Source organism: Pinus tabuliformis, chromosome 5_1 (genome assembly GCF_031772625.1).
Source record: "Pinus tabuliformis cultivar Carrire ecotype Pingquan chromosome 5_1, CPIR1, whole genome shotgun sequence".
Taxonomy (NCBI): Eukaryota; Viridiplantae; Streptophyta; class Pinopsida; order Pinales; family Pinaceae; genus Pinus; species Pinus tabuliformis.
In genome coordinates, this window is record NC_142305.1 from 554,302,657 (window position 1) to 554,374,745 (window position 72,089).

Sequence of the window (72,089 nt, forward strand, 5' to 3'; positions counted from 1 at the left end):
AATATAGCATAATACTATTTGCGTTGAACTCAAGTAGCAAGTTGAAAAAGACCAACAAAGTAAGGAATTAAAGGATCAGTTAGACAAGGCACAAGTGATTATAGCTTATTTGCAGTGTGAAAACAGGGAGCTTATACCTAAGGTGTCTCATGAAACAGTGACATATGATGCCAAAGGCAAGGGTAAAGTAGTGATTGATGTTGAGAAGATGAAAGAGCCAATTCAGTTTTCAAGGAGACCTAAGACTAGGTCTATTGCTAAGGTATAGAAGCAAGAAAAGCAGACTATGCAACCTATGGTTTTTTATGAACAAAGGGAATATGAGAAACTAATAGAGTAGCTCGAAGGTATGCAACATCAAGTGGATCAGCTTGAATAAAAAGACCATAGGGATAAAATGGTCTTGTTTAAAGATGTGGAAGTTGTTTTGCCTACTCTTCAAAGGGAAAAATACAAGCTAAAATGGACTTTGCCTCTTCATAGGCAAGTGAATGACCTATATGTACAAAACCTAGTCCTAAGGAGAAGGCCTAGGTTGATGAACAAGAGGCTCGCTGAAGTCAAGAAATCTAGGAGAAAGAGAAAGAGAAATAAGTTAGATTTGTTGGTTGAGGCAGTTGAAGAAGAACACGGGTGGGACTCTTTGCAAATCGATTCTAAACACCAAAACTCCAAAGGTCAGAGTTGGTTATGGGACTTGTGTTTTTATTGCTTGTATCTTCCTACACTACGGGCGTATGGGTGAAACCTCCAGAGATTTGAACACGGGTCAGACTCTTTCCAAATCAATTCCAAACACCAAAACTCCAGAGGCCGAAGTTGGTGATGGAACTTGCATTTTTATTGCTTGTATCTTCCTACACTACATGAGTATGGGTGATGCCTACAGAGATTGAACATGGGTGGGACTCTTTGCAAATCGATTCCAAACACCAAAACTCCAGAGGCTGGAGTTGGTGATGGGACTTGCATTTTTATTGCTTGTATCTTCCTACACTACAGGCGTATGGGTGACGCCTCCAGAGATTTGAACACGGGTGGGACTCTTTGCAAATTGATTACAAAAACCAAAACTCCAGAGCCTAGAGTTGGTGATGGGACTTGCGTTTTTATTTCTTGTATCTTCCTACACTACGGGTGTATGGGTGACGCCTCCAGAGATTTGAACACGGGTGGGACTCTTTGCAAAACGATTCCAAACACCAAAACTCCAGAGGCCGGAGTTGGTGATGGGACTTGCATTTTTATTGCTTGTATCTTCCTACAATACGAGCGTATGGGTGACACCTCCAGAGATTTGAACACGGGTGGGACTCTTTGCAAATCGATTCCAAACACCAAAACTCCAGAGCCCGGAGTTGGTGATGGGACTTGTGTTTTTATTGCTTGTATCTTCCTACACTATGGGCGTATGGATGGCGCCTCCAGAGATTTGAACATGGGTGGGACTCTTTGCAAATCGATTCCAAACACCAAAACTCCAGAGGCCGAAGTTGGTGATGGGACTTGTGTTTTTATTGCTTGTATCTTCCTACACTATGAGCGTATGGGTGACGCCTCCAGAGATTTGAACACGAGTGGGACTCTTTGCAAATCAATTCCAAAAACCAAAACTCCAGAGCTCGGAGTTGGTGATGGGACTTTCGTTTTTATTGCTTGTATCTTCCTACACTACGGGCGTATGGGTGACGCCTCCAACGATTTGTACACAGGTGGGAATCTTTGCAAATCGATTCCAAACACCAAATATCCAGAGCCCGGAGTTGGTGATGGGACTTGCGTTTTTATTGCTTGTATCTTCCTACACTATGGGCGTACGGGTGACGCCTCCAGAGATTTGAACATAGGTGGGACTCTTTGCAAATCGATTCCAAACAGCAAAACTCCAAAGGCCGGAGTTGGTGATGGGCTTGTGTTTTTATTACTTGTATCTTCCTACACTACGGGCGTATGGGTGACGCCTCCAGAGATTTGAACACGGGTGGGACTCTTTGCAAATCGATTCCAAACACCAAAACTCTAGAGGCCGGAGTTGGTGATGGGACTTGCGTTTTTATTGCTTGTATCTTCCTACAGTATGGGCGTATGTGTGATGCCTCAAGATATTTGAACACGAGTGGGACTCTTTGCAAATCTATTCCAAACACCAAAACTCCAGAGGTCGGAGTTGGTGATGGGACTTGAGTTTTTATTACTTGTATCTTCCTACACTACGGGCGTATGGGTGATGCCTCTAGAGATTTGAACACGGGTGGGACTCTTTGCAAATAGATTCCAAACACCAAAACTCCAGGGCCGGAGTTGGTGATGGGACTTGCATTTTTATTGCTTGTATCTTCCTACACTACGGGCGTATGGGTGATGCCTCCAGAGATTTGAACACAGGTGGCACTCTTTGTAAATCGATTCCAAATACCAAAACTCCAGAGGCCGGAGTTGGTGATGGGACTTGCGCGTTTATTGCTTGTATCTTCCTACACTACGGGCGTATGGGTGACGCCTCCAGAGATTTGAACACGGGTGGCACTCTTTGCAAATTGATTCCAAACACCAAAACTCCAGAGGCCGGAGTTGGTGATGGGACTTGCGTTTTTATTGCTTGTATTTTCCTACACTACAGGCGTATGGGTGACGCCTCCAGAGATTTGAACAGGGTGGGACCCTTTGCAAATCGATTCCAAACACCAAAACTCCAGATCCCGGAGTTGGTGATGGGACTTGCGTTTTTATTGCTTATATGTTCCTACACTACAGTTGTATGGGTGATGCCTCCAGAGATTTGAACACGGATGGGACTCTCTGCAAATCGATTCCAAACACCAAAACTCTAGAGCCTGAAGTTGGTGATGGGACTTGCATTTTTATTGCTTGCATCTTCCTACACTACGGGCATATGGGTGACGCCTCCAGAGATTTGAACATGGGTGGGACTCTTTGCACAAGGTGAGCAGCAATATTAAGGTTTCTTGAGAGATACATTTTTGGTAGGTTTTTAATGTTTACAAGGCATGGATACCTTCATCACAGTCAGCAGTTCATCCACCAAAATTTTTTGATAAGTGTGCAGCCATCAAAAAAGGAACAATTGTTTGCTATGCACATGTGTTGTGCTCAGATGTTGCGCTCAGATGTTGCACGCAGGTGCTCTGTACAGGGACAAATATTCATATTTTGTCTTAAAATTTGAATTTTTGACTTCTAGTAATAGTTTTAAGCATGTAAATAGATGGAAAATTATCCTAGGAGTTATGTCTAGTGTTTATTGGTCAATTTTTCAAGTCAATGATGTATTAAATTAGGATTGGTTGTAAGAAAAACAATTCCTATATTTCAATCTATGCACTAGTTTATTAATGTATCGCGGTAAAAGCTGGTTTTCATCAGTGAATTCAACCACCTAGAGTAGGGGATCAAATCTTTGAGGATGTATAATGATATCAAATGTATTGGAAAGGTTCTATTGGTTGAGTTTAGAGAGAAGACTTTGGTTGTGCACTGTTATTTTGAATATTTTTGCGAGTGAATGAATGGAATAACAAGTGATTTGTAGGGATTCATGTGTCAGAATTTTGGTGGCTTGTGCTCCTTTGACTTGTGAGTTATCTTATGTGTTTTTCATCTCTTTAATGTACATCTTTCTTGCTTGGAAAAAACTAGATGATTGATTTGGAATTCGCCCTTAATGATGCTCTAATCAGTTTGCCAAGTTATAAATGCTTTCATATTTAGAACAACATTTTAGAATTCATCTAAAGTTTGATGCTCTAATGTGCTTGTCATTCATTTGTTTCTACCTTCACATTCCTAAACAATTTAATCTAAAACCACCACCAAAGTTGCCTACCTCGCCCCTGTGGAGAAATCCTCTATTTTCTCATCATCTCACTGGACAAAAAATAGACTTTGATCATGATTAAACTAAGTGAGAGAGCCCTCTCTAGGCCAGAAGGGCTAGATTCTGGTCCAAAAGAGGTTTGTGGTTACCTCTGCAATTTTCCTCCTCGGCCTAGGAAAACTATAGAGTGCTAACACAATGCATATAAAGGATTTTCATACATCTTGGGACTTCTTCAACCTTGCTAGGGTTTGATCAATGCATGTTAGGTCTTACTTTAGCAAGAGTTTTACCATGCACCAAGGGTTTTCAATTAGGGTTAGGGTTACAATACTCCTCTAATAATTAAGGTTATAGTTTTGCACTTAGGTTTTCTCATAGAGTTTTCTTCAACAATGCCCCTAGGGTTTTCCATCATATTGACATCAATGACAACTTTACCAACATACCTAGATGAGATGCTTTGTCTTGACAATCATCTGTAGACATTCTTCCTTGGAGGAGGTACAACCCTTTGTGCATTATCCTTGATTACTTTAACAATATTTTCAACCTTATTATGTTCTTTAATTCGATTTGGCCTTTTAAGGATTTTATTATCAAGCTTTATGTCAACCTTGCTTTGTGGGGGACTTGAATCTTCTGCCTTCATTGCATGGAGATTTACTTGCTTCTTTTGCCTTCATCTTCAACTAAGAAATTTCTCAGTCCTTTTCATCAATGACATGATCCTTCTTTTCAACGTCCTACAAATGTTCCTTCTGCCATTCCTTGAGCTTGTTTATTTCTATTAGAGATACATCAAGTTCATTTTTCTTTTGACCAACTTCTCCTACAAATTTTTCTCTTTCTTTTCAGCGTCTTGCACTTGAAGTCTTAGAAGGAAAACTTCTTCTTCGAGTACTAGATTTCACTTCCTTGCCTTCTTAATATCACATAGAGCAATAATCAATTATCCTTCCAAGTCTACTACTGCTTCTTCATCAAAATCTCAATCATCGTCATCATTTTCATCTTGACCTGCATGCTTCTTTGAGTACATATCATGGAACTTCTTCCAAAGACTTTTGGCTAATAAGCATTGATCAACTTTGGCTTTTACGGGGTCAGGTAGAGCATTAAGAATGAAATTCATGGATTTTGTATTATGCCCTCTAGATTCATCAGTAAATTTCTCTCTAGAAACAATAGAGTGCCATACATCATATCCTTGGGCTCCCAAATGGACTTTTATTCTGGATTCCCATATTTTATATTTGGCTTCATAAAACTCAGGAGTTGGTAGACCAACTTGATTCTCCTCAAATTTGGAGACTACTGTAGGATCGAAGACTTCCTTTGATCGTTTCGATGTGTGATTTTTTTACTTTCCCATATCTGCCTTCCAATTGTTAAGCTGCAACTGAAGGAACCTGCTCTGATACCAATTGTTGTAAACACTAAGAAGGGTGTGAATCAGTATTTCCTTTCAATTAGTTAAATTTAAATATTCAAAGCATTAAATTCACATTAGCATTAGATCAAACATAAATCAACATCACATCACATGAACAGTAAACAACAGTATTCAACAATGCATGACATCAAGACAGTACATAAGAGATTTTAGGTGGAAATCCTTTCGAGAGAAAAACCACAGAATGCTTCTTAATATAGGTCTTCAATAATTTACATCAATTAGGAATCTCCAACTTCCAAGATTTACAGCATCAACTAAAGGAGGATCCAACTTGAAGGATGCTCCAACACCCTTATTTACTAGTTCCAACTGGAAGGACGCTCCAATGCCATGATTTTCAGGCTCCAACCTGAAGGAAGCTCCAACTCATTGATTTACCAGCTCCGACTGGAAGGATGCACCAACATCCTATGCAGGCTCCAACCTGCCCTAGCACCACCCTACCGCCCTAAAGTATTCCCAGGCTCTGACCTAAAGGAGACTCTAATCTCCTACCTTACACCATCCTTCCACCCTTGAGATCGAAGATAAAAGAATACTAAATCTATTGCTCAGCCACTATTGTTTTTCCTTTTCTCAAAGGATATAATTTTGTTAATTCCATTGTACAACATCAATCTGTCAACTTACATCAACAATCTCCAAGCATATTCACAACATCCTGGAAGGAACACAAGACCTTTGCTCCTCATACATATCAAATTCTAGTAGCAATGTATAAAAATTTCACTGACTCACTAACACAACAGGAAACCCTAGCTCTTCAATTCAATATTAGCATCATTCTCTTTGTGGCCAACATAATAAACAACGCATACTTGAAGCAGTGTATCTCTGATCAATGAAACTCTATGCAAACCCTAGCCAGCTCTATCCAATAATATATCAAACGATAAGCCTTGTTATATGTCCATCAATAGTAGCTTCCATACATACAACCAAACCTTGACATAAATATCAATATATGCACGCTCTTGCCATCAACATCCAAACTCACTCTCTCTCTGCTCAACCAGAAACTAGCTCTACTTAACACAATACATGCTTACTACTCATAGCATCAACATTCTCTCATGAGCTCCATCCTCATATGTATTCAGCATCAGTGGCATGCATCAACATGGAAACCTCTCTTAACCACATGAAAGATTATCAACACAATCTACTTTCTATGTTCTCAAAAGAGATTACAGGGGTTATGATAAACATGGTAGTTATGCAAACCCTTTTTCTCTGTAGTACAACAAGTCCTATAAACATTAGTAACACCATTGCAGCAATATATAACAAAACACTTATTCATACAAACTATTAACACCAGTAATTACTTATGGGCAGCAATATATATTTGCTACTCAACAACACTCTCAAGATAACAATGTTGTAAGGGCATACTTTGTTCTCCATCCTACTCCACACCTATACAAGTACTATACTGCCATAGGATCGGGCCTATGCTTTCATAGGTCAGCTATTTCTTTTAGTCTGCCTAACATCTTTGGTGGATTCTTGAGTGGTGCAGGGGTGTTTCTTTTAGCTAAAATCTATAGCCAAATTGATGCAGGTAAGTTTTCTCTTGAACCGAGTGACTACAAAATTTGGAGATTTAGATCGATTCACTTTAGTTTGATACCTTCAATCTGCGGTACTTCCAGCAAGGCAACACAAGTTACTAAGTTGAAACAATAGCCCTACTGCTTATGTTCGACGTTAACAGCTTGCAATAAATGGTTTAGAGGTTTTCTTTCCTCTATTCTCCCAATCTAAGTTGTTGGTAAGAACCACAATTATGACCATCCAATTAGCCACGTTTTTCAATGACCTATGTCTGTCATATCACAGTCTTTTAATAATTGTATTAATCTCTTAGCACCTTTAAGCTTGTACACTCATGCACTACATCTTCAAGAATCAAAAAAGGTCCATCGCACATTACATTTGATGGTGTTTCAAGAGGCTTTGTTCCTACATACCTTACATAAGCATCTGAGCTCATTCTGGAGCTAGAAACAGAGATAGCGAAGGTAGCAGTTTCAATTTACCCAGAACAACCACCATAAGCAGGAGGAGAGCCAGCTAGGGCAAATCGCAATGAACTTGACTCAATCTTCATTAATATTTGAACGCTTCAATCTAGCCTCAACGTAAGAGAATGACTTCATACAAAGTGACAGAGGTATATTGTATGTTAATGACCATTATGGTGTAAATAGTAAAACACACAGGTCGAACAGTGCTCTACATTCTACGATCAAGAGGTTTTTGACTTCCATTCAAGAAGTAATATCAACACATACCGGCTGCAACCACACGATTAATTTTTCGTTCAAGTCTTGGTTCTCTTTGTGGAGTAACAACAATATCTCAACCCTTTTATAAATCGAAGACAAAACTTATTCTTTTCGCAGAGAAACCCCATATGACGTTAGGTACAGACACAGTTTTACATTTCCATGATCTATTGGTTGAGTTCAACATCAAGAGTCATTAGGTAAGGATTATAGAAGGTCGAAACCTCATCACATAATTGATCTCGGTACTGTAAACATGAAGAGGGGGCTGAAGGTTATCTAGAGACAAGGTACAAGTAGCCAAACGAAATATCTTCACGAACAGGTCACAGATCTTAGAAGATATGCCCCCAACGTGCTTCAAATTTGAACATAGATTAGCCAACAAATGAGGCCAAATGACCTCAAAAACTCTTAGAAGTTCTCAACCAATAGCCACAGCCAAAAACAAAGGTTAATAACCCAACCAGACCTCAAAGTTTGACCTCCTCTTGAAATTATTTATGATTGCACCGGGTCGAAATATCATAGAGACTAAGCACAAGTTAATGCCACCAGTTGAGGAGATGACGAACTTTATTTATACTAATAGAATAGCCTTCTAGCAATCGACTTGAAAATGAAGGAAGCTAACATGGAGGGAAAATAACTCTTGAATTTTGAATTCCAAAATTTTGTTTTTGGAGCCAAAAATTCCCACCAATTTTAGGTCCATATTAATTTAACTTAACTTTCGATAGATTACCTTTGAAGAATCTTCCTCCCTTTTTGACTTTGATCACAATAAGATAGGCTCATTTAATTGAATTTCCTTAGATAGTATAAAATTTGCTTTTAGCAACTCATTTAGGGCTTCTTGACCATCAAACGGGGCTTCAATTTCTACAAGGGCATATCTCCCGAACCATGAAGAGATTGAATGACGTGCCACATACAATTGGAATCAACATGACCAATATCACCCAATGAAGTTGATCTTGACCCCCAAAAGCTTGATTTTCGTTGTCATATTTGTCATCAAAGACGAGTCTTATAAACTTCTTGTTATTTGGAGCTTCTAATTGATGTAAACTAGACAAATATTAAGAACGTTCAAGGACTAACGTTGGCATCAATGGCAACACCATTCAACATCTAGCTGTAATTAGAAGTGTAAATCTCATTTTTGGAGCCCGTGATTAACTATAGGTCATTGTGCTTCAAATATAGTTGTAATTAAAACATTAAACCCCAGATCAAGGAACCATGTCTATCTTGTTTTAGAATGAGCAAATCCTTTGCTTGTCCATATAAACAAGGGAATTTTTGTCTTGAGGGGACACACTATTTTTATATTAGTTTGTAATACTTTTTACTCTACTCAATATATATTCCTATGTTCATGATTGTTTTCTATGTATGATCATCTTTTAAAAGCAAGTGGTGATTATGTAGCAAGTGCATAAGCCTAGCATTAGAGGGGTCCACTCGAGGTGAGATATTGTACATATTTTTGTATATGTTGTAGTTGAGTAATTTAATGTTTATTTGTTTTGGTAATTATTCATTATGTTTCTTATATATTATTTAAGTTGCAGAAATAAATTTGCTTGCCTACAAAGTTAAAAACATTAATGAAAAACAAGTTTAATATGTAGAAAAATAAGGGAATGGTATATGATTCCTAATAATTGCGGCCTAAAAAGAGCCATTAACTAAGAATAGAGTGTTAGATGTTTGGTTGTGAATGAATTACTTTTTGTTTTCAACTTCAATGGTTATTTCCGTAAAATAGATATTGCTTTCAAGTTACTTGCTTAAGAGTGGATGAATTTCTTTTTCAAAGAAATTGGAAATAAATATGCATATGATTTCTACCCACACTCACTAAATGTAGCTAAGCCATTCAGATGAAATCACACCATCAACTAAGAATGAAATTCTAACATTATGAGGTTCTTCCTTAAAATTGACCATCTTTCCTCGATGTTCCCAAATAATATATCATTTGCAGAGATTCATGTAAACATCTTTATTCTCTTCCATGCATGGTAGTCCATAACTTACATTGGGAAATGACGGAGAAGGTTGAGTTTCTTGCGGTCTAGGGTCTTCCTAACACGGTCAACTCGACAGTTTTCCTGTGCCATTCTCCCCAGCTCACTGTTTTACCTTTCTTGTTATTGATTCATGTCATCGTTTTCCTGAATCTCATAAGAGTCCGCAGGATTCTCCGTTGTTTGTTACAGTTGGGGTTGAAGTTGTATTACAGGTGGTTTGTTTGTTGGGTTTCATTTTTCTGACTTGGCAGTTATCTATTTCCCCTTCATGGGGGACGAAGAATTACTGGATTACGAGCATGACAAATCCAATTATCGGTCCATATGGGCCCAGCTGCCACTTCCTGGGCACAAGTTTCTTGGAGGGAAGGCACCTAGACCAGTTAAGGAGGCCAGGTCTAATTCTCTTGTAATTTAGAACCCCAGAATCTGAAGTTACCTCCACCTGACGGTAAGGTGACCATCTCAAATGTTTGTCTTCCAATCCGCTGGGGTTTCGTTTGGTGGGGAATGTCAGGTTGAAGCTGAAATTTTCCAAAGGGTTCTTTCCGACCCCATGGAACTCTATGCATTCTGCGCTTTATTCGCAATATAATGAACCCTAGGATTTAGGGTTTGGGCCTCAATTTACAGCGGCAAACCCCAGCGTATCTGAGCGTCATGGTTTTTGTGAGGGTCTCCTTTTTCCTTGAGGTTTCCCCATGCTTTTTCTCTCCCCGCACCTCCTCAGACTTGCTTACATCGAGCATCTTCTTGAGGGATTAGGTGGCTCCGGCAGAGGACGAGAGGTAATACAATGGTGAACCTGGCATGCAGCCTATTGGCAGGGAACAATAACAATGTCTAACGATGGACAAACCAGAAAGGAAAAGAGTGTAGTCTAAGCCAAAACGTCATTGTATTAAGCAGATTGAAGACGTGAAGATGTCTTTTCCCTAGAAGCGGACGTGGCTATCCAACAAGCGGAGGTCTTAAGTCGAAAATCGTTGGTGGGACGGATCTGTGAGAGAAAATTTGGTATGCGTTTTCTCGAAGCATTGGCGGAGTCTAAGCTGGGTCCATGTTAAAAAACCCTCTGACTATGAAAGTTTTAGCGAAAGGACGGGTGTACCTTATTTTCCAGGGAGAAGAGGATGCTAAACAAGTCTTGGGTAGGGTTTGGAAAATTGACTTGTTGCATGTTGTATTCAAACCATGGACACTTCTTTTCGATGCTAGGCATGAGTGGACTAACATTGTATCCTTTTGGGTTAGAATTCTGGCTCTCCATGCGCATTTATAACACGATCTCATCTTTTGTGACATTGGAAACCTTCTAGGGGTTAATATGGAGCACAATTCCTCTTATCTCGTCTATCCTTATCAGTGTTGATCTATGGGGTGGGCTTCCCGATTGACATGGGTTTTGAGGTTGTTCCGTTGGAATTGGATTATGGAGTTACTTTCTGATGCAAGAGGTGCCATAAACATGGGCACCTAGTGTGCTCCCTATGCATAAGAAGGTAAATATAAGAAAAATTTTGGCTCGGGTTCACTTTCAGGAGCCAATGGTTACAACGTCCAACTTGAATTATCATGGTCATGAAGATGTTGATCAAGTAGATCAACGGGTAGAAGCGTGCTAAGGTCGAATGCCCAGTGCCCAATTCAAATGGTTCCATGTTGTGAAGGTACCTTGTCAGTCCTCCCTTTCTATTTCAAACCCAATTTTAAATGAGGTTTGTTTTTCTTCTTCTTATATTTAGTCTTTAGTCTCCATGGCATCTAAGGGTACCTTTGTAGCCACATCTTGTAGACCTTCTCGAATTTCCTCTTCCTTACCTCCTCTGGCTATTTGTCCATGCCCAAATGCTCTAGGTGATTTGTCCACACCGTCATCTTTTTCTGCTTTTTCTTTATTTGATATCTAGGAATCCGATGTTATCCTATATAATCTCCAATCTCGATTAGTGGTTCCTCTGAGGGAGGAATCGTCTAGGACTTGGGTCAACTTTCCATATCCCCTGCAGATCGTCTAGGACTTTGGGTCAACTTTCCATATCCCCTGCAGAAGGTCGAAGTTGGGAAGAAAATATTTTATTTCCAAAGCCAATGAGAAAACTCGTCTAGACCTTGTTGTTAGTAAACAATTGTCTAGGGGTGGGGCGCGATTGACATGGGTCCTGAGGTTGTTCCGTTAGAATTGGATTATGGAGTTACTTTCTGATGCAAGAGGTGCCATAAACATAGGCACCTAACAAAAGATAGTGTGCCGCCCATGCATAAAAAGGCAAACATAACAAAAATTTTGGCTCTAGTTTGTGGCAACGAACAGCGGGTTCACCCTCAAGAGCCGGTGGTTACAGTGTCCAACTTGAATTATCATGGTCATGAAGATGTTGATCAAGTAGATCAACGGGTAGATGCGTGCTCATGGTCGAATGCCCAGTCCCCGATTCAAATGGCTCCATGTTGTGAAGGTACCTTGTCAGTCCCCCTTTCTATTTCAAACCCAATTTTAAATGAGGTTTGTTTTTCTTCTTCTTATATTTAGTCTTTAGTCTCCATGGCATCTAAGGGTACCTTTGTAGCCACATCTTGTAGACCTTCTAGAATTTCCTCTTCCTTACCTGCTCTGGCTATTTGTCCATGCCCAAACACTCTAGTTGATTTGTCCACACCGTCATACTTTTCTGCTTTTTCTTTATTTGATATCTAGAAATCCGATGTTATCCTATATAATCTCCACTCCCGATTAGTGGTTCCTCGGAAGGGAGGAATCGTCTAGGGCTTGGGTCAGCTTTCCATGTCCCCTGCGGAAGGTTGAAGCTGGGAAGAAAATATTTTATTTCCAAAGCCAATGAGAAAACCCGTGCAGACCTTGTTGTTGGTAAACATTTGTCTATCAAAGGGGCACTGAGCTAGCCCAGCTTTTAGGTATCACCTAAATGAAAATTGTGTCCTTCAATTGTCGGGTATAGCTTGTACCCTTAAAAAACAAGCTTTGAAAAGACTTGTTGAAGCAAATGAACCAGATATCATTTTTCTACAAGGAAACCCTTGGAAGCAGTATCCAAATTCAGTGTGTCTTCAAGCCATTCTGAAGGGCTGGAATTTTTCGGCATTGGCTACCCTCGGTCAATCGGGGAGACTAGTTGTGGATTGGAGATCTTGTCAAATTCATATTTTAAATATCTTGACTATGGAATCTGTTATGTGGGTGGAGGTCTCTTCTAAGGTTTTGGGACATGCTTTCACATTAATTAATACCTATAGCCCATCCCAAAACCGCAAATACTTTTGGGAAAATCTTCTCAATAAATCCCTCTTTAGATCAAATAATGTTATCATTGGTGGTGATCTCAATTTCTCTCTAGGTCCCTCAGAATCCTAGGGGTGATCTCAATTTCTCTCTAGGTCCCTCAGAATCCTAGGGCCCTCAGGCTAGACCGGATTCCTAAGCGAGCTCTTCTTGAAACATTAATTGTTGAAATAATTCAAACTGACCACACTTCCCTAGAATGGTGGATGAAGAGAACAGCAGAGCAATATTGGTGGAGGGGCTACAAGCGGTGTTGTACAGTTTTGAAAGAGATTAAAGTCCTGGACTGAACGATTGGGGTGTTGAAATTTTTCTAGAGCTTTATGATACTCTGGGTCTCAATCTTTTAGGTGTGATTGAAGAATCTAGAAAGGAGAGTAGAATCCATCCTACTTTTAACTCGATTTTCGTTGCTCTTATGCCTAAAGTGGACCCACTCTGCTCGGAATTTCACCCCATATAAGTGAACCCACACTGCTCGGAATTTCACCCCATTTCCCTCAGTAATGTTATGTATAAGATTATTGCCAAGATAATCCTATCTAGATTTATTTCCCTCGAGCAATTTGCTTTCTTGGAGGGAGGAAAATTCATGAAGCTATTGGTGTGGCCCAAGAAGATATCGAGAGTATAAAAACTCAAAAAAATGGAAGGGGCAATTATCAAAATTGATTTATCTAAAGATTACAACTGAGTAAACTTGTTTTATATCAGGCTCCTTTTTATCCATTTGGGATTCAGCGTAAATTTTATCAACTAGGATATGAGCTGCATTCAAACATCTCTTTTGCGGTCCTCATAAATGGTTCAGCGTCCCCTTTCTTCCAAGCTTAAAGAGGGTTGCGCCAAGGTTTCCCTCTATCTCCTTTACTTTTTTTACTGGTGGCTGCAGGCTTGAATCGGCTCCAGACAAATGCAAAGAGGCGTGCAGATTTTCATGGTTCTCTCATCGCAAGGTCTCTGGCTATTACTCATCTCCTATTCGTTGATGACATTCTAACATTCTAATTTTTTGCAACGGAGAAGCTAGGGAGATATTTGTGCTTGCAGAGATTCTTTCTCTCATTGGGCGGGTCACTGGGATGTCTATCAACACCCATAAATCTTTTATATCTCACCACAATCCATCAGACATGGAGATCTGTCACATTTCCCAGCTTCTCCCAATGGAGCAGGGCTCGAAATATTTGAGTTGTTAGCTGAAAACCAATTGCTATAGTAAGGCAGACTGGACTTGGCCCATTGCCAAGGTGGAGACACATTTAAACAGTTGGTGCCACAGAGGGCTTTCAAGGGCAGGACATCTGGTTCTTATAAAATCTGTGTTAGAAACCATCCCAGTATACTGGGCATATTTAGCTTAAAACCCCAAATCTGTTCTGGAAAAAATCAGGAAATTATGTTCAAACTTCCTATGGGCAGGAAAAAAAAAACCGGGGGGTGTTTCCATGGGTTAAATGGGATACTATTGCTTTGCCAAAATCCCTGGGCAGTTGGGGCTTAAAGAACTTATTCCACTTTTCAAAAGCATTGGTTGTCAAATGTGGATGGAGATTGATCTCTACGCACAGTTTATGGACGTTGATGGTCACCCACAAGTACATTGCTCCTAGTTCTCTAAAAAAACTGGATTAGAAGGTTGGACGAACCAAGATCAAATATATCTATTATTTGGAATAAAATTAATTCTTTGATATCATCGAAAGCGGTCTTGCCTGGCGGGCGGGTAGGGGTAACAGGGTTAGACTCTATCTTTATCCATGGCCCGGTAGTGGCATGAGGCACCTATTGCTCCCTCCTTTAACTATTATGCTCAAAGACAGGTTTTTGCAAACTTGCAAACACTGCAAATCTTGGACTTACAAGAATTTGGAAGCAAGGATGGCTTTCTGCCGAGGAGCTGGGTTTAAAGGGGAAGCACCGAGTTTCTTAGCAGGTGTATCTACAAGCGCTAATTGATGGCCACATTAGACTAACAAGCAAACTTGACCAACTTATTTGGAACATTCCCCCTTCTAGATTCCTACTCTCCAATGTTGGGTTTCATTTTCCTTCTGGCAGATAGAGTGGTTGTGAAGCAAAAATGGTGGTGAAGTATGGAAACCAAAATGCCCCCAAAATCAAAATTATTTATGTGGTGTCTTACGATGATGAAAGTTCCTACATGGGACATTCTCCAAAGAAGGTTCATGATTGGGCCAAGCTGGTGTTCGTTATGTAAAAATAATGGAGAAAGTGTTGTGCATTTGTTCATGGTATGTCCTTTCTTTATACATGTGTGGAATGTATGCAGATTTTCCCTAAGACACTATATTCTTTGGGAAGGGATGGATCTGGAGGCTTCTTGGCTATCATGGTGTGTCAACCCAGTTGTCGACCTTTCAAAGCCCTGCCCCTAATTGTATGTGTGGGGTATGGTTGGCCCAAAACAAGGCGATATTCCAGGATAAGATTTCAATCCATGTGCACATTACAGATGAGGTTCTGGCCATATTAAGTCAGTATCCTCAAGAAAAAGCTATTGTTTGCCCTATAGTAATAAATCTTGAATGCATTGACAATTCTAAGCCATGGGCTTACTTTGACGGTGCCTCTATCAAAAATGGAGGGTTGGTTAATTTTATTCTTTTCACCAAATCACAGTTTCAAAATCAAAATGGGTTTGGGACATGGGACAAATAATCAAGCAGAACTCTTAGATTGCAACAATTGCTTTTGTTCACACAAGAAAAGGGATGCACACAGATACACATTTTGGGAGACTCTATGCTAACTATATACTAGCTCAATAGTACTATTGGTTGCGGGGACATTTTCCTATTCCCTATTCTAGAAGAGATCAAGCAACTCATTGACACTTTCATTTCTTTTTCATGCATATATATTTAGAGGGAAAGGAACCATACAACAAGATGTATGTACAAAGAAAGTCTCCATGTTGAAAAGGATCTTTGGGTTTTAACTGAACAGGTCAACGGCCAGACGTATGAGTTCTTCCATCGACCATACAGGGATATAATCTAGACTCCGGCAACAAATTAAGTTTTTTCACACATGGAACTACAGTTCTCTATATACTATTTCTTTTGGTTATGCTCTCAAACACATATTTTTGTTATCAGTATTCTCATATTTATATACATGGACAAAATTGTTTTATTGTATACACATGGACAGATCTGATTTTTGTAAAATATAAACAACTTTCATTTGGTTATGCACTCAACACATGTTTTTGTTACCAGTATTCTCATGTTTATATACATGGACTAAATTGTTTTATTGTATACACATGGACAGATCTGATTTTTGTAAAATATAAACAACTTTCATCTATTTGCGGAGTAGCAATCCTTATGTTTGGGTTGGCTACGTTCATCGTTTTTTCTGCCAGTATTCTCACAGTTATACTTACGGACAGAACTATCTTTACTTGCATAGTCTTGGACAAAACGGATTTTTTTTTTTTTGGTCTAATACCAACAATTTCCACCTACTTTTGGTGGAGTAAACTTTTATGCTTGGTTTTAATGATGTCAAAATGTATAATCATTTTTTGCCAGTCTTTGCCCCAAGTGAGCTCCTTATTTAAATGTTGTTATTGTTGGAAATTTATATGAACACTCATGAAGTATATATATGTAAAATGTAAATTCAATCACTTTAATATAAATGAAATTATAGGTCTTTTTCTAAAAAACAAATAAACAAAATAATAAAAAATAAAAATAAAAATAATCCATGACATATGTTATGTTTTTTTTCCTAAACAATAATAGAAAACATAGAATTATGGTAATATGACAGAACTTTGTTGGTCACTTTATTTGTTGCTTCATCAAATTGATATCTACTACTTCTATGTGAAGGGAATTCCAAATCCATTGCATGTTGTCCATAATATATAATATGATCATAATTTAAGATATGCATTAATGGCTCACTATTCCATCCATGTATGTTTCATCACAAACAATTATTTTTGATATGTTTAAGTATTTGATGTTGGTAGGAGAAATCCACTTAACCATCTCAATATTAAAAAGAAAATTATAATGAATATTTGTCAATGTTGTGTCATTTATACAATTAACATTAAAAATAGGGAAAAATTATACAAGTTTTCTTTAGTGAGATTTTTTGGACACTTTTCCGATGGATTTTTCCAGTCTAATTTCTCTAAAATCCTACAGGAATTTATTGAAATCACAAGCTTGATGGGTAACCCTTGCACAATCGAAGTGCCCTAGGGTTTTTCAGTGTGCTGAATTCATATGTGCAGTGAAAAAGCCAATTTAAAAAACACAAATCAAGATTTCACCTCAATTTTTTTCGTCGGATTCCAACACCAAGTCGTACTAAAGACAACTCCAAAATTATATTGCGTGCCTTAGGATTTTTATGAGACGAGGGTTTAACAAATCATTTAATACCTTCAAGTTCACCAACAACAAAGTAACAGAGAGAAGATTTGTCCCTAGGCCTTCATATAAGGGTTTTCATGCCTTATCAATAAAAGTTTCATCATGAACATCATCAAAAATATCATCCATTGAGCAAAATTGTTGTGGATCAATATATTTTCCTCATCATTCTCATTTATATTAGCATCATTTTATCCAAAGGATGAACTTTATCTACATCTAGTCTATCTCCACTTGCTTGTTCACCAATATTTATGCTACAATTTGGTACATATCGTCAAGTGCTTGTTGTTGTGTTTTCATGTCACACGTCAAATAGAGTGATTATGAAACAAGCAGCTTTTAGTCAATTTTTAATGTTGCAAATCTTCTTCATGTAATGTCAACAAAGATGGTTTCTCTTTTGACTAAAGAGAAGAAAAGAAAAAACACCAAAAAGAAAGAAATTGATCACATTCATCTTCTCATTGATTTACATAATAAAAAACGATGTCATATGCCAAAGATATTGTTGTTTTCCCCTCATATCTCCATTACTTCATTTATAATCATTATTTCCATTATTCATGTCATTTATCTACTTTCCATTTTCCTAATTAAGTGTTATTTTCGTGCAAAATTACCTGATCTCCTCTTCCCTTTTTACTTAGACATTTTCCAAGTGTGTGAAACATTACCCCACTTAATATTCTTCTTCCCTCTTTACCTAGTCATTTTCCAAGTACGTGGAACATTACCCCATTTCATATTCCTCTGCATGTGAACATTACACCACTTCATATTCCTCTGCACATATTTTACTTTGCATCGACTTATTTTCCAAATTCTTGCACTTCACTTTCGCATTATTAATATTTCTCATATCATTTGTATCACCCCATTTCATATTCCTCTGCATGTGAACATTACACCACTTCATATTCCTCTGCACATATTTTACTTTGCATCGACTTATTTTCCAAATTCTTGCACTTCACTTTCGCATTATTAATATTTCTCATATCATTTGTATCCTACGTTTTTCTGGCATATCTCTTTATGACACAACTACTTTGCATTATTAATATTTCTCATATCGTTTTTATCCTAAGTTCTTTTTCCATATGTCAAGGCAACACTTGGAATATCCTTACGACACGACATATCTCGAGGCGACACTTGGAAGTTATTAGTTAGACACAAATGACTATGCAATGACTTAACACAATGATTGGGCTACAATAACCAAAAACTACATTATGCACATGTTATGCAAGGTTCCATATTTCTTTCTACTTCATATACAAATAATATGAGTCCATTTTTTTATAAATTGTTATAAATGTCCTCCCATAATGCATGTGGGATGAGTAGGGCATATTTATAAATCAAAATAACCAAATTCATGTGGAGTAGATCAATAATTGTTGACCCATGAACTTACCGACGCCATAACTTGAGTTCTCGACGTCGAGTTCGGGGTAACAAGAGCTTGTTGGAAAGCTACAAGCATGAAAAACATATTGGGAATTGTTTCTAGGGCTTAATTTATAGATATCATCCCAAACAATTAAAAGAATAGTTGTGACCAATTTTAGACCTATCATCAAATTATTTTTTGAAAATGATTTACAGAAAATGAAATCTATAATATATGAAGCAGGACCCATCTTGGAGGACAAATTTCTAGTTTCATATTTTCAAAATTGATCTTCATTTAGTTAATACAAAGAGTAAAAACCTAATCATCAAGTAGCTATAAAGATGAAGAGAATATTATAAAGGGAATAATTAAATTCGAAAAAGAAGTTATGAATAATATATATATATATATATATAGATATAATGATTAATTAATTAGTGATTAGTATAGAAGAGGCATATTTGTAAGGTCATGATCGTTTATGAAGGGGCGCCTGCCTAAGTATATAAGTTGGCCCTCATTTGTAACATTCATCATATCATCATCTCATATCTTATGTACTTCTCTATATAAATATCATTGTCCTATCATGGGTATTTACATATATCAAATCTTCTAAGTATTCTATTGTGTATACGAACTTTGTTTGTAACATTAGTATCAAACGATGTTTGATTATCTTGCTGCTCAACTGTTGCATAAAGTCAATCTGATTTGGGCTTTGGCCATCAAACTTGTCGTCAACTTTGTTGTCTTTGTGATTCAAGCCTTTCACCACACAAGATTTTGGAGGTTCTTCAATTTTGTTGTGGACCAGAAAAAATAAAAAATTATTATAAAATAAAAGATTAAACAAAAGTACGGGAAGAAACCAATTATAAAAAGAAAATAACAAAAAATAAATAAAAACAAAAAAAGGTTGTAGCCCCTCTTGACGAGCCACGGCCACACTGCCACTATAGTCACTCCAGTCAAACCTTCCAGTTGTCGACTTACACACTGCTGCAATTACCGGCACACGCTGCCACAGTCTGCCCAGGGCGTCCCTGTTTGTTACCATCTGACTCCCAACCATCGCCTCTTGCGCCTCTGTCATACTCGCCAGCACAGACAACAACCAGCCACTCTAGCCACCACCGCACTAGTCTGTGACAATCACCATAGCAAGTTTTACCATCCTATCCACAAGATATTTAACACCATGACTCATCAATCAACCAAGATCGTGCGAGGTTGAACAAACATAACTTGCCACTTCTAAGCATACTCATGGGGAGAATACCAAATAAAAAGTTACAAGACTATGTGTTGTCATTATTACATCAATTTAACATTGCTCGTCATTGTATCCACTTAATCCAAGGAAAAGACTTATGTGGAAAATAATAATGAAATGATATTTTAAGGTCCACGAGACCAAAAATAGTCTATGAGACCATTAATTTCTTGTTTTTCGCTTTTTGCAATTCAATCATTTTCCAATTCAAATTGATGACGAGTTGGCCCAAGCTTCCAACAATCGCCTCGCTAAAAAGACAATGCCAAGGAATTGATGCTAACATGTTCTCATAACTTTTTCTGATGTCTTTGAATGCATCACATTCCAAACTGAAATGTTTTTCCGATTCCATAGCCCCAGACGTGCAAAATGTACACACTCGTTCTTCCCAAGCTTCTTTAGGCCTTTTCCACTGTCCTGTTTCACACCGAAGTTGATGTGAGTTGGTCCTTAATTGAGCAATAAAAACCTTTGCCCTCCACAAAATGTTAGCTCCAATGAACTCTTTTTGTTGTAGATCACACGTAGGGTTGAATTCTTCAATGTAATATTTCTTCTTTCTATCCAACTCTTTTCTCCATACCTTTTTACTAAACTTTTCCATAAAAAAATCCTTTAGCTCCTTGTTATTTGTGCGACAAGCATTGAGGTAGATATCCCATTTTTGCATCCATGTGTAATTTTGTTTCATCCAAGTTTTCTTTCTTTCACTCATGCCTTCATTGAAAATAACATTAGGCCATCTACCTACTCTCATTTGCTCAATTATTTTTAGATATCTTATGAGCCGCACTATAGCAATTGCTTCAATGGGAGTTGCTCTTGTTTCACTCAACATTATCTCATAAGGTGCTGAACTTTTTATTTTGAACTTACTCATGATCAAGTGTTTTTGGATTTTCTCATTTTGTTTCCATTTTGAGATGGGAGTGCTGCTAGCCCACAATTCACACTCGTATGGCATCACTGGACAAACTAGGAGTCCAAAAATCACTTTAATCATTTTCCAATCCCATAAACCTGCCTCTCTACATCTGTTTTGAAGAGCATATAATGCTTTCCACCCTCCTAAAATTATCTTCTTTCTGCAGTCCTCCCAATTGAGTTTGTTATTGAAATCAATCCCAAGGTACTTGTACTCATTTACTTCTTCAAGAATGTTGTCTTCAAAGAAGAAAGCATGTTGGCTCTGCTTCTTTTTATTATTTTGGTCTTGCTAATATTGACTTGCATGCCCACTACTCTACAAAAATGCTCAAGGGCATATAAGTGCATTTGCAATTCATGGGTTGATTTAAATATTAATACAATATCATCAGCATATAGAATAAGCTTTATCACAAACTCCCCCAACCAAACACCATCTCCACCTTGCAAATTTAGCCACTCTTCCAATTTATCAATATATAGACCAAAGAGAGTAGGGGATAGAGAGCAACCTTGCTTGACTCCAATGTCACTTCTAAAGCTTTCTGAAATACCTGTTGAGGTTCTAATTTTGACTTTCACTTCTTCATAAAGTCTATGGACAACGGCTCTATATTGCACAAGAATTTCAAGTTCTTCCATTCTACGCCACAACTTATCCCTAGGGAGTGTGTCAAATGCTTTTTTGAAGTCAACAAAATACTTCTTCTTTGTCCTCCCAAACCTTTTCAACAATGTGTCTCAACGTGATTACATGATCCGCTGTAGGTTTCAGCCTAAAACCAGCTTGTCCTCTTGCCCTCTTTTCTTTTACTTCTGCCCACTTACTAATTTTGTCTTCTACCATGTTGCCGAAAAGCTTTGCAAACAAAGGATTGATCATAATTGTTCTATAGTTGGATGGATTATTAATGTCTCCACTTTTAAAAAGGGGTATCGCTAGGCTAATTGTCCAGTCTCTTGGGAATCCTTGCTGAATGATGTTGTTGAATATTTCCATGATGTGCGGTGCAAGAGCATTCATTCCCCATTTTAGATACTCTGCTTGAAGTTCAACCAAGCCCTTTGTCTTTCCTGTTTTCAACTTCTTAATACATTCTCCACCTCCTGTAACGTAAAGAGTTTTGAATTTGTGTTGATTCTAGGGGGGCTCTACCTCAGATTCTTTCTCATAGAGTTGCCTTGCATATTCAAACCATTGATTGGCTATAATATTATTTTCAATTTGCTTTTTCCTTGGTTGCAGTTCTTGCCAGAAAAGCTTTGGATTGTTCTTGCTTAAATATATGAACTCTTATCTCCTTGTTTGCATAAACTCATCATTTTTCCTTTTTAGTATCTGCTTATATAATTTTACATTCATTTTCTCTTTTCCTACCTTTTTCAAGGTTCTCCTTGCCATTTTTAGTTTCTCATCAAACCAAGCATTTACAGGGAAACAATTTGATTCTGATTTCCTACTTTTTTCTTTTTTGCACTTATCAAGTGCACTTTGAATTATATTTGTTAACTCATGACTATTAAGCTTTTGAAACCAGTTTTCTCCTTCTGAATTAATCTCTCTAACATTGTCTTGAAGATAGTACAATTTTCTTGTGTTAAAAGAATTTTGCATCTTGATAATGATTGTCGAGAGCATTGAGTTTTCCTCTTATGTTGTCTTTCTTCTAACCATGATAACCTTATATAAATTGGATTATGGTCTGATTTTCAGTCTCAAATATGCTCTCCAATACTAACTCCGTCTATCTTTTCTATCAAACTTTGTGAACACATCACATAGTCAACAACACTTGCTCTATTGTATGTGTTGCAAGTGAAGTTCTCAGACTTTTTCCACCTATCTAGACCATTACAAATAATTAAGTTAAAAGCCCCACACAGTGTAAACAACTCCTCTCCAAAATGATTGTTAACTTTGTCATCCTCTGAACAGCTCACTAATAATAATGCTAAAAAAGTCAAGACATAAAGTAGAGTCATCTACTACAATTATCATTCATAGTTTGAAAGCCAATCATATCACAGTTCGTACATAAATTAATTTTCTTTTATGCGTCAATTCAATTTTCAAATGAAAGAGCAAAGGTCCGTGCATATAAATTAATTTCCTTTTACGCGTTAATTCAATCCTCAAGTGCAAGATCAAAGATCACCATTCTAGAATATAAGTCGTGACTTTTTTATGAGACAAATAAAGGCGGCAAACTTATATTATAAAATATAAGTGAATTTTAAAAAGTTCACAAAAATAGTTTCATAAACCACTTTATACGCTTAACAAATATTAAATTATAAAGGTCAAATAATTCAAACTACAGAGCTCTTTAACATTAATCCTATTTCATCGATTGCCAAGAGCCCTTTGTCAATATGAATTCTAGCGTGGGCATTGTGGCTCACATTTTGCCAAAACTCAGCATGTGTTATCTATGCTTCTCAATTTAACAATAACCTTTGCCTACATTAATGGCAAAAGTATGAGCATTTTCAGTTCAGGAATAGTAGTTTTTTTTTAAATTGTTTTTTTCCAACGAAAGAAATCGTGCCTGGAGCAGCTCTCAAATATACATGGTCTTGCTTAGGATTGGACCACGAAACCTGTGGAGACCAAACCTCCCCACCTAACCATTGAACCACATACTTGGGACTAGAAATTATGCCACAAGATGAGAGATGATAACCACATTTGCTCTTTCTTCAATAATCAGAAACATCTGCATTCTCGAAAATTTACCTCTCCCATCCAAACATTGGTCCTATTCAATATTGCTCTTGCAAAATCTCAAATACCAATTCATTCTTCCCTTCGTATGACAAACAGAGATGGAATAGCAGGCAGACTTGCTCTTGCAAAATCTCAAATACCAATTTATTCTTCCCCTAGTATGACAAACAGAGATGGAATAGTAGGCAGACTTGTAGCTGTGAATGAAATCCACTAATTTGCTCCAGAACTTGTGCACGCAGAACTTAAATCATCGACAAACAAATATTCCTCCAACATATCCCCGGCATTTTAAGATTATATCATATCTAATGCAATCTATTTTTCTGGTGCTTCAAAACACAAAGTAGGTTGATCAAAATGGGCCCTGGCACAAGGAAGCAACCGCAACACTCTACCAAGGAATAAACTCAAACTTGACAGGCATGTCCATTATGTTCTAATCATAAACAGGGCTCTCTATTTTAGATTGAACCATATGTTATACTATTAATTTCATTAGTTCCCCTCAGGAGAATACCAGCAATAAGTTATAACCAAATTCAAATAGTCTAAAGTAGCCCATGTAAGTCTGGTGGCAACCAGCAAGTTGATTGGACGTGTATTAATACTGAGAATTGGTTTCAAAATCCATCGAGTGCAAATGAGGTCGGGTACAAGTCCTAGGTGATTTTTACAATATAGATACATCCCTCATCGCATGGCACCATAGCTTTCTCTGCATCATCAAAAACTGCAAGTACATCATCCAGGTTGACGTTCTCATCTTCATAAAGTTTTACGGGCATATAATTCTTCTTAAACTATTCATTTGCCCGGATTTCTCTGATTTTTATGCGTGTCTGGGAATCTGGACCAAGAATTCTAGATATTAAGGACTGACCATCAGCATAGAACTAGTTTGGGCGAGCAAAATCTGCTGCGTTGATCTCTCTATATAGACTCGTAAGATCAGCCTCATCAAATGGAAGATATCCTGCCATTAACACATAAAGTATTACTCCACGTGATATGACTGAAAGGAACTTGATGTTGTCTCTCGAGGACTTGCCATTAAACCTACTTTTGAATCAACGATATTTATCTTCAATTCCCCAGCATGAATGGCATGGCCTTTGGAATTGATAAGGACAGAGACTGGGAATAGTTCCCCGACAAATCCAGGCCCCAATGCACTTAACACAACATCAACCAAAGTTAACGGGTCCTCTACTTGGATAACCGTCCAAATAAAGCAAGACTGGCATCCCTCATTGGCAGTGTTTCCAGTCTATCTTCAAACTTCAAGAGTGGCAGGTCCTCCCTAGATGATGGACTTTCGGCTCTGCAACAGATGGTTGAGTGTTGTCCTTTTCGTGCAATACTAACACGCATTCCAATATATCACTAAGACCTGCATTGCCGTTATATGATAAGCTCTTCCATTTGTTTGGTTTCAGCTCCAGATCTTGAATTGTTTCAATCCTGAGACTTCTAGTTTCGGGAATATTTACTGAGGCTCATCTCTTTACCCTTGTAACAAGGAAATTATAAGGCAACTGATTGGATTGAGTTTCCAGCTCATCAATTTCCATGGGTAGTGGTAAATGAGCTAGTAATGACATTCTGAAGGATGTCATTACCCCATGTTTCGCAACTTTGTCATGAAACGAAACATAAGCCAAAAGAACTGTTCTGAAAGGATTGACATGATCAATTTCTATAAATATCAGCCCAGACTGGTATATCAGATGTTGTTCCTTGCAAAATTCCAATCACTTCTTTGTATATCTTAGCTCTTTGGAAGTACAAAAATGGACCAGCGGGTGCATCTTCATTTTGAAAGGCGATAGCTTCCAACTCTAAATCTGATAATATTGGCAAGGCTGCCATCTCAGGAGAATACTCTATGTATTCTTTCAGCAAAGACATTGCACACTCTTTCAGGTAGCCCAAACATACCCAGAGTAAAGTTAGCCAGGCTTCTTGCCTGTACAATCCCCCCACATTATCACAGAGCCTCTTTGCATTTACATACTCCCTAGTAGCAAAATATTCTTGACCCATCTCACTACCGATACAGTAAACCATTCTACCTGATTTAGCCAGTTTATATTGCTCATAACCTTTCATAAGTAGGTCAATCACGCCGTGATAATGTTGAAACATTTTTTTTCATCTACAATGAAATGACCCAAATACTCCGCTTGACAAGGACTTCTCATGCTGCCCTCCTCAAGTAATTGTGGATATTGCCCCACATAAAGAGGTACACCTAGTCCCTCAGATGAACTTCGAAATATGTCCACTGCTTTATTTTCAAAAGTTTTGAAATATGTCCACTGCTTCATTTTCAGAAGCTTCAGACAGGTCTAAAGCAAACTTGAAGCTGTTTCTCCTCTTTCTTATATAATGTGCTCCTAACTGGTAGTAGTATGCCGGTTGTTGTTCCAACTCAGTGACAACTGTTCCAGGCATCCCTGATGTAGGAGGTTGAAGTACGGAAGTTCCGAGAGAACTTGCCTGAAGTAACTCTGCAAATACAGTATATTGTCAACTAACCCATTCCCAGTGAAGAAATGCAGTCTTGTGTAGCCCTATCAATTGCATGTACCACACCATATCCTGCCTAAACCATTTTATTGTTTCTACTCCTTTTCCACCATGCATCAATAATGTTGAAACGTTGTAGTTGTTCTGCAACAACTTTGATCTCAACTGAACGTTGGATTGGCAGAAACTCAGCTAGAATATTAATTATCTGGACATCACAACCAGCAGTTAAAACGTTCATAATCTAGTTGGGATAAGAGGAATCACATGAATGATGATACTATTATGGAGATGAAAAAGGCTTATAGAAATCACTGATCTATATAAAAGACAATAATAGAAAATATTTCATTTCCCTATTTTCATGGCTGAGCTACATTCATGAAAATATATCCATCCACATGGAAATGAAAGGAGTAGACTAGACCTTTGCCACAAGGAAACCACTAAAGATAAAACTTGTGTAAATCAATATTCACCACATAGTTGTCGATATATATATAACTATAATGAATGACGGTGTATAAATATTAAAAAGGTAAACACCCTAAGGTCCTTGTCTGACAAAGCATCAAGATATGACCTCCAATGCATAAGTACCCTCAGGAGTCGAGAAATACTCGAGGTCCTTATGAGGCAGCGGCTAACCAGCCTGCCATAGGGCATTAAATGCCCGGGGAGATGCAGGCTGGATAACCCACTAACACGCGAATTTGGAAACTGGGCATTTAATGCCGTATGGCAGGCTGGTTAGCCGCTGCCGTCCTTATGAGGCAGAACATCACTCACAGGAAGAGGGAGAAAAGAAGATTAAGTGGAAATTCACAGGAAGAGGGAGAAAAGAAGATTAAGTGGAAATTTGTAATATACTAACAGAACGAAGCCCAAGGATGAATAGCAGACTATGACCTCAAGGATATTACAAACCACTGCAATTATGGCAGTCCAGGAAACCACATCTCTCTTACGCATTTTGTCAAACTTGGTGAGCATTCTGAATATCCCCACATTTTCCATACATGTTAATGAGAGCATTTCCTACCAGAAGATCTGATTCAAACCCACATCTCACAACATCATCATGGATCGCTTTGCTTTGTTCCAAGGTCATGTCCAATCGTTCTGAAAACACCTTAAGGACGTTAACAAATATGGCCTTATCAGGCTGCACTTCTTCTGCCTGCATCTGGTGATAAAGGTTAAGGGCTTCCTTGCCCTGCCCATGTCTGGCATAAACCCCAATCATAACACTAAACAAGAACGTATTTCATTTTGCCATTTCATGTCCAAACGTTCTGAAAACACCTTAAGGACGTTAACAAATATGGCCTTATCAGGCTGCACTCCTTCCGCCTGCATCTGGTGATAAAGGTTGAGAGCTTCCTTGCCCTGCCAATGTCTGGCATAAAACCTAATCATAGCACTAAACAAGAACGTATTTCATTTTGGCATTTTGTCAAACACATCGCGTGCATTATCTAAACTTCAACAAATTATATACATGCTCACTAGTTTGGTACCTAAGATGACGGAAAGGCTAACTCTGCTCTTTCGCATGTAGGTGTGGACTTGCTTACCTTCTTTGAGACCTTTCATGTCTGTGTAGATATTCAACCGAGAAGCGTCGGTGTTGGCATCCGCTTTAAGACCTTTCCAGTCCAGAACCTGCAGGATGTCAATTGCCTCCTTCGTCCGACTTTCTCTAGACATTGTTGTCACGGCATCAGAAGCTTTGTGATTTGTCGTGGGTTTCTGTGAGGGGTATACTTCTTCCATGGGTTACCCCATGTCTGGCGTTATTGATGGGAAATTCAAGAATGCTTATCTTATCACTTCAATAGTTGGTTCGGAGAAATTAAGAGGGGTTTTGTATGAGATACCAACAAGTTTTTCTGGAGAACAGTTTTTTGCAAACACCTAGTTGCATGAACAATTCTGATAATGGTGATACAACTTCCAGGATTCATCCTCGTTGACGTCATAGGAAGACGGATGAAATGAAAAAGAGAGATCCTTACCATCCTAATCCAGGTAGGACTGGGGTTACAATTTTTTCCTTTGCTGAGCAAGATACAAATTGACGGCATTGCATCCGGGAAAGGATAGGGAGATCAGCAAAATTATTGGAGACTCGTGGAATAAACTGACTGATGAAGCAAAAACCATTTACCAGCAGCTTGGATTGAAGAATAAGGAAAGGTACAATAGTGAAATGGAATAAAAAAAGTGCATTCCCAGGACAAAGGAATACTAGTTTCTAGAAATGAAGGGCTCAAAAATCATATCAAAATGCGGTTTCAAAACCGAGAAGTGCCACTTACAACAAATCAAGGTTCAAATCAAGCAGTGGGTAATAATTTTGACTTGTTAAAGAACGAGCCTCGCTAAATCTTTCCTTACCCCAACTTTTCATGAAATTTAGGGATGCAAATTCTTCTTTATTCATGACAATACAAACTCTTCAAAACATCAAGGATTGTTGAAAAGGAGCTTTGGCAAATAGATTGCTCATCCATAACTACATTCTTAAAGGCATTCCAAAAAAATTGCATCTATGCTCTATCTATGGCCCATGAACCCATGGTGTTGTAATCAAGGTCTAATGCCACTTGTAACATCTCCCAGTTACTCTGTTGGGGCAACGCCACTCACAGTACTATAGAGATTGTGATAGCACAACACACATGTAACATAACCTGAAAAACATAACAACATGCATAATAATCATAAATAATATAAACAAGTTTAAGCACTCATATGATAAAATTTGTCCACTGGTTGCAGACCTTGAACACACCACCCAACCATAGACCTAACTGCTCTAGCTCTCTCAGTAGTCGGCCACCCCTGAGTTGGGGCCATGACTCCCTAACACCAAAAACTACCTAGGCCAGGTATATGTCTAGTACTGAATATGAATCGGACCAAGGTATCAAACCCTAGCAACCTCTAAAGAACAAACTTGCATCCCCCATCAACCCTACACCCAAGTAGTGCACCCCCCCTCTGTAGTCACAGTCCCTCGAGTTGTGCCATTACCTCTAGGGTGTCCAACTCGACCAGCCAAGGATGTCTCAAAGCCTTGTGGCTTCCAAGAGTTCCTACTACCCTCGAGGGTCTTCAGGTACCCTCTAGGCCCATAAAGAGACACATGTCCCTACACTTCTCCCTCTAGGGCTTCATCCTTTCCCTGAGGCAACCCAAGGAGAAATGCCCTTGTACCGCAAACCCACTAAGGGTCCTCAAGGTATAGCAGTTAGGGCTCCTCTATTTCTCCCCAAAACCAAGACCCATTAAGGGTCCTCAGGGTATAGTAGTTAGGGCTCCTCTGTTTCTCCCCAAAACCATGTCCGCGATCAATTTTTAGCAATCTCTAATGGAAAAGAAACCTAAATGTGTCTTATTCCCCTCCCTTTATCTTTTATTTATAGTTCAAGATTAATATTTTAATAATATTCCTAAAAGTAAATTTAGGAACGTTATAACTTATAAGTTTATAACCATAATAATGATTTGGCTTAGGAACCATGTCTGGGTTCTGCCACTTCACCTTTCTCCTTTTGTGGAGTCCTAGCCCCACATACTCTTTTCATCCCTTGGTTTGTAGTCGTGGTGTTATTTTATTAATCTATGTATATTTACATATTATGTCTAGTAGGCTCGCTAGCCTTTTAACACGCAAGCACTCTGGCTTGACCATACAGGGACCTTGGCCTTAAAACACATTTGTACACTAGCCCACCAACCCAAACAGGCATGCAAGTCTCAATAAAACCTGGCTCACCAACCTAATTAACATGTATCACTTCATTACACTCAAGTATTATATGTGCATATTCATTACAATTACAGGATTAATCCAAGGGTATTAGAATTTTGTTCTACATCTATTTTTCCATTAGAATTTTCATGTATGCTAAACTACGGGAAGATCTAGTCCTGAATATGTCTTCTCATCTCTTCTAAGCTCTTCATATTGTATTTAAAGTCCAAGGGGGCAAGATCCCTACTTGCAATAAATCAATTGTTGTCTAATTATAGTTTATCTATTTGTCGTTTAAAAGACTGATTTAGCTTTTAGACAATGTTAAAATTGTCACATAGGAATATTATTGTTAATTTCTTCCACAAAGACCTATTGAAATTTCATGTTGTAGGCATGATTCTATATGGTTTTATATCATTGGATTCTTGTGCAATTTAAGCTTTACAAACTCATTTGATTCTAACGTATGCAGTCCTTTAAAGTTCTTTGAAGACCTCTACATTTTATTTTCTTATTTTCACCTTGCAATGTCATAGTTGATTCTAGATTCGTAATATTTTAAAAAGGAAGCTAAAATGCTTATTCAAATAAAACACTAGTACATAAAACTTATTTATTTTCATATTCATTTCTTGCATGCTTAATGACTAAATCTATTGTATAAGAGCGTTGTTGGAATATATTGTTAATTTTTCTTAGGGCTATATTGTTCTTTGCTCTGATAATTGCATTTCTTCATTAACACATTAAGTTCACCCCATAACATCATAACATTATTCATATTTACATCATTATTTAACAGCGTATTCAACTATGTAGAAAGAATAATATCATCATCATCAATGCAGCGAACATAAAGGAACAACAAAAGAAAAGCATTCACACATAGAGAAACCAGGATTGGTCAGAGACCAAGGCAAAACCCACTATGGGGAAAACCCTTTCAAATTCTTCTTCTTATTAGATTGTCATCAAAGGATTCAGCAAAAGAGAGTACAATGATCCATATCTTCATCTATGAAACTATTCAACAAAACAACTACAACATCCATGCAAGAAACCCAACAATGCTTATACTCAAAACTCTTATTCAGAAACTTGTAATGAACTGTCACTATTTGTGGTCAACTACTGAACACTGCGGTCACAGAGCAAAATCTTCGGAAGACTGAGATTTCATCTTTTAGGTCTTGGTCGCATAGAGGAGGTGTCATGCAAGCAACTATAGCTGCCCAGTCGCACCCTTAAGCCTAGCATGCAAGTGACTATAGCTGCCCAATCGCACCCTTAAGCCTGGCATGCAAGCAACTAGGGCCTGCAACCGATATTCTGAAACCCTAACCCCCAATCACATGGATGGAGAGTCGTATGTGCGATTAGAAGGATCTAGTCGCACGGATGAGCTTATGTGCGAGTGATTGCAGTCGAATCCTTCATGTGTTGTGCCTGCGACTGAGGCCCAAAACCCTAAATCAGAGATGCGAGCTTCAAACCCTACAATTTCACCTTAGAGTGAACCTGATCCTCTACGGATGATCTGAAATGATCATATGTTAAACTGAAGTAGAATTGATTAATGCCAATAGTGAATTGAATGTTAACTTAAAGTGCTTTAACCGTGAGAATCGATTGAAAAGGGATGAATTGACGACAAAATTAAAACATAAGCAAGATGTAAACAGAAGTGAAAAGCAACAAAAACACAGCGATACCAGACAGCAAGATTGATTACGGAGTTCGTCCCTGATGGACTACGTCTTTGGGTCCGCTTTCAAGATGGGCGACCGCTTTATTAGGATTGAATCCGAGGAGGTCGATTACACAGCAAATTAACCAAAGTGATTGTGCACACGGGCACTTCTGGTCACTGTCACAAGAAAGCTCTCTAAATTAGCTTTCAACGCTTGTCACGGTTCCCAATTATGACTCTAGATGCTTTTGTTACACTGAAAACAAAACAACCTATATCCTCCAGAATTTGCATACAAAACTCAAACCCACTCTCCCCTCACTTCAATGAGCCAAACTATCTTTATAGCCCTGCAAATGCATTCTAACCTCCTTAGGCTGAGTTTCGGGATGAATGAGTTGAAATTAGGGTTTGCCATTATGTCATAAAGACACCTAAGGATTTGTTACAAGGTCTTAGCATTTAATTAGCACCAAAACTGCACTTAAAAACCCAAAAATGACTTTGGATAAGCGCTTATTTGCCAGCAGTTAGCAAATGGCGCGGAGGTGAGTGACAATCACATGTGACTAGTCGCGTTCTAACCGCAGGCTTACACCCGGTGCTGGTTCCCGACGGTTCCGGATAACAATCAGCGACATGCCATGTGAATGTAGCTTCCTCCCGGCGGTTTCGAAAACAACGCTTATTTGGTGGTTCCGATAACCTATTACAGTTTTTCGCCTGTTCACATGGACATAGCTACGATTACGGTTTGGAGCTGCATTGATACAGTGAAGGTTACCCTAACGGTTCCCTTCTGTCCATGTGAACATAATATAGTCCGACACGATTAGGAAGTTGCAGTTAGGGACTTATGAAACACATTGTATTGTTTATTCATTTGTTATGTGTAATGTTATGTATTTTCATGGGCCGAGAGGGTTTGTAACTTTAGGATTAATGATTTTTAATGCATGTTCTTTGATCTAGGTTAATGGGTTTAGATGTATTAGGTTTTAGGACTTAGGTTTATTTTTAGGACTAGTATTTAGGTTAATGCGTCACTTTGATTTTGATACAAAAACCCATGTACACCTTTTCGTCACAAAGCGACATTTGTCAACATCACATGACGACAAACACAATTCGACAACCAAACCCCAACGAAACCGATGACAAACACATGTCGAAAACCAAGTACAAAACCATATCCTTTGAACACCGTGAACCATATCACCCATTGACATTACCGGTGGAACTGAAAATCAACACCGGACAACCTGAATCATAAACATCACTATTGAAGCTGAAGATATCGGATACTGAATGTTGACGACAAATACTGGCGAAATTGATAAAGTTCAAGACCTCATTGACCATGATCATTTGAAGATCACTTCAACTTTGAACCACTGAAGACTCCGCTCATGTTGGACTGACAAGATCCTCTTGGATCAATCCTCTCCACTTGAAAGCTTTTGGACCACAAAAGTTTGACTAGACAGATAGCAGATGAGGGTAGAGCTCCCTCACTCTCCACCTTGCCCTGATGATGTACCAATACATTCGATCAACCACCTGAAAGTGATGACCCTGATGATGTTGATCATGGCACATTTTGAATCTGTGAACTGTTCCATCCATCTGCAGTATGCACAACTTGCGAAGATGGTTAAACAACTTGTTATGAACATGGCAATTGACTTCTTTCCATGAAGTACCATGAATTAGTGATTCATAAACATCTTTGAAAACAGTCTCTACAGGATATTGTTCAATACTTTTGACATGTATTAACAATCTATTTTGTGGAATGACAGAAACATTCAAAGACATTCTTGACATCATACCAGCTACTTGACTTGAGATACTTTCCTGATTCCTGATTACTAAGTGAACTTGCTGCAATAAACTCATCAAACTGTAAGGTGAAAACTGCTGCAACTTAGTTTTATTTTGAAAGTATTGAAGTGGTTGTTGATTTGTTTGAATCACTGTTTCCTCATTTATTAAATGATGTCTCCATTGATTAACACTTTCCTTTAATGCATAAGTTTCCCTTTTATGTACTGGATACTTTGACATTGCTTTAGAAAAGGCTTTGATATGAAAACAAATAGGCTTCCTCTCCACTTGAAAAGAGGCTTCAAAATTGTTTGAAACATGAAATGGTGACACAATACAAGAGAAATGTAACACTGACTTTCCCCAATACTAACCTGCATCCCTGTAACTTATAACTCCCAAACTTGGACTGAATTGATTCATTCTGACATTAGGAAGAGGATATTTAGGCATCAACTGTAACTCATGTTGTATCCCCTGCTTATGAGTAAGATGTTTGGTTTCTTTAAATAGGACTGAAAAAAGTTTCTACCTTTTCGATCAAACTATCTTTAAACTGGGACTCATAACTTGAACAAACATCATGTCGATTCTGATGTTGTTCCTTTACACACATGATTACAAATATCTTATTTGAACTTATTAATCGCTTCATCTGATTAGCAACAACTAAATTCAAGTGAGTTTTACTTTGATGTGCCCTGACAATAAATTCAACCCCATCTTTCTTAAGGTGATATTTATGCTCTCTCCTATAAAATATTACATCATGAACATAAAGATAAGGACTTCCTAAGACAACTCCACATATGTCTATTGGAACCACATCTAATTCCACTTCATCAATGTAATTAGTTGTAATGGCAAATCTTAATCGACATTGTTTTGTGACTTTTATCTGAGTTGATTTATTTAGCCATCCTAATGGGTAAGGTCTTGGATGATTTCGTGTCTCCAAACCCAAGTTCTTAACTAAATATTCAGATATTAAATTGGCCTGTGATCCACTGTCAAACATTGTATCTATTTTTGTGTGCTTAGAAGTTATCCTTATGTTAAATAGTTCAACACTTTTATCCTCATTTGAAGGATATATGTTTAATGAAGATGCAATAGTATTCGAACTTGAACCAATGTCAAAAGTTTTACCTATCGAAACTATGGCAGTTATCCTCCTTTCATCACTTGAATCAGAGCCTAGATCTTGTTGGATTGCTGCATTTGCTTTCTTTTCATCCTTCTCCTTAAGGAACTTCTTTGGCTTAAGTTCGGGATGAATTTTCCAACACCTAGATTCATCATGACCGATTCTCTGGCAATGAGAACAAGTAGGTCTTTCCTTCTGAGTTGTCGCTGATTTCTTTCCCTTCGAATTGTTCTTCCCCTTACTATCATTGGAATCCTTGATTTCCAACTCTTTGGATGATTGCGGTGAAAACTTGAATGGTCTACCACCTGATTCAATATGTATGGCTTGAACACACACTTCATCAAAATCATTAGGATTAAACATCAATAATGTATGCTACAAATATGAATGTAAACTGTCAATGTATTTTAATAAAGTTTCACGTGTATCCAATGAAATACCAAGCGCCAATGCTTTCTTTCTGAACTCCTGAGTAAACTCCTGAACACTCTTCCCTTTACCTTGCCTCAAGTGCTGCCAATCAATAACAACTTGTTGCATGTATCCTAAAGGATAGAATTGTTTCCTAAGAGCTTTTAAAAACTTAGACCATGAAGAGATGACTTTACCTTTCCGCTTTACATCTATCTGAGTTTTACTTTCCCACCAGATTAAAGTTGTTCCCCCCATTCTAAGTGTAGCTAACTGAATTTTTGTTTTATCGTCATAAATGTTCTGAATACGAAAATACACTTCTAACTTCTTAATCCAGTTATCTAACTTTTCAGGATTCATTTCGCCATCATAAATAGGTAACTCAAATTTTACATCAAGTTTCAAAAGATATGTTTTCTTAGGTTTCTTTTCTGTTTCAGAATCTAAACTGGAAGAAGAAGAAGAAGATGATGATGATGATGATGGAGATGATGGAGGTGTAGGAGGTTTATCATCCTTGCCTTTACCTTTGTCCTTCTTCGATGTCATTGAAGAAGAAGCCACATCTCCTGCCTTCTTATCTTCGTATAGTTCTCCCAACATCTGCTGCATACTCAAGAATGCTTGTTGAAATTGTTCCTCGCTCATCTTAGTTTTAGGATTTTCACCTGCATTAGATCCTATCATGATCGACTTATGAGCGACTCTTCGCTTTCCAATCTCTGGATCGATCTCCTCGAGGATTCCTTCTCCACGTTGCGACTTTGACCTGATTAACATTCACTGGCAAAATTCTACAAACGCGACCTTCTCCGATACCAAATTATATGATCTGAAATGATCATATGTTAAACTGAAGCAGAATTTATTGATGCCAACAGTGAACTGAATGTTAACTTAAAGTGCTTTAACCATGAGAATCGATTGGGATGAATTGACAACAGAATTAAAACATAAGCAAGATGTAAACAGAAGTGAAAAGCAGCAAAAACACAGTGATACCAGACAGAAAGATTGATTATGGAGTTCATCCGGACTACGTCTCTGGGTCCGCTTTCAAGATGGATGACCGCTTTATTAGAATTGAATCCGAGGAGGTCGAATACACAACAAATTAACCAAAGTGATTGTGCACGCAGGCACTTCTGGTCACTATCACAAGAAATCTCTCTGAATTAACTTTCCAACGCCTGTCACAGTGCCCAATTCTGACTCCGGATGCTCCTGTTACATTGAAAACAAAACAACCTATACCCTCCAGAATCTGCATACAAAACTCAAAACCACTCCCCCCTCACTTCAACGAGCCAAACTGTCTTTATAGCCCTGCAAATGCACTCTAACCTCCTTAGGCTGAGTTTCGAGATGAATGAGCTGAAATTAGGGTTTTCCATTATGTCATAAAGACACCTAGGGATTTGTTACAAGGTCTTAGCGTTTAATTAGCACCAAAACTCCACTTGAAAACCCAAAAATGACTTTGGATAAGCGCTTATCTACCAGTGGTTAGCAAACGGCGCGGAGGTGAGTGACAGTCACATGTGACTAGTCGCGGTCTAACCGCAAGTTGACATCCAGTGCTAGTTCCTGACGGTTCCGACTAACACTCAGCGGCATGCCATGTGAACGTAGCTTCCTCTCGGCAGTTTCGACAATGGAGCTTATTTGGCAGTTCCAATAACCTATTACAGCTTTCCACCTGTTCACATGGACGCGACTACAATTATGGTTTGGAGTTGCGCCGATACGGTGAAGGTTACCCTGACGGTTCCCTTCCGCCCATGTGAACATAACTATAGTCTGACGCGATTAGGAAGCTGCGACTAGGGACTTATGAAACACATTGTATTGTTTATTCATATGTTATGTGCAATGTTATGTATTTTCATGGCCCGAGAGGGTTTGTAACTTTAGGATTAATGCTTTTTAATGCATGTTCTTTGATCTAGGTTAATGGGTTTAGATGTATTAGGTTTTAGGACTTAGGTTTATTTTTAGGACTAGTATTTAGGTTAATGTGTCACTCTGATTTTGATACAAAAACCCATGTACACCTTTTCGTCACAAAGCGACATTTGCAACATCACATGACGACAAACACAATTCGACAACCAAACCCCAGCCGAACTGACGACAAACACATGTCAACAACTAGGTACAAAACCATATCCTTTGAACACCATGAACCATATCACCCATTGACATTATCGGTGGAACTGAAAATCAACAGCAGACAACTTGAACCATAAACATCACTATCGAAGCTAAAGATATCAGATACTGAATGCTGATGATGAATACTAGCGAAGTTGATAAAGTTCAAGACCTCATCGACCATGATTATTTGAAGATCACTTTGACTTTGAACCACTGAAGACTCCGCTCATGCTAGACTAACAAGATCCTCCTAGATCAGCAGACGAGCCTCAAACCTATGTGAGCCAAAAACCAAGATAGAAGAGTGTCTCATGATTGTGTCCAAATGAGGTAGAGGTCACTTGTATTTATAGCCTTCAAAGGGTGTCCACTTTTCTTTAGGGTTGACCTTGACAAATGTGCACATGTGGGATTTTCTTCATAAGTACACTTTCCCTTATCCAATTTGAGTGATCTTTAGGTCGATTTTGGTCCTCTCGAAAAGAGGAATTCAATGCAATCATTATCTCCATCAAGTAAGTTGTCCAAAGTGGAATTTGACGCAGTTGCATATTTTTAATAGATATATTGGGGTTCGTTGTTTAGCACTCGCCCATTGCATTCATCCAAGACCATAATAAGGATCTTCCAGATTATGAAAGAGGAGTACCACCTCTATAAAAAATGAAGAAGGAATCTTGATAATCCCCTAGGAGGTTGACTCTTGTCCTTGATAGAAAAAGAGATCAATAGTGCTCTAGACACAATCAAATAAGGATTGTCTAGAGATAGGTCTCTATATAATCTTTCACTACAGTAGTACGTGCAAAAGAATTCACAGCATTCAATCATGTTATCTATCAAATAATTGAAAATAACAATAGAATTCATAGTCCCATGTACTAACATATTACACGATCAAAAGGAGTTCATAAATCATTAAATGAAAACTATTATAAAACCACTTAATACCATCTTGTACTTCTTCCAAAGAACCATAAAGCTTATGTAGTTGAAGTCCTCTCTTCAAGAGATGATCTATATTATTGTTGTGCTCTCTACAAATATTAGTATGGCTAACCGAGATAAATTGATTAGATATTGCCTTTAATTGTTGTGCTAGTGAAAGGAGAGAATTATTTTGTACTTGGAGGCTTCTTTTCATCAAATTATGACCATAGATGAATCACCCATGCCCAAAAAGTTTATCAATCTGTTGTGGGGAAAAGTATCCGACTCGGAATGACCCTATCCCTACTCTAAGGGTGATAGTTCCTTAGCAACAACTGAAAGTAAAGCTTTGATATTTTTCCTTTATGAAAGTACAGAGAAGGAAGAAAAGATTGACCAACCGATGTCTTTCGCTTTTGTCGATCCTGTCTTCTCTCTTTGCCTCTTGTTCCCAGCTCCTTGCTCCTTTTGCCGGCCCAGCTACACAAAGATCCTGCAAAAACAAGAGAGGGAAACTACAAGAAACATGTACTCATAACTGATGCATGGATTAGGATGAATCAAATATACAGATGAAAACAATACATCATTGCAATACAAGTATATAGGAGAACATCAAAAGCTTTATTGATAGAAGAAAAAGGTTCTGAGAAGGTTACAACCATAAATGGCTCCAATCCAGCAGCACCTCCCCAGCAGCAAGAAATCTCCTCTTCTCCTCTATAAAAGCAATCACCCAATAACTCTAACTGTAAACCAACAACACTTCCTTACTTTGCACAAAATTCCAGCTTCCTTAGACCTCATAGAAGAGCTCTATATATAGGGTAGAAGGAGAAAGGATGAGTCAGCTTGAGACTGACATAAAGCTGCCTTGTGTCCTCTCCCTCTTCAGTTAAACTTCAGTTCTTGAGTCCACTTGGAGATCCTTGCTTCCACATGGAGATCAAGTACCTCTTACTCATCATAGGGCGAATTCCTTGAACCAAGTGTCAGTTTGGAAGCTTCCTGGGCACTTGACACCTTGCAGAATGACTGTGCCACTTGGCCAATCTCGCTCAGCGCAGGTAGCCTTCATTGGTTTTGACTTTCAGCGCAGGTACAAGGAGGAGCAGTTGACATTCAGCGTAGATGCTCAGTGGAGCAGCTGACATGATCCAAAAATAGCCTGTTTTTGAGTGTTTTCAGGTGGAGAACTGATAGGAAGTGCTGTGGTTTGCTGACCTTGTTCCTCTAGGGGTAAGAACAACATGTTTAGGGACTTTGGATCCCTGTAATTATCGACATTTCATGCTCCATGCTGCGAGGCACAAAAATGTCTATAACAGTTGCCCCCTAAAGTATGAGGCCGTTTATCAGGTGAAATGCTTTATCCAGAGGGTCCGAAGTTCATTCAAGTGCTGAGAGGTGCCCTGTAATATAATACAATACAATACATTATTTTTCATTCTGTTTTCATGATCTAGCTGAGGCGGGCATTCCCATGCTCAGCTTTATAAATACATTTTGGTACATAGAACAGACGATCGTCTGATGGTAGACTGATAATTTTCTGCTGAAATTATCATCCTTTGAGTAGGATGATCATCTGCTGCAATGATGTACATGACAAATGTTTTTATATTTCCTGAATATGTATCGCAGCCCGGATGGATGAAACTAGATCCGGGGTCTTCAAACTCGTTCGATCTTCACTCTAAGTACAAGTCGATCCATGTGAGAATTTCGCTGAAGTCGAACATGGAAAGACATCGCTTGATTACCGGTCAATGATGAAAACCGTTAACAAGCGCGAGAGGAATCACCGATAATGATAATGACCCTCAAGGTACTGCAGTACAATTCACGTGGCGTGAATAAAGGACTTGGCGTCGAACGCCACGCAAAAATCTTCTGGTCGAAGGTCATTGATGTATACCTGTCGCCGGAAGTGAGAAACTTGCCATTGAGGCATGCAAGCTTCAAAGTACTGATGGGGTTGTTCCTAGATCAACTTCTTGGATAATGAGTTGAAGTCGACAAGAAGCGATCCGTCAAAGGAGGGCCTTAATGAATCCCACATCAATGACACGGAACGGAGCTGATGATTTTAGTGGAGGTGAAAACAAACTGTGACATATGATTCAGGGTGGCGATCATGAATGGATGAAGGATAATGTATGGCAGTGGATGGGACACGGTTGACACTTTCAGAATGACCTCTCTTGAACATATAACGACACTGATGCGATGGATCGGTAGCATTACCCCAAAATGTGGAAGGTTTGGCGAAGACCATGGTGATGAGACCGGTGAATGAGACAACCCAACCCGATGTGGTACGGAAGAAAAGTGTCATGTTCAAGAGCGACTTGCTACCATTAAGCTTTGATGTTCTCCCAATTTTTCCCCAGTCATTTCTGACCAGTACCTCTTTATTTTTGTCAAGCTTGAGGAGGATAACATATGCTTGTTCTATAACCTGCCCTTCGGGCAAGCCCATCGCTATGATTTAACGAGCTTAGCGATAGGGAAACTCGTTCTCGTCTAAAGACAAGTTTGTCACTATTTAATCATTTTAACGAGTCTAACGACAAGGAAAACTCGGTCCTTTTCATTTTTAGAGAGTCTGAAAAGGTACAGAAAGTTAACTCCATAATTCATTTTTCGTCATCTAATCCCTTAAGTCCGAAAAAGTATAAAACAATACAGAAGGGATGGGTGTTCGGTACTTTTAACGAGCCGAACAAGACAAGCGCTCGATCTTTTTGTGTAATAATCCCTCAGGTCCAAAAAGATTAAAGTCTAAATGAGGGATAGCTCTTCCGGTCCTTTTAACGAGCTGGAAGGCCAAAACTCGGCAAACTTTTCATATTTTACGAGTCTGAAAAGAGCTCAAAGAGGACTCGTCTTTTGAGGAACGAGTGATGAACAGGGATAGCAACTGATTCCAGGTACAAGTTGGAATTTTCCAATCACGGCAGTGTCACAAGGATGGCTAGGTGAAATCACTCTTCGCAGATGTTCCTCAAAATGGGTAAACACATAAATGGAAGTGAATGATCGGCCAAATGACGGTGGAGGTGACGGTGCACAAACACGACCAAGGCTTTTATGGCTGATGAATTTACGATCTCAAAAGGGTATTTACCGGTTCATTTTTTCTGAATGAGCTTGAACTCTAAAGGAAAGCCTGCTCATAAACTTATGTTTATTTTTTAACGAGCATGAACTATGCGCTAAAACTGCTCGGATCTTGCGTTTATTTTTTAACGAGCATGAACTATGTGCTAAAACTGCTCGATATACCAGTCATGCCCCCAGCATAACAAATGCAATCGAGGGGGATGCCCCGTAGACTTCATAGGGTCGTTTCATTTTTTAACAAGGTTGACATGGTAAAGAACTATCCTTATTTCATTTTTTAATGAGGTTGACCTGAGATAGGAACTATCCTCGAAGCTTTAGATCCATTAGAAACAGAAAGTTTCATATTCCATTGTAGCCATTTCCGCCAGATTACTTGGAGGCGGTAAGGCGAAAGTACCCATCAACGGAGGGTTTTCTAGGAAGATGAATCCGATATTTTGGAGAGAACAATTGTTCCCATGGATCATTGGAATGCTTCCCATGATGCGAGGTTGCACAACTTCTGTCGAAGTTGTTGTCGAACTGCTTGGTTGATCTTGTCCTTTGCTGTTCGACGATTGCGGATCCCCGCAATCTTTTCTTCTTGTTGAAATCAAAGCATCGTCCCGTTGCTTAGAAGTTGACAACATTAGTACCTCGCATCTAGAAGCATCTCTACTATCAACCAGATTTTGACCCGGATTTGGAAACGGATCATTTAGAACAGCTGGGGTTTACGAATTCTTTACGAATCTTTTAAGCTCAGCTTTGAATGGACAATCTCTCGTCCAATGATCCTCCTCACATATCTGACACCCTGACGGAGGTGGTTTCCTCTTTCCGGGAGATCCTGAAGAAGTTTTCTGAGGGGATGATTCACCCTGTTTCTTCTTCCCTTTGTTTTGTTTCTTCTTGCTTCCTGGTTGATTGGAGTTTTTGCCTTTATCCGTAGATACAACATTTACCTCCGAAGCAAGGATCTCTTGATTTGCTTTTTGATTCGAAGTCTTACGGGCTTTCTTATTCGAATCCCTTGTCGTCTTAGCGTTTGCAGTTCCAATCACGCCATCACCGGCATGAGAGTCACTATTCGATCCGGGAGGAGGAGGGATTGAAAATTCCGGTCTGGGGGCGTCAGGTATTTTATCATAGAGCGTGCCCGACTGAGTATATACTAAGTCCAAATATTGAGCACGAGCAATAACCTGCTCCTCTGTTACGACGCCTCCCTTAGCCACATCTTCTGTTATAGCCGGAAGAAGCGACTTTATGAACCACTCAGCTAATAGCTGATCTGGAACATAAGTCTTTACCATTCTGCGACGACGACGCCACTCATGTATATGATCCGATATATGTGTGGCTGTTGTCTGCTTGAAATTGGTTAAGATTTCTGTTCCAGTTTCGTACCTTATAGGTAACTGAAAGTGTGTTAAGAAAGTCGTGGCTAGGGAACTAAAATTGTCGAAAGAGGCTCTAGGTAATTCAATATACCATTTAGCCGCCGGACCAGTCAATGTCCTCTGGAAAAGGCGAAGCCTTATCGAATCATCATTCAAGGTATTCGACGAACACCACAGATGGAATGTCATCACATGATTCGACGGGTCTTCGCCAGGATTTCCATTGAATTTAGGAATGTCCGAAGGAAGTTTGTGAGGAATCGCTGGCCACCAATGGGCATAGGCGATTGGATCGTTCGTCAATCGATGTAAATCTGGTGATTCTAGAGTTGCCACGAATGGCAACTGCTGATTCAGGTTTGGAGAGGCGTACCCAAGATACGATGGAATCGCCTGAGCAGTAGGCCTTTGCATACCAGCATAATGCAACTGATGTTGATATGACTGATATGGCTGGTGGGCTTGGCCACTGTAAAGTGGTTGATTTAACCCGTTCTGAATATAGGGTTGCCCACTATTCGCAAAGATCTGTTGTTCAGATCCCTGGTACACCTGTTGAAACTGAGGTTGTTGGTATTGCACCATCCATGGTTGCGAAGCCATGTTTTGCTGTGCGATACTAACCGACGGACCAAGATGCGGGGTTATGGTTCCCGTTTGTGTCTGTGTCGTCCCGGCAGTTGGCGATTGTGGTTGTGTTGCAGGTTCAATGGGCTGTTGCATTACAACTTGGGGTTGACATACAACAGGCATCGATTGAACTTGCGACACGGTTACAATTGTTGGCGTCATCGGGATACTAGACATAGGTACACACTGTTGCATGGAATATACAACTCTTGGTTGTTGGGGTAACATAGGTACCCAACCACTCGTCGTTACTTCAGTCAAACCTGAATGTTGTTGAAAACTGCCGTATGGGTATCCCCCCGGAAGGGGAAGTGAAAGGGCATATTGCCCCCCATATGGTAACAATCCGGAACTCAAGGGTATAGATTGCCTTTGAGGACTGGATGGCCCAGACTGATTTCCAAAGGGATCAATTTGTCTAGTTTCAACATAAGAATTACCGGGTATTATACCGGAAGAACAAACTGGAACAGACCAAGTTGTCGTAATAGTCCCTGGGTGGACTCCTTCTAGCTGATGAGAGCTAGTCGGGATAGCTGGTATGCCGGCAAACATCGTTGGAGTGACAGCAGGAGCTTCTGCTGTCGCTGTGTCATTTGGCACAGTCCTAGATGTCGATGGTTGCTCAGACATTTTAAGTCTATCCAATAAACTGCCTAACGATTCTACAGGAACTTCCAGTGGCGATGGACAAACTTCTGATGCAGAAGGAAAAAGAGTGGCGCCTACTCCAAAATGAGTTGGAGTATTTGCTTGCTGGTCCTCTACGATTTCCTCTATTGCAATCAGACCAGGAGGAAGAGGAAGACCGTCAGGTCCGTAAAAGATTTCTGGTGCCGAAGAAGGGGTTGCTTCGACAACGACAGTTGTTTGAGCAACAAGACTCTGTGGACCGGTTTCAGATGGAACTGGTTCAGTTATGCAAGTACTTGTCCTCAGACTGGGATCAGTACAACTGTCCCTCTGTTGCTGTTGAACTTCTTCAATAGAGGCAGGGATTCCAGAAATATTAGGAGTGACCAGAATCTCAGATGTTGTCGGAACTGTTGTTCTAACTTTAATGGGAGATTTTGACCTGGTCAAGCGAGTTCGCTTCGTCCGTACTACTCTCGATTCCGGAGACAAAGACGGTTGACTCGCGAGTCTCCCCGAGCGACGGAGTTTTAATTGACTTTCCTCCACGGTTGCGGATTACTTGATCAACTAAAATACACAAAGGGGAATTATGTTTCCGTGTTGAATGAATTTTATTAGACGCTTTTAGACACAACTTTGCTTTTTCATGTTTTAAGAGTCGAGAAAAAGCTAAAGATGACTCTAGTCGCCTTCGATGTATTAACGAGCCCGAAGTGACAAATGCTCGGTTGGACTTTTTCAGTTATAGAGTTTGAAAAAGGCCAAAAGAAACTGCTCTGGAGATCTAGGCAGAGGGTGTGCCAAACCTTTCGCGAAACCACAGAATACGTTTTACGGTACGGGTGGTCAATCTTCGTGAATGCTGTGTTCACTGCATCGCGATCAGTAGGGCGGCCGACACGGCTTCCTAAGGATAAAGGATAAATGCCTATAGGGGTCTCCCAATATACGCGACGGTACGCGGGAGCACAAGTCCGTATTAGTGCTATCGTCCCTCAGGAGGAATCACCCACCTTCGTAGAGATCGACAGTCACTACGTTTAACGACGCCGGAACACGTCTCTACCTAGACCTCTATTGTGAGCGTTATGTTACAAAGCGTTTTTAGATTCATTCAATATATTTTAAGTTGATCTTGTTTAGCAGTTTATCTTTCAGGATCACCACGAGATGTATTGGTACAAATTCCTAAATGCAGCTAAAATGATAAGCAAGCTTTACAATCTTTTTAGCTTTGAAAATCCTAACTACTGAGGGGAGAGAAAAACATAATCTTTCCACACAGAGCACAAAGCACAAACTAATGCACTTTCTCCTAGATCAATCACGCAAACTTATCAAAAAATGCAAATGCAAGATGCATGTATTTCTTTTCTTTTCCCTTAATGTTGATGTAAGACAAAAGGAAACTGTCGTATAATTTTCGAATTCAATTTGAAGCGTAAACAAACAAGTTTTGTCTAAAATCAAAAGACGCCTTACAGGTACTTGTTTCGACACTAAAAATGTATGAATTCAAACCATAAAATGAAAAACAAACAAACTCAAACAGCCATGAACAGTAATAAAACTAGCTCTTAAGATCACAAAGACACTTCTACAGTTCAGGATCTAAGAGGCCACAGCTATACTGGTTTGCTTTTCACAATGGGAAACTGTAACTGAAACAAGAAATACTGAAAGAACAATCACAGTTTCATCACACAACTGAGGCGGAATAATGTCAAGGAAAGTTGGTTTACAGCAAGTACAAATGACAAGCAATCAGCAGCCAAACAACAGTGAAAACAGGGCCAAGACTCAGTAGGAAACCTCAGCAAGACACTGGCTAACTGGTCCAGCGCAGGCTCTGGTCTGTCAAACTGACTTTCAGCGCAGTTCCCGAAGGGAGTACCTGCGCTGAAATGCAGACTGCCTTTGGACAGCCTGCACTGAGACACGAGAGTTGCGTTTACAAGGGTTTCCGGGTCATAAAAAGCTCAAAAATTCACTGTTTTTGCTGAAATAAAAAGCTATAGGTCAAGTACAAGCTAAGGGATGATCAAGAGGATGAAAAGCTATCACAAAGAGCACAAGAGTCCTTGTGGATCAGCTCTTCAAATCACAAACTTGCTCAGAAACTGAGCCAGAGCAGCTGCCCTCTACTTTGCAATTGAAGGACTCAATTGCAGTTCGATTTGGTGCTCTCTTTGTTTATGAGATGAATAGCAAGAAACACAATAAACCAACAAGATACTAGGCTCCCCAGTGGAGTCGCCAGTTTGTTGTGGGGAAAAGTATCCGACTCGGAATGACCCTATCCCTACTCTAAGGGTGATAGTTCCTTAGCAACAACTGAAAGTAAAGCTTTGATATTTTTCCTTTATGAAAGTACAGAGAAGGAAGAAAAGATTGACCAACCGATGTCTTTCGCTTTTGTTGATCCTGTCTTCTCTCTTTGCCTCTTGTTCCCAGCTCCTTGCTCCTTTTGCCGGCCCAGCTACACAAAGATCCTGCAAAAACAAGAGAGGGAAACTACAAGAAACATGTACTCATAACTGATGCATGGATTAGGATGAATCAAATATACAGATGAAAACAATACATCATTGCAATACAAGTATATAGGAGAACATCAAAAGCTTTATTGATAGAAGAAAAAGGTTCTGAGAAGGTTACAACCATAAATGGCTCCAATCCAGCAGCACCTCCCCAGCAGCAAGAAATCTCCTCTTCTCCTCTATAAAAGCAATCACCCAATAACTCTAACTGTAAACCAACAGCACTTCCTTACTTTGCACAAAATTCCAGCCTCCTTAGACCTCATAGAAGAGCTCTATATATAGGGTAGAAGGAGAAAGGATGAGTCAGCTTGAGACTGACATAAAGCTGCCTTGTGTCCTCTCCCTCTTCAGTTAAACTTCAGTTCTTGAGTCCACTTGGAGATCCTTGCTTCCACATGGAGATCAAGTACCTCTTACTCATCATAGGGCGAATTCCTTGAACCAAGTGTCAGTTTGGAAGCTTCCTGGGCACTTGACACCTTGCAGAATGACTGTGCCACTTGGCCAATCTCGCTCAGCGCAGGTAGCCTTCATTGGTTTTGACTTTCAGCGCAGGTACAAGGAGGAGCAGTTGACATTCAGCGTAGATGCTCAGTGGAGCAGCTGACATGATCCAAAAATAGCCTGTTTTTGAGTGTTTTCAGGTGGAGAACTGATAGGAAGTGCTGTGGTTTGCTGACCTTGTTCCTCTAGGGGTAAGAACAACATGTTTAGGGACTTTGGATCCCTGTAATTATCGACATTTCATGCTCCATGCTGCGAGGCACAAAAATGTCTATAACACAATCCCTCTATCCATGTAACATACCTTGTCCCCAAAGTATCATTTAGGAGGTGTGGTATTTAAAAAGATTCATCTTAGACAATTCTAAGGTCACTTCTGAGCTCATTGAGGCTTTTTACTTGTCAAGATATTTTCAATGAGTATACTCTTTCTCAATTTCAAGATCCAAGAAAAAAAGTTATGGCCCCTTAAAGTTTCTTAAGGGTTTATCTCTCTTGCCATGTCATCATTTGTGCATGGCACCACGTGTCAAATGACATGGCATTATACAAACATCTCAACAGGTGAATGAATGTGTAGTGTCCCCTATGGATTAATTTCCCACGAGAGGACGAAATAGCCTATCCAACCCCATAGGCTATAATCATTGATAAAGCAGGAAAAATCCAATTATCCAATTCAAAGCAACATTGGGTAAATTTTGGTGTAGCTAGGGCAAAAAGCCCAAATTAGGGGTTGCACTTGCAACCCCTCGCATTAGAGAGAACCCCGTGAGGAAATATATAAATAAAGGAGAGATGGAATCGTTTTGTCATCATCAATTTGGATTGGAATATATCTGGTTTTCTTGAGCTGAGGCTATAAGGGTTTTAAGACCCCTTCTTGATTAGTTTCGGTGGAGGTGATCCCGCCGTAGCTAATCCCTTGTCTAGTTTAGGTGCAGTTGATCCCACCCTACCTAGACACCTTTTTCTTTGATATGGCACAACAAATCAGCTGAAGTACATCATACCTACCTTAGAGGCAGCTTTCTATGCCGTTCATATGGTCAATGACTTTCTCTCAACAACGAAGAATTGGGTTCATCAGAGGTTCAATTAAGGAGGATTGAGTCGTAGTAGGGCCTCCTTGAGGCACCTAATCCAAACAACAAAGGTTGCAGACCAATAGGAGTCTTGTTTGAGTTGTACTAAGGCACTAAAGCTAGCTAAGGCTAGTAAGGGACCTTTCTACATGTGTACAGGGCATTGTTTAAGGTCAGGCGAGCTTTTTGAGGTCATCGAAGGCACTATAATAGACAAAAAAAGGACCTCTTCAGTCTTAGATTAATTTTGGAGGCTGCAGCGTTGAATTCAACCCTCCTAGGGTTGCGAGTAACCACGATAGGGCTATCACACCCCACTGCAGACACTTGCCTCATTTCGACATCCATCGTGTAAATATATCTTGATAGCAAGTTGTAGGTACTGTTAGAAAAGGCAGTTAGTCTCCTATTCTCAAAGCCTGTGGATTATTCTAGGATAGTCGGGCCCCTAATGCAATAAGTAGAATCAACATAATAGGTAGTGTAGTAGTATAGAAGCATTTAGATTGAATGTTATCGTATAGTTACAATTAAATGTTGGCTTGGTAAATTGTGATATTGCAAAGAAGTATTGTACTGGTAGATGTTTAGACTGGGCACATTCACAGTTGTGGGCAGCTAGCCCTAACTTCTATAGTTTTTGTTAAAGAATCATAACTACTATCAACAATATAGTTGTAGTAAATTTTACATCATTGGTTGGGTATATTTTTTGTTTCATTGGGTAGTTAGCCCATTGAAGAATTGTAATGTCATTGCATTTTTATATTCATGCCTACATATTGTTATGTTTACTATTGTTAATAATTATTTTAAGGAAACCCTGGATGAACTAGAAATCCTAAGGCCAAAAATTTCCTTAGGACATTATAGAATGACCCCTCAATTCACATCAATGCATTTTGCTTTCTCTCTAGCATATCACATCTTCAAAAAATTCCTTTGGAGTGATGTATCGCACCTACAACAACTTTCTTATCACGCATCAGAGTTTTGTCCTATAATGTATCACATGTCAAACATGTTTCCATTTGCAACATATTTATCTTAGAAATATTTTGTTTTGAAAATATGTTGCACCATAAAATTTTATGGTGTGACATATAGCAAATTTATGGTGCAACATATCACACCAAGGAAAACTCTCTCTTATTTTCTTTCCTTTGATTCCATGGGTTATTGTTGTGACTTCTTCGACTTGTAGTAGTTGTTGATCTTTGATAACTTCCAGTTAAATAATGATTTGATGATCTCTGATTTGTAGTTGTTGTTGGTCTTTGATAACATCATGTTGAGTAATGATTTAGTGATGCCCTGTTCCACAAATATTGATGAGTATTCCATCTTCTTCCTTGATAATGTTGATATGGATCTTCTTTTCTTCCTTGATAATGTTGATATCGATCGTCTTGTCTTCCTTAAAATATTTCTTGGTAACAAGGATGTCAATATGATTTCACATTTGATAGCTTTCCTCCAAACTGTATATCCATTTCATCTGTCTTATTTTCACAAATAATGGCCTCCTCTACCCTCTTTGCCTAGTTTTTTATTACTCTAACCTTGCATGATAATACCATCATATTTGACAGGCACATCCTCTAGATGGATTTCAACTTTTTAACGTATCTTTTGGAGACCTTCTTGAATCTTGTCTTCCTTCTCTTTTTAAAGTTGGAATGTGACCCCATCTATCAAATTTTGACGCCTTTCTTCAATTCTAGACTACATTTCTTATTTTGTCTCATCCATGTCTGGGGCTTCTTCAATCTTCTTGCAAGTTTCCTCTTCAATTCTTTTGGTAGTCTCTTCATTTAGGATCATTGTTTCTTCTTGACTTTGATAATACTTCTTTTCTCCTTTGAATCTCTTAACATTGTCTAGTAGTTTTTTATCATGATATTGTAATCTATATATTTCTCCATCTTTCTTTTACAATTCTTCCCTTGAGACATTTTTTTTCCAATTCCTCTTGATACTCTTCCCCTATTTAATTGTTCAATCTCCTTAATGAGTGTTTAATTAAGGTTTTGTATATTACATAGCTCATCACCCTTCTTGAACTTGATCTCATCTTTAACTTGATCTAGTCATGTTGAATTTTATGCATATCCTTCATTTTTGTATCATTGATCCATTTATTCAAGAAGAGTTCTTTAAATACTTTCCATGTGATGTTTGACGTAGTATAATTTTAAATACTTGTCCACCAATCCAATGCTTCATGACGAAAATACTTTATTTCCCTTAAAGGATTCATGTCATTTTCATTTATCATCATCCTTAGCCATTCCTCGGGATCGATTTCATCCTTTTCTTCATCTCCATTAAAATTAGGTACTATTATTACAACTTCATTAAGCTCTTTTGAAACCCTGCTCTGGAGTTTGTTCTTCTAGCTAACCTTCCTTCCGATGTATCTCTAATTTCAGCGCTCCTGAGATTCAAATTTTGACCTATAGTACTATGATATGTCCTCTTCTAAATCCCATAGGTTTGATCACAATTTGGCCTTCCAAGTGAAAGTTACGGTGATATTCTCAAAACTTGCTGATTTTTTGCCTCTTCCTTAGAGTGAACTTGTAAAGTGTGCCAAGTGTCCAAATTTTTAAACATGATTCTGAAATTTTTACCTGAAGTACCTGAGCATGTCTCCTTAAAACCCTAAAAATTTCACAATCCAAAACTCTTCTGTGAAAAATTTACAGCCAAGCTACCAAGATGACTTGTTCAAAACTATTTTCAAAACCATTCACCAACACTACAATACACAAGGTATATCTCAAAAATTATAGTGAGCTAGAATCTAAAATTTTTACCAAATGTACTTTTAGATGCATTCTATATTTGATCAAAATTTCACAGTCTAAAACATCTCGGAAAAATTATCATAGAAAAATTACTAAAATAACTAGTTTGGAATAGATTTCAGGAACAATCACAAACCCTAACTTCCACAAGTATATCTTTGAAAGTACAGCAAACCAAAAACTGAAATTTTAACCAAATATTCCCCACGATCCCACTCAATATGCTTAACATTTCACTGTCTAAAACATCCCAGGAAAGACATTATAAAAAAAATCCATGATGAACTATTTGAAGTAGCAAAACCTTAGGTTTGTTTGCTCTGATACCAAATGTTATGATCTACATACATAAAAATATTAAGCACACACCATGTATAGCAATGTGAGTGTGGAGCACAACTCCAATACATATAATAATAAGAGAACTCATCCAAATAACTAAATACATTCATACATCCAAATCACATGTTCTCAATAATGACTATATAATCTCTATATATACATATTCACACATTGCCCATGTCGCCCCTTCATCACTAGGACAAACATATTACGTATACATTTACATATTACATGTACATTTAACCCCCTATATGCCCCCCCGGGAGTCATACCATATACATTGAAACCAATTTATGCTCCCCGTAGGGTCATAATAGAACTTATTTCATCATGGGACAAGGCTTGTCTCTTTCCTTGTATTGTTCTACTTGAAACTTTTAGATCGTGCCATAAACCACACAAAAATTATCTTCATGCAACATGCCACATCGCATGAAACTTCCTCTTAATGTGGTGATCATCCCCTTTCCCTTTCTCTTCCCATAGCTTTCATTTCTTTTCCTTCATCTTTCCTCCCTTATTCTCTCCTTATCTTCATCCTTACCTCTACCCCACAATATCACATTGCATGAACTGTTCTCATCCTATTATGTGTTGCAGTAAGATTTTATTTGTGTGATACATCACATCAAACCTAATTTTTCTTCTTCATGATGAGGTTTTCCTTCCATTATTTTTTTTCATTTCCTCACTCTTTTCTCCTTTCCTCCTACTGGAAAATGAATATTGGTAGCTATTAATATTATTTTCCTTTAACCTTGATATTTGCTTGTGAATCTTAATTATCTTCTTTAGTTCTTTAGTTAGCTATTTTATCAAACCATTTCGAGAACAGTAATAGCAACAATAAAGGACACAGATATTAGGCTCTCAACCAGGGCAACAACTAGTCCAAGGAGAAAACCCAGAAACTCTTCTCTTCTTAGAATCTGCTTCAAATGAGATACAAAGACCCAAACCCTAGACAAAGTCCTCCTAGTACATGTTACCCACCACTATTTGGGTGATATCCCCAGGAGAAAATAATTCTCCGTGATGAACCTCAGCCGGCAGCTAGCAGCCCCTTGATGCCTCCTACTAGCTCGTTGTGTCATGTCTCTACCATCTAAACCAGCCATGTGGTCCCTCACCCACCTGTATTGATCTTATGTTTGAAGGTGGGCCTCCTGAATCTAAAGGTACATCTTGTCATTTGGTAATTGGCTATTGGGCTTACTTATCATGGATACTTCTGGGTATGGATTGACCGGGGGATTTGGCAGAAAGTGTGGGCTTAGTTTGTGCTCTTGTCCCCTTGATCTCTTTTAGTTTTTACCCTTGGATCTTAGTCCAGCGGGATCTCCTTTATTGACCATTTGGTTCTAGGGTGCTACTACTTGGGAAACCCCGACTTCGGGTGCGTGGTCTCACTCCTTTACCCGCACATATTACTCCCTTTCCACTCACTATACCTCCATTCATCTTTTCTCCCATCTTAGGTCCACATTCCCATTCTGGGTCCACATAGGGCCAACTTCCCTATCCCCTTGCCCCCACCTTGGGTCAAGCCTAGAATGATGCCCCTGAGGTTGAAGCAATTAAAAGAAAAAGTGAAAGCCATAATTGTCCACATTTAACAGGAAATTGTACCACAAAATTCAAAATATGGTCGGGATAAAATAATTAGCACATGGGCAAAATCCATTGCATGAACTCTACCCCAATCCATTGCCATCACCCTGGTTCCATAGGAACTAGATGAGCCTCCTCTATCATTGAGGAACCCATGATTGTCCCAACCCCTAGAGGGAAATGAACCACCCTACCTAAAAGGGGGTAATCATTGTTATATCTTACACATCATGCCCTTGTCCTTTGAGCCCCAAGCAGTTAATTAAAGAAAATTCATAAAAGGAAAAAGATATATAAATAAAGGTGGAAAAATCAATGTCGGGGCACCTCATGTAGCACGATTGCTCCCTCCTATACATTACATACCCAAGTGTGGACTTCCCTTTAGCTAGCTACCCCTACGCCCCACTATGTGGCCCAGGACAACCCCTCTCATTCCCTATTCCATCTCACTTATTTTTCACTTGCCACCCCCATTAGAGGGATGTACCTTGGACATAATATCCCTTTAACAGTTGAAACCACCTAATAAGGTACTTGGCTAACCCCCTTCGGAGCCTAGAAGCACTAGCACATGCCAAAGCCCATTACGGAAGTGCATGCCATTATGAGGTGCCCTTGTTGTTATCCATAATTTGTAAGCTCTTTTCCCCGATTATTTTAATGATTGGTTGTACTAGAAGCCTAGGGGACGCATTGGATCTTATGTAGGATTACAGGTGGTTTTCATTTGGGTTTGGTATCCCTATATGGGATCCTAACCCCATAGGTCTACATTGGCACATGTAGGGTGTGCATAAAGAGCCATTGGCCTCCACAGCAACAAAAAACACTCCGAGGATCTTCATGGATGCTCAAAGATTACTAGCGATCCAATTTTGAGATAATGATGATGTGATTGGTACATTATGCCTAGCAGGCCCCCACAGGAGATCCACACTCTTGGCAGGTGTCTTGGGACTTATACGATGTCATGACAGCATTCATTCCACCACTTGGACCCTTGTAGAGGATCTCTGATTCATATGGAGACCCATGGAGTCATCTATGTGCCCTCATACCCACTGGGAGCACCATAGGTCTACTACTTGGAGAACATGGGGCCACCCCCTTGTCCATCATATTCCGAGGAATTTATTCCTCAATATGGCACTTTATGATATTATTGATCCTTTGGAGGGCCCTACGACATGCACATATTATCATTTGGCCCCTTGTGAGGCTTATTTTTACACTTATGAGCTAGTTTGGTGGGCCTATCACCAATAGGGGTTTTATTTGCACATTATTTTATCCAAAGTGGAAAAAGTCGAAGTCAGGATTAAATCAGCAAGGGTCTAAAAATTGATAAATTCGTTAAAGTCAAGATATTTTTGAAAAAGTCGGCCAAAAAAAAACAAAACAAAACAAAAAGATTCTTTATTTTATTTTTTATTTTTTTAGCATCTAAAGTATCCACAACATCAAATAAATGCATTTCCACGTAAACATGTAAAGAAAGATAATATATAATATGTATATGAAGTCTAGTGCTACATCACATATCAAAATAGTGAATCAAGTCTTGAATCTTGATTCCTATCCCAGTCTCAACTCTCAAGAGTCAAAATATCAACAAAAAATATAATAAATGTATATCATGAGTCATCTACATGTCATAAAGTAATCAGTCACTGAGATCCTCTGCCCCTTTTATGGGAATAGGGAATGTCTTTGCCTTTTCCTCTAGAGGAAGAAGTCCTGCCCCTGGGGATACAAATAGACTCAGTCGTCCTCTAGAAGCCAATAAAAGAGGTGGCCTCTATCCTTTGTTGTTGTCCATACTAGATGGTGTCACCTCGTCCTCCTCATCTTCCTCCTGCTCTGCCCCCTGACCCTACTCCTCCTCCTCTACCTTTGGCTCTCCCTCCCCTACAACTGCTACCTCCTCTACTGCTAGTGCCTCTGGATCCACATCTAACCAATTAGGGATCGAGTCCATGGTTGACCTCTCAATCTTGACCTTCCATGCAGCATTGGTATCAATATTGTCCAATCAGATGGCTTCCACAGTAGGAGTTTTCTAAAGTTGTCTCACCCATAATCGAATATTATAGTAGACGTAGACCATGTCATTGAGGCTTTGGGACTCCAATCTGTATTAGGGTTGTAATTTAGTACTTAGAAAATTTACATACTAAAAATAATCAAATGAATTAAAAAATTTAATTTGAAATTTTTTTACTTGTTGTGTATTTTGTCAAATACACTCTAGTTCAGAGAAACTCCATGTTTGGCTGAGCAAATGAATGGCAAGATTTTGGAGATGGGGTACTCTGCCACCATAGCTTGTCCACTAAGCATCTACAATTTAAAAGAAAAATGAGAAACATTTAAAAAAAAAAAAAACACATTGAAATTCTAAACTTGAAGCAAATTATGACGAGACAATGAATTATGAAATTTGAAAGTTGAAACAAACTGAAGCTTACCTGGCATTTTAGTCGTTTTATTCTTAATAGCCATGGTAAAACCAAATGTGCCACTTTCCATCCTATATATCTCCATTTCTTTAGAAATATCTTCACGTTCTTGCTTAGATGACACCATCCTCTCAACACAAGTGAAGAATCCATCCATCACCTCATCATCAAATGTGAAAGCATAGGAGTAAGAAAATGTGGGGTTGAGGTAGATACCCGCAGCATGAATGGGGCGATGGAGGGTATTTTTCCATCTCTCATCAATCACTCTCCATATGACCTGTTGTTTCTTTAACCCCTCGTCTCCCTTATCTTCATAATAAGCATGAATGGCTCCTTTGGCCCTATCCATGGCCTCATACAAGTAGCCCATTGTGGGCTTGTCTCCATCAACCAACCGAAGAACCTTTAACAAAGGTTCTGAAATGGCACACACCTCCTCTACTCCTGCCCAAAAGCTCTGATCATATGAAACTAGTCTGCATATGCCCTCTCCCTCTAGTTTGCGGCTAATAGATAAAGCATGCCAATCCTGTGAAAGAAACATGCTCTTCACATCCCACATAGAATTCAATAGAGACTGAAGAGATATGAAAGTAGTGGAAAATTGTGTAATGGTAGGACGCGCCAACTCTTTTTTGTTGGTGAATATTCTCATCAATCTAAGCACAGATGCATGATTATATATAAAAAAAATTATGCTCCTGGATGATTCAATAATATCCCTCACAAGAGGAATCCTACCTTTATCCTCCAACATCAAGTCAATACAATGAGTAGCACAATGTGTCCAAAACAAGTTAGTATTCCTCTCCATAAGCAACCTGTCAGTTGCAACATAATTTGCAACGTTGTCCATTATGACTTGGACAACAATTTTTGGGCCTACTTCTTGAATGAAGATGTCCAACAACTCACATCATAAACGTGCATCTTTAATGTGTGCAGATGCATCAACAGATTTCATAAACAATGTCCCCTTAGGAAAACTAACCAAGAAGTACCCAGTGTGTTCCCATGATGCCCTAAACTCCTCCAATCTAGCAATGCAATCAGTCTTTTCCTCTTGAAGAAGAGGCCCTGTCAACTTTGCAAAGGTAGGTGCTTTATACCCTGGGCCAACGACATCAACAACATCAAACATAGGTTGGTAGAATGGGTTTGTCGTGGCAATGTTGAAAGGAACATCACTCCATAGAAGACACTTACTGACCAACCTCTCAGCTTCTTCCTTTTCCTTTTTTTAAGTGTCGATTTTTTTCCAGGTCATGCACCAGGTGTGGTTCTAGGAACAAAAGAATTTGAGAAAGTTGAGGGGTTGGGACTTGTGGGTGTGGAAGGTGATGTTGAAGAACCACTCTCACTTGCCCCCACTCTTGAGGCCATTACATGTTGGATTTTTAGTGCTGCCCTGGTGCCTTTGCCCTCCTCTTTATCCATCAACTATTTAATGGCCTGTCGAATGATTTATGGAGATGGATTTGGGCAAAGTTCTATATTTTGCCCTGAAATTTGCCCCAAATGGAATTTTAATCTGTTGATACCCACTGACATATGATTTCCACACAACTTGCAATTCAAATACATTTTATTGACCCCCCAGATTCGGTATATAGTATCAAGTTCACCATATTCCCGCATACCGTACAAAAGCCTTGGCATTTTGTTTGAAATTTTGAACTTGAATTTAAACCTGGGCACCAAAAAAATTGAAAAAAAAATAAAAAATGCCCATCACATAAGAAGCAAACACAAATGTAATTGTTGATTTTAAATTTTAAATGCCTCTTCTCACTCACTTGAACACACTTAGATTCACTAAACAAGGGTTTGAATTTGTGTCATTTGATTCTTGAAAGTTGAAGTTTTGATTTAGTCTAGATTCCAAAAAATGTTTTGATTCAAATTTCTAAGAAAAAATAAGATAAAAACAAGCTAATAGAATTATAGAAATATTTAAGAAGCCATTTGTGTAACGAAGACTAAGAGAGAAATTAAAATACATACTTGGCAACAACAAATCAGCACCTTAAATCTCTCACGTCGAGTAGTGGACAAATATCCAAATCCACACCACAAAACTAGGAAATATCCTCCTCTTCAACCTTGACAAACTCCTCCTCTCTCCACAGGGACGAATGGCAGCAAGAAGAGTGACAAATGATTGGGTTTTTTTTTCCCTTTTCTGCTACTTACTCATGGCCTGGGCGGGCTCAATAATGTTTGGGGTCGACCCCCGATAAAGTCGCGATTTTTACGATTAAATCCCTGTGAAAATTTGGAAGACCCAAATTTCTACTGCATAAATTGATTAAGTTTCTTCTATTTGTTAAATTAATGAACAAATTATTTACTACATCCTACAGCAAATACCGAAACTAATACACTGCAACCTTCACCAATTAAATTAAATTCAAAAAAAAAAAAAAAAATTGAGCAAGGAAGAAATAAACAACAAATGACACCGTTATTTTTGTACAAATGTCCCCAGAAAAACCCAATGTGAGAAAACCAGTGCAACAGCTGAGGGTTTGTATTATTAAGTAGTAGTTTTCTGAATACAATCTTTGGATGCCTTACTGGCTATCCAATATAGAGAACCTAACTCATAGAAATTTAGTGAGAAATACCTCACACTATCACTGGTGATCCAACACTAATCCAAGCCCTAGATGTTTCGCCCCTCGCTAGCTCTTCGCAGCTACTACGTCAGCATACACAGTTTTGCGTCAACCTCTTTTGGGATCTGCATCACCTCTACGCGGATCTCCTATTTTCTGGAGCTTCGTTCCTCTAGCTCTTTGGTCTCACACCCCGGTTTCTAGCTCTGGAACTCGACTTCCCAACCAAATTTCAGACTCCCTCTGCAGCTCTGCGCAGCCCTACGCTACCTCTTTTGGATTACTCTCTGCCTCCTCTATGATGTATTCCGGGATCAGGAAACTCTCCAAATGGAACTATCCCTACCCCTCACTGCAAGAAATCACTTTGATCTTCTCTCTAGCAACTGTTGCATTGCTCTCTCTGAGAAATTCGATCTCTTGATCTCTCTCCAGTGTATTTTTCAAATTCCCATCAAAGTCCTTTTTATAATCCTCCAGTTGAGTAATCAATGGCCCAAATTAGATTCTAATCAATGGTTCAGATCATTTGGACTCGATCTTCATCTTCTTCTAGAAGTTTCACCCTCAGTTTGATTAATACCCTTTAATTATTTTAATTTCTTAAGTTTAGACTTAGGCACCCATTAAAAATAATTAATTATTTTAATAAAACTATCTCCGGGTGGAATTTCCCAAAACAATTTATGGGTATTGTAGAATACATGTGTCCTAGCCTCCCTATTTTGAGGCTTAGAGCACATCTGATGCTACTAGAAATCAACACTCCCTCTTAGCAAGGAATGTGCTCTAGTAATGCAACTCGCTGAAGCATCACCCTTCTCTGTAACATCTCCCTCTGTGTTGTTGATGTCTGACATCGTTGCCCATCAACTACTACGCAAATGTTGCATTTGTACTGTTGCTGACCCTGCCACTGCCAACACTACATCTATACTACAAACCTCGTAAATTTTGCATTTGTGTTGTTGTTTTCCTTGCCACTGCCAACACTGCAACCTTCTCTATTTACTGTTTCTACTACATTAGCAACGGAAAAGCATCCAAAATTACTGAACATGTGTTTAGTATGATGCATTTTTTGTTGGAGTTCTGACTGTTGCTAGTCTCTGCGCTGACCCTCTGAAGCCTGTGCATTGTTGCTAACTTTGCACTGTACCAACTACACTTCTGCCAACTCTACTTTGTGCTGCTCAGTTTATGGCACTCCTAGCTACTCCAACTATCACTTTGGCACTCATCTGCACCAACTGACGCTGGTCCATCCTGCTACTTCTGATCTGGGCTCCCGTAGCAAGGTTTTGATCCAAGAAGTGGACTCCTCAAGAATCTTACCCATCTGTAGTTCTTTCGAACTTACAGTTCTAGATTACCCCACTTCTCCCCTAAAGGTATCTGGGCAATCACGGAAAACTCCTTCTCCTCAATCTTTGCGAATGAAGCCTTCGGATCATGCTTCTCGTCCTTATCCTTCTTCCTGAGAGGACACTGTGTAGAGTAGTGACCAAATTCACCACACCGGAAGCACTTGATCTTCGAGACATCCTTCTTCCACCTTCGCTGCTCCTGCTGCCCCTTGGATGCAAGGGCTGCATTTTCTTCCACCTCCTTGGGATTCATCCCACTGCTGCTATTGCTATCAATTTTGCACTCGACTAAGTCTCTCCTCATCTCTTCCTACTGAAGAGCGGCCCACATCCCTTCCCAATCTGGCAATCTCTCTCTGCCCAGGATGCTCTGGAAAAATACTTTCCATTCTTCTAAAACAGAATTCAGGGCCACCCTCACCAACTCAGTAGGCTGACGTGTTCACCCCATAGTTGCCAACGAGTCTCTGATTTCCTGAAGCTTCGTTAGGAATAGTTCAATGCGTTCCCCCTTCTGCATTTGCGTTGATCTCATCTTCTACTCCAAGTACATCTTTCGTTGCTCGGAAGATCCTTCATATAGCATAGCCAATGCTTCCTACATCTGCTGGCAGTATCCTTTTCGACAATGTGACACACTACTTGATCTCTCACTCCGTCAAGGATCAATCGCTTGGCCTTTGCCATCTCACCCTTGCGCTCCGATACCAAGTGAAAATTTGGAAGACCAAAATTTCTACTGCAACAACTGATGAAGTTTCTTCTATTTGTTAAATTACTGAACAAATTATTTACTGCATCCTAAAGCAAATACCGAAACTAATACACTACAGCCTTCACCAAATAAATTAAAATCGGAAACAAGAAACTGAGCAGGAAAGAAATACACAACACATGACACCGTTATTTTTTGGAAAAATGTCCCCGGAAAAACCCAATGCGGGAGAAACGGGGAAACAACTGAGGGTTTGTATTATTAAGCAGTAGTTTTCTGAATGCAATCTTAGGATGCCTTACTGGCTATCCAATATAGAGAATCTGATTGGCAGAAAATTAGTGAGAAATATCTCACACTATCATTAGCAATCTGACACTAATCCAAGCCCTGGATGGTTAGCCCCTCGCTGGCTCTGCTCAGATACTGCATCAGCCTACACAGTTCTGCGTCAGCCTATGCAGTTTTGCGTCAACCTCTCTAAGGATCTACGTCACCTCTACCCGGATCTCCTATTGTTTGGGGCTTCGTTCTTCTGGCTCTTCAGTCTCACACCTTGGCTTCTAGCTCTGGAACTCCACTTCCCAATCGAATTTCGGACTCCCTCTAAAGCTCTGTGTTGCCACTACCTGGCCCTACACTGCCCAGCATGGCCTCTGTGTTGCCTCTTCTGGATCTCTCCCTGCCTCCTCTGCGATGTATTCTCGGATGAGGAAACTCTCCAACTGGAAATATCCATGCCCCTCACTGCAAGAAATCACTTCGATCTTCTCTCTAACAACTATCGTGTTGCTCTCTCTGAGAAGTTTGATCTCTTGATCTCTCTCTGATGTATCTTCCAAATTCCCATCAAAGTCCTTATAATCCTCCAGTTGAGTAATCAACAACCCATATTAGATTCTATTCAATGGCTGAGATCATTTGGACTCGATCTTCATCTTCTTCTATAAGTTTCACCCTCAGTTTGATTAATACCCTTTAATTATTTTAATTTCCTAAGTTTAGACTTAGGCACCCATTAAAAATAATTAATTATTTTAATAAAATTGTCTCGAGGTGGAATTTCCCAAAACGATTTCTGGGTATTGTGGAATACATGTGTCCTAGCCTCCCTGCACATTTTGAAGCTTAGCGCACATCCAATGCTACCAGAAATTAACAATCATTTTGGCAGTATGCAACAACAAGAATAATAGCATCAAAATTCACTTACAACATTATAGAGTATATCCAACTAGCATTTTGTTCACAAGACAAAGCTCCAAGACGAGATAAATAGTCAAAATCCATACGTCAAAATTCATCCATCTCCATAAATATCCTCCAAGGAAAATATGTGAAGTTCTCCATGATTAGAGAGGTTCCAAGTCAAGTCCTCATACAAATGAATGTATCTAACGTCGATATATAGCCTCCTAAGGATTTCAAATTAGCCTATGGGCCTACATTAGCCCATAATGATAAAATCAGTGTGGAAAAAGTCGACAAAAAGTCTCGATTAAATCACCATAATCCAATTTTTTAGGCTCTCCCATTGGTCGAGCAACTCAAGTTCCTCTCCCTAACAGTCGAGCCCAACTTTTTGTTGACTTTTTCAGCTGTGAAAATGTCAGTAAAAAGTTAACCGATTAAATTGGCTAGCCCAAAAAATTGGATTTTAGCAATTTAATCGAGACTTTTTGCCGACTTTTTCCACACTGATTTTATCACTAAGGGCTAATGTAGGCCCATAGACTAATTCAAACTCCTTAGGAGGCTATATACTGATGTTAGATACATTCATTTGCATGAGGACTTGACTTGGGATCTCTCTAATCATAGAGAACTTCACATTTTTTCCTTGGAGGATATTTTCTGGAGATGGATGAATTTTGACGTATGGATTTGGGTTATTTATCTTGTCTTGGAGCTTTGTCTTGTGAACGAAATATTGGTTAGATATAATCTATAAATTTGTACGTGAATTTTGATGTTATTATTCTTGTTGTTGTGTACTTCTAAAATTAGGGCTAGTTGTTGCATAATCGAAAAGTGGAATTGAGCATGTTTTAGCTAATTTAACGTATGGTCCAACGTTATATGAATGATATGTCCTAGATATTATTTGTCTCAATAATCTTGCATCATTTGCTTTGAAGTATAAATGCTTGAAGGTCACTTTTCTTTTCTTCATTCAACATTGGATGAAGTTGACTTCCTGGGCCTCCTTAATCAAGAAGCCAAGTTATTACTTATCATCAGCCTTGGCTCCATATCCCCAAGTGAATTAGGCATTGGTCCCTTAAGGGGGTTGTTACACAGTAATTTGTCACCATTGGTCACCGTCCCTGTTACCCCTTTCCCGCACTTTGGAGGACTCATTCCGGGACCTGTGAGAAGTGACATGGCTTGAAAACACTTGCATTATGTTCCCCTAAGTATGGACTTCATATGCCTTGAAGACATCTCCTGCAGATTATCCTTAAAAAGTCCCCTTTTTCCATTAGCGCGGATCCACAGTGTATCACCCGCGCCAATGGGGGAAATTCTCCAAAGAAGGCGCGCCAGTTGGCGCTCTGTCTCAGAGTCTTACCCGCGCCAACCAAGTTTGGAAAAGTTTTTTAACAAACGCACGCCCGAGAGTTTTTTCCTTTCGACTCATGAGGCTTTTCAAGGATAATGCCAATCTCATGGATGTCGAGATTCATCGTATCTCTATCCATAATAGCTTTTCGAGGATAATGCTTATCCCATGGATGTCTGGATTCATTGTATCTCTTCCTCCTCCTCCATCTATAAAAGCTTGTTCTGGTGCATTTGACAAGCTAGTTTTTGAGCATAGGGAGAATGATACTGTCAGAAGTCTGAGAGATTGTTGTAAGAGTCTTCTTTGCATTCATAATCAAAGAGAGAGAGAGGCTTGTCCCCGATCCTGACAAGCTTTGCAAGACATATGTAGCTGATCACCCAGCCAAAGGAGGATTTGACGTCAGAACTATGGTTGTATACTCCTTTGTTGATTATCAATAATAGATGACTATCATTATGGTTCCATTCTTGCTGTTCATTATGATGATGTTTGAATTATATCTTTTCTGACCGATATATAATTGCATCTATTGGATTTTATGCTTGTATTCGTATCGTTCTTTGCATGTGCAGGTGTCCATTCACGGAGATCGTGAGGATCGTGACCGGCCGGAGCAAAGGAATGGGAGTGTCAACTCTTCTACAACACTAGCGTTGGAATCCAAGTAGGTTTTCATAATCCACTTTTAATTTGCAATTAGGAACTTGCGTGATAGCATTGTTTGATTGTTTCTAGACCAATTTTGGGCTAGTGGGATCGCCTCTGTCCGCAGAGGGGATTCACCTCTCCAACAATTTGGCGACTCCACTGGGGATTATATTTGTTGTTTGATTCGTAAACTTTGGACGGAGCCTGAAGTACGGCCAGGTAGCCTTCGAAACGCTATTGCTCTGCATTAGCGAAGTAGATCAACGCCACTTCAGTCAATCTCCGGTTTGGTTTACGAACCGAACAGCTTGGAGTTTGTCTTGCACTTTGGTTTTCTCTTGTTTTGCTTGCTTAGATAAGCTTTCTGGGTTGGATTTTTAAGTTGTTTCTTGCTGCCTGGTCTGTCTAGATACTGTTGATCAAGCCCTGGACTGCTTGTTTTTATTTTTAAGCTAGCAAACTTGATTAGCACGACTTTTTCCCTGACAGTCGCGCCAGTGGGCGCATGTTGCACAAAAGAAACTCGCACTAATCCCTTAGTAGCGCGAGTTACAGCCTGACAGTCGCGCCAGGCCTGTGAACTTTTCCAGTTTGCTTGTTTGGAAGCCTTCTGAGCTTGGATTTTTGTCTTGTCACATCTTTTCAACTACTGGAGTGTGTCAGAGCTTTGTTTGACTGGTTTTTGACCTTCATCCTTCGGGTGTTTGCCTCTTTCGATCGATTTCATATTCCAGCCCTAGAGCATCTAGTGGCTTTGTACATCGAGCCTTCCGTGGGAGTTTTTGGTTCTTTGATTGTCCAGTCGACTTCTTGGCCACTTTTTGCACTTGTCTAGTGGTTGTCAAAACTTTTTAGTGTGTTCTTTGAACAATTTACCTCTTTTTTGTTTGGATTTCGCTTGGCTTCGTTTGGGCTTAGATCACATAGCTCATTGAGGTTTTTGTGATTTTTCTTGGTTTGAAAGATTGTCTTGGTGTTTCAGACTTGATTCTATTTTCATTGAGTGAAATTTGTCTTTTTACTCTTTGTTATTATCTCTCAAAATTTGTTTAAGTGCATTTTGCCATCGAAAAGAAAACAAACAATCTCTCTTGCATTGCATTAGTTAATGGAAATTAGAGTTTTGTATATGTTATTAGCAATTAGTCACTTTTAAAAAAAAAAGTTTCGTTTATTGCTATTAGTTGCATTAGAGTCATTGTTGATTGTTTGGTGATCATTTTGTTTGATTGAAAGATCTCAACTCTTCCGTAGTTAGCATTCATCGAATGGAATGATATATTTTGGCATATAGCTTGCATTTAGGAAATTGTGGGAGATTACATACGGTAGGACCTGGAAACTGAAACCTAATCAAAGATCAACTGTAAAATGAACTGAATGAATCTAAAAACGCATTGGAACTTAACGCATACATCTAGAGGTCTAGGCTAGAGACGTGTTCCGGCGTCGTTAAACCTAGTCACTGTTGTTTCACATTATGGTTGGGTAATTCCTCCTTTTGTGACTTGATGGTGGTTTAGCACGGATTTGTGCTCCCACGTACCATCGAGTATATGTGGAGACCCCACTAGGTTATCATCATTTATCCACAGGAAGCCGTGTCTGCCGCCTTACAAGCCATAATGCACTGAACACAACATTCGGGAAGATTGACTGCCGTACGAGAAGTCCTTGGTTTTCGTATGATTGCCAAGGTGTATATGCAGTTTTACGGATTGTTTAGTAAACCTTTTGCCTAGTTCTCCAGAGTAGTCACTTTTGACCCTTTTCGGACTCCCTAAAAGAAAAGGTTCACCTGAGCATTTGTCACTTCGGGCTCACTAAATATTCGAAGGAGACTAGAGTCATCTTTTTGTCCTTTTCTCGACTCTTAAAACATGAAAAGGTCAAGTTCAGTTCCTTTGTCTTAAAATTTATTCGGCCGCGATTCACATTTACCCGGTTAGATATTGTTTGCGTTAGTTTGAGTAGGTCTTTCTCGTTAGCTTCCCTAGGATTTTGTGAAGTTTTCATCCTGGCAGAATTACCAATCTCGTCTTCATCCTTTGCCGAGATACCGGTTGTGAGTGATACTCTTCCTGTTATTCCGAGTATACAACCGATTAATTCTCGTGCTCCAGGCGACGAGACTTACGAATTTCATTGGAATCCCGTTTGGGAACCTTCTGAAGACGGTATCCCTTTTTGGGAATACACTTCCCCTCGTATTTTGGCCCCACTATTTTCTTCCGATATGGAGGAAGTATCTCCTACTTCAACTGAAGAATCCGTTGCGACGAGCGGTGAAATTCCCACCGCAACGGAACCTATACTTGTTAGTAGCACCCCTACTACTGGGAGACTACCTCCAGGCTATAAATCATTACAAGATGTTATGTCTTCTAGGACTCCCTCTACGAGTTATATTTGGTCACAACTCGCTTTTCCCACCACGGAGCCTTTTACTCCACAAAGTCGCAGTATGTCTGTTACCTCAATCCCAACCATTCCAACGATATGTGTAGCTTCTTCGACTCCCATTTCCAGTGGTCCTTCGGTCTCTATATTCGGAGTCTTTGACCCTGCATCAAACGTCCCAGCAGAGGGGCCATACGACCAGTATTTACCACATCTTGGTAGGCCTTTGTCGTCTCAACCGACTGTTGAGATTTCAGTCCCGTTGTCAATTGATTGGGGCCCCACCTATTATCATGGTGGCCAAGTATCGTCTGCGCAATCCCAAGGACCACCTAATCAAGACCAACAGTCTCACACAAGGCAACCTGGGAGCCAACAAGGACAACCCTTCCAGGGACAACCTTTGGCCTCTGGTGGTCCGTCTTTCACCTCTTATGCTCAACCTTCTGGTAACTCAGGTCAATCTTCTGTTCAACAAGCCCAGCCTGGTATCCAGCAAGGTTATCCTACTGGACAAATTGGTCAATCGTATGTTCACCCAAACCAACCTAATGTCCAGTATGGTCCAGCATCTGGACAAGCTGGTCAACCGTATGGTCAACCCACCGTCCAGTATAGCCAAGCACCTGGGCAAGTCGGCCAGCCTCAAATCCAATCAGGCCAACCAACTGCCCAGCCCACTCGGCCATCTGGTCCGTCAGGACAACCCTCAGTTGTGCAACAACTCCACCCCCAGCAAGTACAACCTTCTGGGCAGGTGGGCCAACCTCAATATCAACTAGGTCATCCTTCCGGCCAGATAGCCCAACCTACAGGACATCCTTCTGGCACTGCTCAACCCGATTTTTTGCCCCAGGCTGGACCCCAGGCCCCATCCGGTCTTCAAATGCAAGTTGGAATTCAATCCCAACCAGTCTATCAAACTCAGCTTGTTTCTCAAACTCAGTTTGGAGTCCAGCCACCTTATGGTTACCAGCAACCTCAAGGGCAACCTTCGTTTGCCCCATATCAAAATTATCAACAACTGCAGGCAAATCCTTATCAGAATTATCCGCAACCGTATGGTGCTCCTGCAGGACAGTTTGGTAATCCATGGAACGCTGGGGGGCAGAACCAAAATCCTTACGGAAAAAACCCTATGGGGCCAAATCCGTCCGGACAAAGCCCATGGGGGCAGCCGCTAGTTGGTTGGAACCCAGGTGTTCCATCCTACCCGCAGCCCCAGATGTCCTTCAATCCTCAGTTACCTTTCTTAGCAACCTTAGAATTATCGGATGTGTCCAAACTGACCAATGATCCCATTCTCCATAATCCGTATTGGCCTCCGGTTCCAACGAAAATTCCCGGTGATTGTCCCAAATTCGATGGTAAAGCTAATGAAGATCCTCAAGCTCATGTCATGACCTATCACTTGTGGTGTTCATCCAATTCGTGGCTTGATGATTCAATTCGGCTTCGCCTTTTTCAAAGGACTCTCACTGGCTCTGCAGCTAAGTGGTATATTGAGCTCACTCGCGGATCCTTTCAGGATTTTAACTCGTTGGCTATGGCATTTCTCACTCATTTTCAGTTGCCCATTCGATATGAAACAGGTACACACCTCCTGACATCCTTAAGACAGACAACAGCTACGCATATCTCTGATCATATCCATGAATGGAGACGGCGTCGATGTATGATCAAGTTTTGGATTCCCGACCAACTTCTTACCGACTGGTTTACGACTTCGTTCATTCCTCCAATAGCACGGGACATTGCCATGGGGGCATGTGTCACTGAAGAGCAAGCTATCGCGCGCGCTCAGTACCTTGACTTGGTTTATTCCCAATCTGGTACATTGTATGATTATTTGCCTGATGCCCCGAGGCCAGGAACATCCAAAGCCCTGCCAACACCAACTGTTGACGGTATTATTGGTTCAGTTAACTCATCCTCGAAGAAAATTTCCGCGAACCCTGGGAAGCAAAAATCAAATGCTTCGAATGAACACACTTCTCAGGCTACACCCAATTCGAATATTACTTCCGAGGTCAATGCCGTCCAGTCCACCACGGCAGACAAAGCCTCGAAAGGAAAGAAGAAAGGAAAAGGGAAGAATAAGCTAGATCAACCTAAACAGGACTCCCCTAAACCTCCGCTCGAGGAAGGTGCCAAGTGCAAGCCCAAGTATCCTTGTCTTATCTGTGATGAAGATCACTATACCAAAGACTGCCCTAGGCGGTCCGAAGTTAGTCGTTTGTTGAAAGGCACCCCTGGGACTCCTGCGGTGCTCAAAGAACCCTTTCCCTCGCAACAAACTCAAATGGTGGCTGACCCCTCTCAACCTGCATCTTCCTCGGTTCTCAAGTATTTATGGCTGGAACGATACCTGTCCACACCAGTACTCGAACAAAAGAATATCCTTCATCGGCCAGGAAAGGGCCTGAGGTCCCCTCTAGTGCTCCTCCGTTCAGTTCAGGCCCACTCCACATCGAGAGACCTAGCACTGAGACGCCTATTCGACCCCCTCCAAAAGGAGTACTTCGGAAATCTTCTTACAACCCAAATTCTCGTGCTGCACAACACTACAATATTGTTGAGGACTTAGCTCAGACTCCGTCAGCTATGTCCGCTTTAGAAGTTCTCCAGAGCTGCCCTTCTCAGAGGAAGTCCTTGCTATCGGCTATCAGTGGCATAGACCCGGCCGACTCGGATTTGATTACTTTTGACTTGGAACGCCATACGCCGAGACTGCCTCACCAAATCGTATTCCTCATACAGGTTATTATTAATTCCAAAATGATTCATCGTACAGTCATTGATGAAGGTGCTTCAACTTGCATCATGTCTGTTGCCTGTTGGAAAGCTATTGGTTCTCCGACGCTGAGCCAGTCTCCCACAACCTTGGAAGCTTTTGATGGAAGAGCATCCCGTCCTTATGGTATACTCCAACGTTTGCCCATCTCTTTGGAAGGGAAGACGGTCGAGATGGAAGTTGAAGTTGTTGATGCTAATCTTACCTACAACCTCCTTCTCGGACGTAGCTGGATATACGCGATGCAAGCTGTAGCTTCATCTTTGTTTCGTATCATCCGTTTCCCTCATCAAGGGAAGATTGTTACCGTAGACCAACTGTCATTCTTCGCTTCCTATTCTGAAGGCAACATCCCTTTTGTGGAGCATACCTCCAAATCATCTGAGAGTCTGGGAGCCGGGCTTTTCAAAGATCCCGCCCTCATGGGTGTTTTTCCGCTCCCACCTCCTAACGTCGCTTCTGTCAATATGATTACTACTCGTTCTGATCCGTGGATCCTCCCTCCCACTGATCAAGTAGAATCTTGGGGCGATGAGATGCCGTTGAGTCCTGTCGAGCTCAACTACGTCGAAATCATTGCTACATCGGCTCCCTCTTCTGAACCTGCTCCTTCGAGCAAGGTTCCCGACTCGTTCGCTCCATCCTCATGGCTTGGAGATGAGACTTCTTCAGACCCTTTAAAAGAAATATTCCCTTCTGACGAAGCCATTATTGAGACTATGTCTCCCGAGGAACCTCCTTGGCATGATTCTCACCATCGTTCCTCGTTTCTCCCTGCCCATCAAGATATGCTTACTTGTCTCGAGCGGTTTGCTCCTTGTCTCCCATTTCAAACCCTTCAAACACCTATCCAAGTTTATCAAGTGTCCTCTTAAGGAAATATGGCGAACATCACGCAAACCCAGCCTATCGACATCTCTGCGAAACCAGGGATCGTCGAACATCTGCACATTGGAGTCACTAGTACTCCGGAGGAGATTCGACTCTATACCAATCTTTTTCGCGAATTTCGTGACGTCTTTGCATGGTCCTACGAAGAAATGCCCGACATTGATCCCAGCATAGTGGTGCATGAGATACTCACGTACCCGGGTGCTAAGCCTGTTCGTCAACGTTTACGCCCTATACACCCCCGTAGGGCTGCAACTATTAAGGCGGAAGTGGAAAAGCTTCTTAAAGCTGGTTTTATTTACCCTATCCCACTCACAGATTGGGTCTCCAACATCGTGCCTGTGAATAAAAAACAGGGTACCATCCGTGTTTGTGTCAATTATCGTGACATTAATCGGGCCTGTCCTAAAGATAATTTCCCAACACCATTCATTGATCAAATTATTGACGAGTGTGCCGGAAGCGAAATGTACTCTTTTATGGACGGTTTTTCTGGGTATAACCAGATCAATATTGCTCCCGCTGATCAACACAAGACCGCTTTTATCTGTCCATGGGGCACTTTTGCCTATAAGAAGCTCCCTTTCGGTCTCAAAAATGTCGGTGCTACCTTCCAACGTGCAATGTCTTATGCTTTTCATGACATTCGCCACATTGTACAGCCATACCTGGATGATCTACCAGCTCATTCAGCCAAACGTCAGGACCACCCTACTCACCTTCGCGATATCTTTCTTCGCTACCGACACTACCGTATCAGACTCAATCCTCACAAATGTGTCTTCTGCGTTGAATCCGGCCGACTTCTCGGGTTCGTCGTCTCCCGAGAGGGCATCCGTTTGGATCCCCTTAAAGTCGAGGCTATAGTGAATCTTCCTCCCCCTGCTTCTTTACAGCAATTGCAAAGCTTGCAGGGTAAAGCAAACTTTCTAAGACGATTCGTTCCAAACTATGCCGAGGTGGCTAAAGGTTTCACACGGTTGCTAAAGCGAGATGTCCCTTTTCATTGGGATACCATCGCTCAGGAATCTTTTGAGCGTCTCAAGGGTCTCCTTGTTTCCGCTCCATTGCTCTGTCCTCCGAACTATCATCGCGACTACACTCTGTATTTGGCTGCCGCTGACACCACTATCGGCATGGTTCTCGTTCAAACTGACGATGATGACACTGAGCATGTTGTATATTATCTCAGCCGTAACCTTTTAGACACGGAAACTCGATATGCTTATGTCGAGAAGTTGGCTTTGGCCGTCGTTTGTGTTGTCCAACGCTTCCGTCACTATATTTTGCTGCGCACTACCACCGTGGTTTCTGATTGCAACCCCATGACGTATATTTTGTCACGCCAGTTGCTGGGGGGCAAGTACTCAAAGTGGATTGTCATCCTCCAAGAGTTCGACTTGGAATTTACCACTGCCAAGTCCAAGAAATCCCTTGTATTCGCTGAGTTACTTTGCTCTTTGCCATCTTCTTCCCCGCCCTCTCACTCAGAGGATCATATTCCGGATGAGACTTTGTTTCTCATTAGCACCCTCGATCCCTGGTACGGGGATATCATCATATATCTGCAAACGTCCTCCTTTCGCCTCGGCATGTCCAAAGACGCTCGGCGAAGGATTCTTCATCAGTCTCAACCATATCGTATCATTGGGGACACACTATATCGCCTCGGCACTGACTCTGTTCTCCGCCGATGTCTAACCCTCGAGGAAGTTGAGTGCGTTCTAAATGACTGCCACTCTGGCGCCTGTGGTGGTCACATGTCTGGATATGCCACTGCCCAAAAAATCCTCCGTGCTGGCTACTTTTGGCCCTCTATCTTTAAGGATTGCATTCTTGTCGTCCGCTCTTGTCATGAGTGCCAGATATACCAGCGGAAGATGCAAGCGCCTCCCGCTCCATTGCACCCTGTTGTCACCGTCGGCCCTTTTACAAAATGGGGCATTGATTATACGACCTATAACCCTCGCTCGGCCGGGGGGCATGGGTTTATTATCGTTGCTGTCGACTACTTCACTAAATGGGCCGAGGCGATGCCTACATTAACTGAAGACGGTCACACAGTGGCGAAATTCTTGTTCAACCACGTTATCTCGCGATTCAGCGTCCCTCAAGCCATCGTCACTGATCACGGGAAGCATTTTCGTAATCATATGATGACGGAACTAACAACCCAGCTGGGCTTACGGCACGATAGTTCGACTCCATACTACCCTCAGGCCAATGGCCAAGTTGAAGCTATCAACAAGATTTTGGTTACAATGCTTCAGCGTACCATTGGCATGCATAAGTCTAACTGGCATTTGATGTTGTTCCCTGCCTTGTGGGCCTACCGAACCTCCGTGAAGGATGCCACCGGTTTCACTCCATTTCAACTAGTTTATGGACTGGAGGCCACCCTTCCAATCGAGTGCGAAATCCCTTCATTAAAATTGGCCGTCGAACTACTTCCCAACACTACTCCATTAGAAGAACGCCTTCTTTACCTGGAACGGCTAGATGAGACCCGTCGCCTAGCCTCTTTGGCCATTGAAGCACAAAAGAAGCGAGTCAAGGCTCACTTCGATCAGATTGTCCATCCACGTTCTTTTGTTGAGGGAGATTTAGTCCTGCTATACGATCAGGCAAACGATAAGCTGGGAGCAGGAAAACTCGAGCCTATGTGGCTAGGTCCTTACATTGTCAAGAAAGTTTTGCAAAAAGGGGCCTACGAGCTAATTGACTATGAAGGGAACCCTCTCGGGAAGCCCCGAAACGGGCTGTACTTGAAAAAGTACTATGCGTGATGCTTGTACACTT

At 40.0% G+C, this 72,089-nt stretch overlaps 2 long non-coding RNA genes and 2 pseudogenes across 2 annotated transcripts; 2 read left to right on the forward strand and 2 right to left on the reverse strand.

The window, feature by feature from the left end:
* Positions 1–9,614: 9,614 nt before the first annotated feature.
* Positions 9,615–15,416, forward strand: LOC149166008 (uncharacterized). Its single transcript, XR_016260803.1, has 2 exons — positions 9,615–12,980; positions 13,021–15,416. It is a non-coding gene; the product is annotated as an uncharacterized LOC149166008 (long non-coding RNA).
* An 8,122-nt stretch (positions 15,417–23,538) lies between these two features.
* LOC149166009 (uncharacterized) lies at positions 23,539–26,458 on the reverse strand (annotated as a pseudogene).
* A 717-nt stretch (positions 26,459–27,175) lies between these two features.
* On the reverse strand, positions 27,176–27,993 carry LOC149166010 (uncharacterized). The gene is made up of 2 exons (XR_016260804.1): positions 27,795–27,993; positions 27,176–27,640 (listed from the first exon to the last, which is right to left on the reverse strand). It is a non-coding gene; the product is annotated as an uncharacterized LOC149166010 (long non-coding RNA).
* Positions 27,994–28,003: 10 nt separating this feature from the next.
* Positions 28,004–28,540, forward strand: LOC149166011 (high mobility group B protein 15 pseudogene; annotated as a pseudogene).
* The last annotated feature ends 43,549 nt before the right edge of the window (positions 28,541–72,089 follow it).